The sequence below is a fragment of the Muntiacus reevesi genome, chromosome 15 (genome assembly GCF_963930625.1).
Source record: "Muntiacus reevesi chromosome 15, mMunRee1.1, whole genome shotgun sequence".
Classification (NCBI taxonomy): Eukaryota; Metazoa; Chordata; class Mammalia; order Artiodactyla; family Cervidae; genus Muntiacus; species Muntiacus reevesi.
In genome coordinates this window covers 23,965,442-24,037,530 of record NC_089263.1, presented here as the reverse complement: position 1 = coordinate 24,037,530, position 72,089 = coordinate 23,965,442, and positions in this window count along the sequence as shown.

Sequence of the window (72,089 nt, the reverse complement as noted above, 5' to 3'; positions counted from 1 at the left end):
GGCTTCCCTGTGGCTCCCATGGTAAAGAATCTGCCTGTAATGGGGGAGACCTAGGTTCTATCCCTGGGTCCAGAAGATCCCCCTGGAGAAGGGAATGGCAACTCATTCTGGTAATCTTGACTGGAGAATCCCATGAACAGAGGAGTTTGGCAGGCTGCAGTCCAAGGGGTTGAAAAGAGTCAGCTCATGACTGAGAGACTAATGCATGAATTTTTTTTAATTTTAAAATTAATTAATTTATTTTAATTGGAGGCTAATTACTTTACAATATTGTGGTGTTTTTTGCCACACATTGACATAAATCAGCCATGCTGCACATGTGTCCCCCATCCTGAACCCCTCTCCCACCTTCCTCCCCATCCCATCCCTCAGGGTTGTCCCAGTGCACCAGCTTTGAGTGCCCTATTTCATGCATAGAAGTTGGACTGGTCATCTATTTCACATATGGTGATATACATGTATCATTTCTATTCTCTCAAATCATCACACCCTTGCCTTCTCCCACAGACCAAAATTCTGTTCTTTATGTCTGTGTCTCTTTTGCTGTTTCACGTATAAGGTCATCATTACCATCTTTCTAAATTCCATGTGTATGTGTTAATATACTGTATGGGTGGTTTTCTTTCTGACTTATTTCACTCTGTATAGTAGGCTCCAGTTCCATCCACCTCATTACAACTGTTTCAAATGTGTTCTATTTAATAGCTGAGTAATATTCCATCGTGTATATGTACCACAGCTTTCTTATCCAGTCGTCTGATGCTGGACATCTAGTATGCTTTCATGTCCTAGCTATTGTAAACAGTGCTGCGATGAACACTGGGGCACACATGTCTCTTTCATTTCTGGTTTCCTTGGTGTGTATGCCCAGCAGTGGGATTGCTGGGTCATAGGGTAGTTCTATTTCTAGTTTTTTAGGGAATCTCTGGAGCTTCCCTGGTGGCACAGACGGTAAAGCATCTGCCCACAATGAGGGAGACCCGGATTTGATTCCTGGGTTGGAAAGACCCCCTGGAGAAGGAAATGGCAATCCACTCCAGTACTCTTGCCTAGAAAATTCCATGGATGGAGGAGCCTGGTGGGCTACAGTCCATGGGGTCGCAAAGAGTCGGACACGACTGAGCGACTTCACTTCACTTCACTTAAGGAATCTCCACACTGTTCTCCATAGTGGCTGTACTAATTTGCATTCCCACCAACAGTGTAAGGGGGTTCCCTTTTCTCCACACCTCTCCAGCATTTATAGTTTGTAGACTTTTTGATAATAGCCATTCTGACCAGCATGAGATGGCACCTCATTGTGGTTTTGATTTGCATTTCTCTGATAATGAGTGATATTGAGCATCTTCTCATGTGTTTGTTAGCCATCTGTATGTCTTCCTTGGAGAAATGTAAGTTTAGTTCTTTGGCCCATTTTTTGATTGGGTCATTTATTTTTCTGGTATTGAGCTGCACGAGCTGCTTGTATATTTTGGAGATGAATTCTTTGTCAGTTGCTTCATTTACTGTTATATTCTCCTATTCTGAAGGCTGTCTTTTCACCTTGCTTATAGTTTCCTTCATTGTGCAAAAACTTTTAAGTTTAATTAGGTCCCATTTATTTATTTTTGCTTTTATTTCTGTTACTCTGGGAGCTGGGTCCTAGAGGATCTTGCTGTGATTTATGTCAGAGAGTGTTTTGCCTGTGTTTTCCTCTAGGAGTTTTATAGTTTCTAGTCTTATATTTAGATCTTTAATCCATTCTGAGTTTATCTTTGTGCATGGTGTTAGAAAGTGTTCTAGTTTCATTCTTTTACAAGTGGTTGACCAGTTTTCCCAGCACCACTTGTTAAAGAGATTGTCTTTTCTCCATTGTATATTTTTGCCTCCTTTCTCAAAGATAAGCTATCCATAGGTGCATAGATTTATCTCTGGGCTTTCTATTTTGTTCCACTAATCTACATTTCTGTCTTTGTGCCAGTACCATACTGTCTTGATGACTGTAGCTTTGTAGTATAGTCTGAACTCAGGCAGGTTGATTCCTCCAGTTCCATTCTTTCTCAAGTTTGCTTTGGCTATGTGAGTTTTATTGTATTCCATACAAACTGTGAAATTATTTGTTCTAGTTCTGTGAAAAATACCATTGGTAGCTTGATAGGGATTGCATTGAATACAGATTGCTTTGGGTAGTATACTCATTTTCACTATATTGCTTCTTCCGATCCATAGCATGGTATATTTCCCCATCTATTTGTGTCATTATTGATTTCTTTTATCAGCGTTTTACAGTTTTCTATATATAGGTCTTTTGTTTCTTTAGGTAAATTTATTCCTAAGTATTTTATTCTTTTCGTCACAATGGTGAATGGGATTGTTTCCTTAATTTCTCTGTTTTCTCATTGTTAGTGTATAGGAATGCAAAGGATTTCTGTGTATTAATTTTATGTCCTGCAACTTTACTATAGTCATTGATCAGCTCTAGTAATTTTCTGGTGGAGTCTTTAGGGTTTTCCATGTAGAGAATCATGTCATCTGCAAACAGTGAGAGTTTTACTTCTTCTTTTCCAATCTGGATCCCTTTTATTTCTTTCTCTTTTTGATTGCTGTGGCTAAAACTTCCAAAACTATGTTGAATAGTAGTGGTGAGAGTGGGAACCCTTGTCTTGTTCCTGACTTTAGGGAAATGCTTTCAATTTTTCACCATTGAGGGTAATGTTTGCTGTGGGTTTATCATATATGGCTTTTATTATGTTGAGGTATCTTCCTTCTATGCCTACTTCCTGGAGAGTTTTTTTTTTTTTAATCATAAATGGGTGTTGAATTTAGTCAAAGGCTTTCTCTGAATCTGTTGAGATAATCGTATGGTTTTTATCTTTCAATTTCTTAATGTGGTATATCACATTGATTGATTTGCAAATATTGAAGAATTCTTGCATCCCTGAGATAAAGCCCACTTGGTCATGATGTATGATCTTTTAAATATGTTGTTGGAGTCTGTTTGCTAGAATTTTGTTGAGGATTTTTGCATATATGTTCATCAGTGATGTTGGCCTGTAGTTTTCTTTTTTTGGTGGCTTCTTTGTCTGGTTTTGGTATTAGGGTGATGTTGGCCTCATAGAACGAGTTTGGGAGTTTACCTTCCTCTGCAATTTTCTGGAAGAGTTTGAGTAGGCTAGGTATTAGCCCTTCTTTAAACTTTTGATGGAATTCACCTGTGAAGCCGTCTGGTCCTGGGCTTTTGTTTGTTGGAAGATTTTTGATTACAGTTTCAATTTCCATGCTTGTGATGGGTATGTTAAGATTTTCTATTTCTTCCTGGTTCAGTTTTAGAAGGTTATACTTTTCTAAGAGTTTGTCCATTTCTTCCAAGTTGTCCATTTTATTGGCATATAGTTGCTGATAGTAGTCTCATGATCCTTTGTATTTCTGTGTTGTCTGTTGTGATTCCTCCATTTCATTTCTAATTTTGTTGATTTGATCCTTCTCCCTTTTTTTCTTGATGTGTCTGGCTAATTGTTTGTCTATATTATTTATCTTCCCAAAGAACCAGCTTTTAGTTTTGTTGATTTTTCCTATAATCTCCTTTGTTTCTTTTTCATTTATTTCTGCTCTAATTTTTTTTTTATTTCTTTCCTTCTACTAACCCTGGGGTTCTTCATTTCTTCTTTTTCTAGTTGACTTAGGTGTAAATTTAGGTTATTTATTTGATTTTTCGGGTGTTTCTTGAGGTAAACTTGTATTGCTATGAACCTTCCCCTTAGCACTGCTTTTACTGAATCCCATAGGTTTTGGGTTGTCATGTTTTCATTTTCATTTGTTCCTATGCATATTTTGATTTCCTTTTTTATTTATTCTGTGATTTTTTGATTATTCAGAAGTGTGTTGTTTAGCCTCCACATGTTTGTATTTTTAATAGCTTTTTTTTCCTGTAGTTGACATCTAATCTTTCTGCATTGTGATAAGAAAAGATGCTTGAAATGATTTCAATTATTTTTTAAAAATTTACCAAAGCTAGATTTATGGCCCAAGATGTGGTCTATCCTGGAGAATGTTCTGTTCTATGTGCACTTGACAAAAAGGTGAAATTCATTGCTTTGGGGTGAAATGTCCTATAGATATCAATTAGGTCTAACTGGTCCATTATTTCATTTAAAGTTTTTGTTTCCTTGATAATTTTCTGTTTGGTTGATCTATCCAAAGGTGTGAGTGGGGTGCTAAAGTTTCCCACTATTATTGTGTTACTGTTAATTTTCTCTTTCATAATTGTTAGCATTTGCCTTGTGTATTGAGGTGCTCCTATGTTGGGTTTATATATATTTATAATTGTTATATCTTCTTCGTGGATTGATCCTTTGATCATTATGTAGTGTCCTTCTTTGTCTCTTTTCATACTCTTTATTTCAAAGTCTATTTTATCTGATATGAGTATTGCTACTCCTGCTTTCTTTTGGTCTCCATTTGCATCAAATATCTTTTTTCCAGTTCTTCACTTTCAATGTGTATGTGTCCCTTGGTTTGAGGTTGGTCTCTTGTAGACAGCATATATAGGGGTCTTGTTTTTGTATCCATTTAGCCAGTCTTTGTCTTTTGGTTGGGGCATTTGACCCATTTACATTTAAGATAGTTATTGATAAGTATGATCCCATTGCCATTTACTTTGCTGTTTTGGGTTTGAGTTTATAAACCTTTTCTGTGTTTCCTGTCTAGAGAAGATCCTTTAGCATTTGTTGAAGAGCTGGTTTGGTGGAGCTGAACTCTCTCAGCTTTTGCTTGTCTGTAAAGCTTTTAATTTCTCCTTCATATTTGAATGAGATCCTTGCTGGGTATAGTAATCTGGGTTGTAGGTTTTTCTCTTTCATCACTTTAAGTATGTCCTGCCATTCCCTTCTGGCCTGAAGAGTTTCTATTGAAAGATCAGCTGTTATCCTTATGAGGATCCCCTTGTGTGTTATTTGTTGCTTTTCCCTTGCTGCTTTTAATATTTGTCCTTTGTGTTTGGTCTTTGTTAGTTTGATTAATATGTGTCTTGGAGTGTTTTGCCTTGGGTGTATCCTGTTTGGGATTCTCTGGGTTTCTTAGAATTGGGTGGCTATTTTCTTCCTCATTTTAGGGAAGTTTTCAACTATTATCTCCTCAAGTATTTTCTCATGCCCTTTCTTTTTGTCTTCTTCTTCTGGAACTCCTATGATTTGAATGTTGGGGCATTTAACATTGTCCCAGATTTCTCTGAGTTTGTCCTCATTTCCTTTAATTATTTTTCCTTTTTTCCTCTCTGCTTCATTTATTTCCACCATTCTATCTTCCACCTCATTTATCCTACCTTCTACCTCAGTTATTCTAATGTTGGTTCTCTCCACAGTGCTTTTGATCTCAGTTATTGCATTATTCATTGTTAATTGACTGTTCTTTATTTCTTCTGGGTCTTTGTTAAACATTTATTGCATCTCCTCAGTCCTTGTCTCTGGTCTATTTATCTGTAACTCCATTTTGTTTTCAAGATTTTGAATCATCTGTACTATCATTATTCTGAATTCTTTTTCAGGTAGACTCCATATCTCCTCCTCTTTTGTTTGGTTTGGTGGGCATTTATCATGTTCTTTTGTCTGCTGAATATTTCTCTGCCTTTTCATTTTGTTTAGATTGTTGTGTTTGGGGTGTCCTTTCTGTAGGCTAGAAGTTCATGGCTCCTCTTTATTGTGGAGCCTGCTCCCTGTGGGTGGGGTTGGATTAGTGACTTGCATCGTGTTCTGGTGGATGGAGTTGTATCTCTTTTCTCTGGAGTGCAATGAAGTGTCTAGTAGTGAGTTTTGGGATATCTATGGGTTTGGCATGGCTTTGGGAAGCCTCTCTTTTAATGCTTAGGACTGTGTTTCTGCTTTGCTGGAGAATTAGTGTGGTATGTCTTGCTCTGGAACTTGTTGGTTCTTGGGTGGAACTTGGTTTCAGTGTAGGTATGGAGGCTTTTGTCTGAGTTCTTGTCTATTAATGTTCCCTGGAATCAGAAGTTCTCTGATATTCTCAAGGTTTGGAGTTAAGCCTCCTGCCTCTGGCTTTCAGTCTTATTCTTACAGTAACTTCAAGACTTCTCCATCCATACAGCACAGATGATAAAACATCTGGGTTAATGGTGAAACAATTCTCCATAGTGAGGGACGCCCAGAGAGGTTCACAAAGTTACATGGAGAAGAGAAGAGGGAGAAGGGAGATAGAGGTGACCAGGAGGAGAAGAGGGAGAATCAAAAGGGGAAAGAGCAATATAGCCAGTAATCAATTCCCTAGGGGCTCTCCACAGTTTGGAACACCCAGAGAGATTCACAGAGTTATGTAGAGAAGAGAAGGGGGAGGGAGGAGATAGAGATGACCTGGGGGAGAAAAGGGAGAGTCAGAAGGGGAGAGAGCAATCAAGCCAGTGATCTTTGCTTTTTGCTATTTGTTATCAATTTTGTACCTTTAAGAACCTAATTGTCAGTATCCAAAATGGGTATTAGAGTAGAGGATAGAGTCTCAAAAAAAAAAATATTAAAAATACAAAACAAAATCACAAAAATTATAAAATATATATATGAAATTTGCTTTAAAATAAGGTCTTTTTTGCAAGATAATAGTAGATTATAAAAATGAAAATTAAAGGAGTAATAGAGAAGTTAAATTAAAAAAAATTTTAAAGTGATAATAGTAAAAATATATCTAGGAATTTCTCTTGGAGCTGTTGTGGGAAGTGTGGGGTCAGTTCACTTTCAGATAGTTCCTTGTTCCAGTTTGTACTTGTTCTCAAGGTCTATAGGCCCCTTTCAATTCCTAGTCAATGTTAACTACAGGGTTTTAATCTGTTGCACCAGTCACTTCCAGAGTGGTTCCCACTTTTTTGTTTATTTTGGCTTCCTCTGTTTGCAAGTCTCTTCAGTGTCTAATTTCTGCCCTGACACAAGGGTGTGAAAGTGGTCACTTATTTAGACTCACTTATTCAGTTGTGTTGTGGGGAGGCAGGAACACCTCAAACAAATATCGCTGGCGTGTGTGGGGCGTACTTACATGTATGGACTGGGTTTGCCCCATCTCAAGGCGGCATGTGCTTCCTGGGTCTACAATGCTCAGGCTCCAGGGTGCTCTTCAGGGGCACTGTCCAAAGCGGACCCTGTATTTCGTGCAGCTCCCAGGTCTAAGCCACTCAGGTTCTCGGGTACTCTGCAAGGGCACAGACTCAGTTGGGCATGCGTTTCGTGCCCTACCCAGGTCCGAGCAGCTCAGGCAACCAGATGTTTGGCAAGCACGCTGTCCCACATGGGCCGTGCGTCGCAATCACCTTCCCAGCCCAAGCCACTCGGTTTGCCGGGTGCGCCGCAAGAGCACCGTCTCAGGTGTGCCGTGTGTCTCCTCTGGGGAGCTGATCTCTGAGTGCGACCCTCCTGGCAGATGTCAACCATCCAGGATCCCAGGAAGACGTGGTTAGCAACTGGGAGCCTGCTCACATTTCAGTGGAGGATGCTGGTCTCTGTGACCAAGATTGCAGCAGCCCCTTGCCTTCCGGTTCTGGCTGTCGCACACCTGCCTCTATGCCTCTGGCAGGCGGGAGGGGCCTGTTTGGTATTTGCTCAATCCTTTGTTGTGTGAGCAGGCCAGTCTGCACGTTAGAGCCTCTGGCGGGAAATTTCTCTCTTTTTTTTTTCTCTCTGGCGATCCCACAGTTTAGGTTGCTGTCTCACATTTGCTCCCTCAGATTGTCCTCAGGGTATTCAGTACAGGTCCTTACCCTAAGCACTGATTATGCAGCCCATGCCTCCCTGTCCAGCACCTGCTCGCTGGTGGCCAACACAAGCATCTGGGCTACTTCTCCGCTGGCAGTTGCAGTTAGGCGCTTATTCTGTGGGTTTTTGTTTTTGTTTTTTTTTCTCCTGGTTATGTTGCCCTCTGAAATTCCAAAACTCCCCACAGACCCGCCTGTGAGAGGGTTTCCTACTGTTTGGAAACTTCTCCTCCTTCAGGACTCCCTCCAAAGGATGGGTCTCTGTCCCTAACTCTTTTGTCTCTCTTTTTTGTCTTTTATATTTCGTCCTACCTCCTTTCAAAGAGAATGGGCTGCCTTTCTGGGTGCCTGGTGTCTTACGCCAGCGTTCAGAAGTTGTTTTGTAGAAGTTGCTCAGCATTCAAGTGATCTTTTGATGAATTTGTCGGGGAGAAATTGGTCTCCCCATCCTATTCCTCCGCCACCTTAGGACCACCCTGACACATGAATTTTAAATCAGTGGTTTCAGCTATATGTACGTAAAGATACACAGAAAGAGTATTTTCCATAGTTTATTAGCACTTTTAAGTGGAAGAATATTTAGGGATTGCCCCAGCATTCTAGTGGTTAGGACTCCAAACTTCCAATGCATCAGTTACAGGTTTGATCCCTGGTCAGGGAACTAAGATCCCACAGGCTGCACAGCATGGCTCAAAAAGAAAAAAAAAAAGAAAAACACAAATTATTAATTTAAAAATTGGGAGAACATTTGAACCTCAGTCTTCACTGCTGTCATGGAAGTCCATATTAGGTAAGGGAGAGAAAACCCGAAAATTTGTTTATAGTTTTGTTCCTGTCCTTTAGCCCAAGTGAACTAAGCTACTAGCCCCTAAACACCTCCATCAGGTCTGCATGGGACCAGTGCATGACACTGAATGTCCAGCCACAATTTGGTCCTCTCACCTATGTGTTCAGGCTATCTCTGACATGTGATAACATTTAAGATTGTGTCCTTGACTCAAAGCAGAAGTTAAATTTTATACTAGGGGACACTGCAGAGTTTTGATTTGCATTGTTGTTACACAGAAATGAATTTGTCTACTGTTTCCCTCATTGTGCCAACGAAGTGAACCAGGTATATGTATATGTATATGTATATCCCTTCTCTCCTGAGCCTCCCTCCCACCCCCCACCCTGTTGCCATCCCACCCTTTTAGGTCATCATAGAACAATGAGCTGACATCCTATGGCTGCACATTTAAGTTTTCAAAGCAGTGTTGAAATATTGCATCATTTTTATTTTTTTTAAAACTCAGTTTAAAAAAAAAAGAGTAAGGCGTTTTAAAGACCCTGATTCTGGGAAAGATTGAGGGCAGGAGGAGAAGTGGGTGACAGAAGATGAGATGGTTGGATAGCATCACCGACTCAATGGACATAAGTTTGAGCAAACTCTGGGAGGTAGTGGAAGAGAGGGAAGTGGCATGCTGCAGTCCATGGGGTCGCACAGAGTCAGACACAACTTAGCGACTGAACAAAGTGTTCTTCAAAGAGGCTTCTAAGTATCTTCCTAATTTTGTATATGGGCTTAGGCTTTGTGACGAATGAAAAAGTTGCTATCAAATATGATAAACCTTTGACGAACCTAAAAAAAGATCTAGTTTTAACTGCTGCTTCGTTTGAAGCAAATTCCATGTGTGACAATGATTTATTGAATGCCTGCTTAACACCAGACACCTACCTAGATATGTGAGTGTATCAGCCATTCTCTGGCATGCCCACAGTAGGTCAAGTAGATAGTAATAAACATTTGAAAAATCATATGTATTGGTCACACATGGACACCCGTACTCTCAGGCTTATGTGTTCTCTCTTTTCATTTCTCTCTTGATTTTCTTTTCTTCTCTATATTTTTTCTCTGGCTCAAGGTGCTGACTGCAACCACATACAAGGCCTTGGCAGGAAAGCATATCATCCGTTTGCTCTCAAGTGCTTTGACTGAATACAGGTAGCAGGAGTCAAGGGTACGTGCAACTAGCTTGGGCTTGAGTAACGTGGATCACTTGTTTGCTGACAGTCAATGCCAGTTTTTCAAAACCTGCACCTGATCTCTTTCAGTCATATTTTCTGTATGCTCTTTAAAAACTCCTCTGTGCTAAGGTAACTTATTTTCTGATTAAAAATGAGTGATGGTGAGGAAGTGGACAGGGAGAGGTCGAGACAGAGAGGATGATGTTAATGGGATTTATGAGTTCTTTCACTTTTTCTCGGTCAGCAGGTCCTTTAGCTTGTATCAACTGCTTTACAAACACTTGCTTATTATTTATTCTTCTCAATATCTCCAGCTGAGAAATAGCCTTGTTTCCATTTTGAAGAGGAAGAAATATGTGAAAAGTTGGCAAACATCACTGGCCAGGCAGGCTGATGCAGAATTTGATGAGTCTTCATAGAGACTCAGGGGTTTGTGAGTCCTATCTGTGAACTTCAGACTGGTGTTCCAGGTAATGGGGTGTTAGGTAGGTAATTTTTTTTTTAACTTTGGAGTAGCACATTTTGAAGATGATCTTTATTGGGTAAAACTAGTTTTTGGTGTTTGATCATTAGTCAGGCACCAAATCAATTAATTAAAGCAAGGATTTAGGAAGTTCCCTGGTGGTCCAGTGGTTAAGAATCTGCCTGCCAATGAAGGGAACATGGGTTTCGTCCCTGGTTCAGGAAGATCCCACATGCCTCACGGCAACTAAGCCATGTGACACAACTACTGAATCCCACGCACCCTAGAGCCCGTGCTCTGCAACAAGAGAAGTCACTGCAGTGAGAAGCCTGAGGACCACAGCCGGAGAGTAGCTTCCACTCGCTGAAACTAGAGAAAGGCTGAACACAGCAACAAAGACCCAGTGCAGCCAAAAATAAATAGATAAAATTATTTTAAAAATTTTAAAAAGAATGAGAAGGATATGGCTTAAAGGAAATCTACCTGATAGGTTTGAGTAATGTTAACACAACTGATGTGGTTCCATTCAAATTTTAGAATTATTTTTTATAATTCTATGAAATATGCCATGGAAATTTTACATGGATTGCTTTGAATTTGTGCAAGGATGTTTTAACAATACTAATTCCTCCAATTCATGAGAATGAAATACCTGTCCATATATGTGTGTCTTCTTCAACTTCTTTCATCAGTGTCTTATAGTTTTCAGTGTACAGATCTTTCACCTCCTTGATTAAAATTTATTCCTAGATATTTTATTTTCTGTTGAAATTGTAAATGGGATTGTCTTCTTAATTTGTCTCTCAGATAGTTCATTATTAGTGTATAGAAATGCAACAGATTTCTGTATATTTATTTTGCATCCTGCAGCTCAGCTTTATTGAATTCATTGATTAGTTCTAAGGGGCGTGTGTGTGTGTGTGTTGTGTGTGTGTGTGTATGTGTGTGTGTGTGTGTGTGTGTGTGTGTGGCATCTTTAAGGTTTTCTCTGTATTCCATCCTGGAGAACACGGAGATTCAAAGCAGGGGATGAGTAAGGAAAGCAGCGGAAGAGGGAAAGGAAGAAAAGTCGTTTCAGTGGGAGGTAGCGGTGACTCAGGAACCCAGGATCCTTCTTCTGTTTTATGGCTCTGTTGAACATCAAAGCTCCTCCCATGCCACCTGTGGAAAGGGAGATACGATGAAGCTCTGAGCATAGGAAACACCTTGCTTCCGCCCAGCTGGCTAGAACTCAGCCACATGTCCCATCAATGTGTAAAGGAGGCTGGCAATTGTGGCCTCTGAACCCCCAGAAAGATAAGGAAGTGGGGTAGGAAAGTCCGCGGCACGCCCTTACTCCAAGAACCATCCCAACAGATGAGGTTATATCAGTCGAGACTATGAAACTTCTACTCCCTTTGACAGATGATGTCATCTGGTGACATCATCTGATGTTGGTTATGGCTGAGATCTCAGACCTCAGAATCCCTTATCTGAGCAGCCTGTGGGCCTCTAGGATCTCTGACATGGCTGTGTTCTCGGCTGGTTCCAGCAGTGGGTGAGAGCTTCAAAACTCCTTTCAGTAAAAAGTATCATTGTATTCTTCAAAAGGAAGCTAAAAACTAATTTCCCCCACTTTAGTGAAACAAAAACAAGACATGATTACTCTATGAGCTACTCTTCAACACTCAGCCAAGAACAGCAACTCAGGAGAAGTCCCTGAATCCTGCCATGCCTCAGATTCATAAAACTGGGAAAAACAGAACTGAGTGGCATGCTCTAGCCAGGCAGGTGTAGTGAAATAGGAAAGCAAGCCAGGTGCGCAATGTTGGAGGTGGTACCTACATGAGCAATTCATAAAATCGTGGCAATTAATTTTTTTAAATGTCTGGGAGGCCAAACACAGCAATAGCTGCAAACTACATACCTACCAATGTGGGACCTCTGCTTTACAAAACCTTTGCCTGTCTCTCTTACCAGGTTCCTTGAATCTCAGGCTATTTTAGACTAGCTGAAAGACAACCGTTTTCTAAGGTAGAGCAGTAGTTTCTCAGCAGGCGGTCTCCTGTGAACACCACTTCAGACAAGTTCATCTTGAGCCCAAGAAGATGATCAGCTAAACATCTGTCCCTGGCAGCCCCAACAGCTGCACACGCTTCCATTCAAACATCGTCCATATGGGCGTCATTTGCCTGCAAATTGACCCTCAGGGTCTGGATGAGAAAAGAGGTTGCCAAGTGGTGTGGAAGGAGTTCACAGGGGATATCTTGAGAGGAAACTCCCATCTGTTCATGGACCATAGGTTTCCACAGACATAGCTCTGAGTGACCAGCTCTGACGATGGTGCAGGCAGACTGGCTTAACTCCTGAGGTTCATGGTGGATGTCCACAAACCCAGCCAACACTGCACGTGATCACTGCATTAATGTGAACCTGAGGACTGGAGGACCTGAAAGAGGAACCCAGATGGCGGATGGTAGGAACTGCAAGGGTTATTAAGGGTGTGTATGTGTTAGTCGCTCAGTTGTGTCTGACTCTTTGCGACCCTAGTATAGCCCGCCAGGCTCCTCTGTCTGTGGGATTTCCCAGGCAAGAATACTGGAGTGGGTTGCCATTTCTCCTCCAGGGGATCTTCCTGATCCAGGGATAGAACCCAGGTCTCCCGAATTACAGGCAGATTCTTTACCATCTGAGCCAACAGGGAAGCCAATTATAGATATTGTTTAAGGTTAAAAAAAGAGAGAGGACAGTAAATATATAGTTTCTCATATTTTTGAAGGGGCTTCCCCAGGGCCTCACGGGGTAAAGAATCTGCCTGTAATGCAGGAAACACAGGAGACTCGGATTCAATCCCTGGGTTGGGAAGATCCCCTGGAGGAGGAAGTGGCAACCCATTCCAGTATTCTTGCTTGGGAAATCCCATGGACAAAGGAGTCTACTAGACTACAGTCCATGGGGTTTCAAAGAGTCCGATAGGACTGAGCGACTGGACACTCACACACACATTAAAAAAAAGAGAGAGAAAGAGTTAGGTCCAGTCCTCTCAGGTGGAGCTGTGATTCCTGATCCTAATGTGCTCCAGCCTCTAGGGGGAGCTCAAGATGACACACAGGTAGGACCTGGAGAGAAAAACTGAGGGTTCAAAGGCAAGGTTGTGTGACTGGAGCATTCTCTTAGGGGCAAAGTGTTCAGGGACAGAGGTTTGTTTAAATTCTATTTCTTTTTAGATTGTTTCACTCTCATTCACCAGTGCCCAGTGTCCTTGCTCTCTCATTTGCTGTTGGAGACAAAAGGGGGGCAAATGTTGTATGTTATGCCCTCATAGGGTAAGGGTCAAGAAGCAGCAGTTAGAACCACACATGGAACAACAGACTGGTTCCAAATTGGGAAGTAAGTAAGTCAAGGCTGTATATTGTCACTGCTTATTTAACTTATATGCAGAGTACATCATGTGAAATGCTGGGCTGGAAAGCATAAGCTGGAATCAAGATTGCTGGGAGAAATATCAATAACCTCAGATATGCAGATGACACCATCCTTATGACAGAAAGCAAAGAGGAACTAAAGAACCTCTTGATGAAAATGAAAGGGGATAGTGAAAAAACTGGTTTAAAACTCAACATTCAAAAAACAAAGATCTTGACATGCAGTCCCATCATTTCATGGCAAATAGATGGGGAAACAATGGAAACAGTGACAGACTTTATTTTCTCTGGCTTCAAAATCACTGCAGATGGTGACCACAGCCGTGAAATTAAAAGCTCCTTGAAAGAAAAGCTATGATCAACCTAGACAGCATGTTAAAAGGCAGAGACATTACTTTGCTGACAAAGGCCCATCTAGTCAAAGCTATGGTTTTTTCCAGGAGTCATGTATGGATGTGAGAGTTGGACCATAAAGAAAATTGAGCACTATTCGAATTGATGCTTTTGAACTGTGGTGTTGGAGAAGACTCTTGAGAGTCCCTTGGACAGCAAGGTGATCAAATCAGTCAATCCCAAAGGAAATCAGTCCTGAATATTCATTGGAAGGATTGATGCTGAAGCTCCAATACTCTGGCCACCTGATGTGAAGAGCTGACTCGTTGGAAAAGACTCTGATGCTGGGAAAGATTGAAGGCAGGAGCAGAAGGGGACAACAGAGGATGAGATGGTTGGATGGCATCACCTACTCGAAGGACATGAGTTTGAGCAAGCTCTGGGAGTTGGTGATGGACAGGGAAGCCTGTCGTGCTGCAGTCCATGGGATCACAGAGTCATACACGACTTAGTGACTGAACTGAATTGAACTGATGCCATAGTAGACATGCCTGCATCTCCACCAGAGCAGGGCAGACAGATGCTGGTAAAAATGACAACTCTGATGACAGAGTCTTACTGCGTGTAGCAAGTCTGCAGCCCAAGGAATTTTAAAAGCAGCTATTTTCAACAGTGGCCTGTAAATACACATCTTAAATAGCAGATCTCGCACATGGCCCAACACTGAATCTATTAAAACAGGAAGGCTTTTTTTTTTTTATTATTAAAGTTTATTTATTTATTGGGAAATTGTTGCTTTACAGCATTATGTTAGTTTCTTCTGTACAACAATATGAATCAGCTATATGTATATATATATCCTGGAGGAGGAAATGGGAACCTACTCCAGTATTCTGGCCTGGAGAATTACATGGACAGAGGAACCTGGTGGTCTTAAGTCCATGGGGTCACTGAGTCAGACATAACTGAGTAACTTAGTTCACACGCATATATACATCCCCTCTCTCTTGAGTCTCCCTCCCATTGTCCATCCCACCCTCTAGGTCATCAGAGAGCACTGAGCTGAGCTCCCTGTGCTACACAGCAGCTTCCCCCTAGCTCTCTATTTTACACACAGTGGTATATATATGTCAATGCTACTCTCTCAATTTATCCCACACTCCCTTCCTCCCTGTATCCACAAGTCCATTCTCTAGGTCTGTGTCTCTATTCTTACCCTGCAAACAGGTTCGTCTGTACCATTTTTCTAGATTCCATAGCTACATGAGTTAATGTATGATATTAAATCTGTTTATGACTTACTTTACTCTGTGTGGCAGACTCTAGGTCCATTCACATCTCTGCAAATGACCCAACTTCATTCCTTTTTATGTCTGAGACTTTACTAATGCTGCTTTGGCTTAAAAAAAAGAAAGAAAGAAAGCTTTGTGTGGTAGCCGCAGTGCAGAATTCCAGTCCCATATCAGTAACATCTGCTGATTCTGCTTTCTGAACAAAGTAATCAATCCCCGCTGGAGGCTACAGTGCAGAAAAGGAAGCATGCTGGTTGGGAGGCTCTGCTTCCTGACCTCAGTGATGTGACCTCAGATGCCATAGAATGCGCTTCACCCCCTGCTGGAAGCATAGAGAAGTTCTCCAAGGGGACCCCTGCTCCGCCTTTCTGGAGCCTTAATGCTGCTGCTGTTTAGTTGCTCATTCATGTCTGACTCCTTGTGACCCCATGGACTGTAGCCCTCCAGGCTCCTCTGTCTATGGGATTTCCCAGGCAAAAATACTGGAGTGGGTTGCCATTTCTTCCTCCAGGGGATCTCCCCAACCCAGGGATCAAACCTGCGTCTCCTGCATTGGCAGGCAGATTCTTTACCACTGAGCCACCCAGGACTACTCCTAACGACTGACTGTCTCAGGATTCAGAGCTGGATTCAGAACTTGAATCTATGAGTCAGAGCTTCCTAGGTGATGTGCCTGCCCATTTGGACAACACTCCTGGATCTGGGAGCACCTATCAGAAGCAGTACCCATCCTGGTGTCTGGAAAATGATCTATAGCATGTACTCGAGCAGCCTGGTTTTGACATTTTATTAATCATAATGTCAGATAATCTAAAATGATAATGTATTTGTGATAGGGCTCAACATTTCCAATTTTCTAAGTAAACATTTTGGGGGTTGACTTGAGGCTTCATTTTTTAAAATAATGCTATTCTCTGGGGAATTTCTTCTGTTTTATTTCCTTTTTTTAAAGCCCAAATTGCAATTTAAATCTGTGCACATATAAGGAATTCCAAGAAGATACCATTACACAGAGGCAGGAACTACTATTATTGCTTTGGATCTGGGAGGAGAAAGGAATTATTTCAAATGGCATATCTGTATGTAATCAATGAGTGTGAATTTTGATTGTTTTTCACCTTTTTAAGAGGTCTCCTGCATGCTTTGTATTGCAAAGTATTTTCACAAATACTGTCACCTTTAACTTCATCTTCAAAACATGTCTGTGTAATAGATATTGTTATCTTTATCATATGAATTAAGAGATCAGTAAGTTTCAGAAAGAGACAGCTTTCCTTTTCTCTGTTTCCTACCAGCATTCATATACTCCTTCATCCATTGCTTTGATTGGCCACCAGCTTTGGGTGTCTGTCTTCTATGTACCCAGGCTTGAGTTAAACATGGTGCTTGCCTTTGAGGACTTACTCATCTGATGGAGAAGTCAGAGGGCAATCAAGAATGTCAACTCAATATGCTAAGATAATTGAGACTGATTTTTTTAATTCTAAACTGTTATTTCACATGCATCCATTGAGCGCTTATTTAAGTGCAATTCCATAAGAGATATGAAAGTGAGTAAGACATGGACACCTCTGTTAAGTATCCCAATGTAGCTGGTGAGGGGCATAGAAAGATAATACATCTTCAGCTGCATGCAAGAAACATTCCTGTCTGTCCATAATGCGACTTAGTTCTGTTTTGGCTCACATCATGGGAGAGCCAAGGAAACTTGACCTCAGTCAAGGGTAGTGTCAAGAGTCTTGCATGTCGATAGGTGCTGGGGTGAAGAGTTTTGATGGTGGGTCCACACTCAGGTAGCGCTAGTGGTAAAGAACCCACCAACTAATGCAGAAGACTTTAGAGACACAGGTTTGATACTTGGGTTGGGAAGATCCCTTGGAGGAGGACATGGCAACCCATTCCCGTATTCTTGCCTGGAGAATCCCATGAACAGAGGAGCCTGGCGGTCTGTGGTTCATAGGGTCACAGAGAGTTGGACATAACTGATGTGACTTAGCACTTATGCAGGCAAGAGCAGAGTCATCTTTTATTCCTGTTCAAATGGTCCCTTTATAAGTTGTTTCCATGTCATACTTGGGGGATTGGGGACATTTCCACTCCTTCTGTCCACAGGTGTATGCTTGTGGAGGTGTGGGGAAGTTGCCAAGGATGTCTTTAGGAGGCTAGATAAGGTTTCATCTACTTTACTGTTGTTCAGTTGCTAAGTCAAGTCCAACTCTTTGCAACCCCATGAACTGCAGCATGCTAGGCTCTTCTGTCTTCCACTATCTCCCTGGAGTCTGCTCAGACTCATGTTAATTGAGTCAGTGTTGCTATCTAACCATCTTGCCCTCTGTTGCCCTCTTTTCCTTTTACCATCAGGGTCTTTTCCAATGAGTCGGGTCTTCATCTACTTAGATGCACTCTATATCATTCTGTCTCTGGGAACTGGCTGCCTCCTCAAAGAGACAAATAATTTATGGTACTTGTTAAAAATGGTAAGGAAGACTTTACTCAAGGTAGGATTTTTAAGAGTTTTTTTAAAAATAGTTTTTTTTTAAAGAGTTTATTTATTTTATTTAGGCTGCACTGGGTCTTCACTTTGGCACTCGGGTTTTGTTGTCCTGTGGCATGTGGGATCTTAGTTCCCTGACCAGGAATTGAACCCTCCCTGCATTGGAAGACAGGGTCTTAACCACTGGACCATGAAGGAAACCCCACTACAACGGCTTTTGCAGGGGAGGAAGACTGGGTTCATCTATGAATATAATAAGGGCAAGTGGAGATTTATAACCAAAGAGCAGGTAAGGGCTATAGATGGAAAATTACTAAGACGAAATAGCAGAATTAAGGAAGATCCTGTCTAAACCAACTTGACAGGATATTTGCTGAGGGCAGGCCAGGGCAATAAGCTCTCAAGGGTGAAAAGCAAGGATTTTGATCAGATAGGATCAAGGATGGGGGATTTTCTTTAAACTAAACTGGCAAGATTCTTGCTAAAATTGGAATAAGCAGGCCAGGAACTGAGCTCAAGGTTAGAATGAGGATTCAGAGGAGCCTGACTCAAGTTTGGTGAAGCAGGAAGTCTTTGTCACCTCCTGACTCCTCTCTGGTGGAATCCTTTTTCTCCTCTTCCTTTTTTTAAAAATTATTTTTATTTTTCATTAAAGTATAGTTGCCTTACAATTCTCTGTTGGTTTCTGCTGTAAGGCAGATTGAAAAAACTATAGGTATACATATATCCTGTCTCTCTTGAGGCTCCCTCCCTGCCTGCCCTCCCCCCTACCCCCGGCCCAGGTCATCAGAGAGCATGAAGCTGAGCTCCCTGTGCTATACAGCAGCTTCCATCTAGCTATCTATTTTACAATGGTAGTGTATATGTCAGTGCTTTGGGTTGTTGTTCAGTCGCTCAGTCATGTCCAACTCTTTGCGACCCCCATGGCTGTAGCACACCGGGTTTCCCTGTCCTTCTTTATCTCCCAGAGTTTGCTCAAACTCATGTCCATTTAGTCAGTGATGCCATCCAACCATCTCATCCTCTGTCACCCCCTTCTCCTCCTGCCCTCACTCTTTCGCAACATCAGGGTCTTTTCCAATGAGTCGGCTCTTCGTATCAGGTGGTTGAAGTATCAGGGCTTCAGCTTCAGCATCAGTCCTGCGAATGAATAGTCAGGGTTGATTTCCTTTAGGATCAACTGGTTTGACTTTTTGCAGTCCAAGGGACTCTCAAGAGTCTTCTCCAGTACCACAGTTCAAAAGCATCAATTCTTCAGTGCTCAGCCTTCTTTATGGTCCAGCTCTCACATCCATACAGACATGTTGAGCACCTTTGCACGTGCCTCTTGGCAATTTTTTATGTCTTCTTTGGAGAGACAGCCTTTTAGGTCTTCTGTCCATTTTTTGATTGGATTGTTTTTCTGATATTGAGCTGTTTGTATATTTTAGAGGTTAATCCTTTGTCCATTGTTTCATTTGCAAATATTATCTCCCACTCTCTGAGGGTTATCTTTTCATCTTACTTATGGGTTCCTTTGCTGTGCAAAAGCTTTTAAGTTAATTGAGAGATTAGCATTTACCTGTATAGTCAAAGCTATGATTTTTCCAGTGGTCATGTACAGACACGACTTAGCAACTGAAGAGAACAAAATACAGAGTACAATGCCCAGTGGCTGGCACACAATCAGTGCTTAATAAGTGCTGAATCTTTACCCCTTTCATTTCTTTGGAGAAAAGCAACCACATCAGCTAAAGGCAGGGACTGAATAGATCTTACTCCCCTGTGTTCTAGGTCTGGTCATGGACACTCGAACAGGATCCCCTGATGTGGGACAATGACCAAGCCTGACCCTGTATCCCTAACTCAGGCCCAGGCTGTCCAGGGCATCTCTTATGGCCTTGGTATACTTTCTTTTCCCTCAGATTCCAAAAATGGCCATTCCAGACAGACCTTCTCTCAGCCAGCCGCCTCCGCGGCTGGCCATGTTGAAGCCTGCATTTGTCAAATGACAGATTTAATGAAAAACGAAGCACAGACTCAGATGCATTAAAGAAGTAACCGAGCTTTTGGGGCTGAATCACACTACAAAACAGTTCTGTGCAGCCAGGCTCAGTGAGATTGATCTCTTTAAGTCCTGCTTCTAGCTCTGATATTTCATCTCAGGAAGTCAATATTGTGGTGTGGCCATCTAAACAGTACCCTCGTCTGCCCATATATAAATTGTTGGATGGCAGTCTGGAAAATTTCTCCCATGTAGTCATTTCCTTGTTAATCATAAGCCAGTTTCTCTGTTGTTTTCTTTCTTTCCTTTCCTATTTTTTGGCTGTATCTCGTGGAACGTGGGATCTCAGTTCCCTAACCTGGGATGGAAACAATGCCCTCTGCAGTGGAAGGGCAGTATCTTAACCACTGGACTGCCAGGGAAGTCCTTTTGTTGCCTTAATGCACAAAAGACTCGGTTTGTTGAGCCAGCTGGCCTGTCAACATGACATACGTAGATCTGAACATGAGATCAAACTTAGGCCCCAAGAAATGGCTAGATGGGAGCGAAACTGAAATAAAGGAAAAGTCAAGTCTTAGTGCATTGCTCGTCTATTCTGGTGAAGATGGTTTGAGAGATAGAATTCAATAAAGACTTTTAAAAAGTGATCTACATGAAAAAAATGTCTAAACAAAACAAAAACCAGGCAATACAGAATAAATATATTGATGATGGCTTCTTTGCCTTTAAAGCAGGTGAGCTCAGAGGACTATGGTGAGGATTCACTGAAATAATGCACCAGAGTAGTTTTGAGCCCAGTGCATGACTCAGGAGCACCCAGTAAATGCTGGCTACTGTTAATTTTATCCCTCATCTTCTTTTTGATGAAAAAAAGAGCTATGAGCACATAGCTGAGGAGAGAGAGTGTTTTACAGGAAGTCAGGAAAAGCTTAACCACTAGGGGTAGGGGGATCAGAGCCAGTGTGAACTCTAGGAAAATGGTATAGATGATCTTATTTGCAAAGCAGAAATAGAGACACAGACGTAGAGAACAAACCAAGAGGGGAAGAGAGGATGGGATGAGTTGGTAGATTGGGATTGACATAGTCACACTACTGATTAAAAAAAATAGATTACTAATAAGAACCTCCTGTACAGCACAGGGAACTCTACTCAATGCTCTGTGGAGACCTGAGTGGGAAGGGTTTCCCAAGTAGTGCTAATAGTAAAGAACCAGCCTGCCAATGCAGGAGATGTAAGAGATGTGGATTTGAGCTCTACATGAGGAAGATCCTCTGGAGGAGGAAATGGCAAGCCACTCCAGTATTCTTGTCTGGAGAATCTCATGTACAGAGGAGACTGGCGGGCTACAGCTCATAAGGTCACACAGAGTTGACATGACTGAAGTGACTGAGCATGCATGCACAGAGTTGATTCACTTCTCCGTACAGCGGAAACTAACCCAACATTGTAAAGCAACTAAACGCAATAAAGTTTTTTTTCTTTAAGTTCAAGATATGGGGACCCCACATCAAGGTAGTATAAAAGGAGATGGAAAAGAGAGGCTAGATTTATGAGATATTGAGAAAGCAGATCAATTAAAAAATGATTACTGATTAAACCCTGGAGGTGAATGAAAGGAATGATTGAGTCTGTTTCTTAAGGTATTTGGAGGGTTGGTGGTCTCTTGAACCAAGAAAGGCATTGAAGGAGGAGGTGGAAGTGGAGGAGGGGGAGGTAATTTGAGCTTGGATGGAGGGGGTTATAGTTACTCAAAGAGGAGTGAGGATTGGACAGCCTGCTTGGTCACTAGAGAAGGTAGAAGACAGACAAACAGTTGGGGTGTTCAGAGAAGATATCCCAGGTGAGGACACTGAGATAGTGATGCAGAGAGGAAAGAAAGGAATACAGGAGGGCAGGTGTGATCAAGTACCACAAAGGGGCAGTGAGATGAGGACTGACGGAAGAGAGATGCCATTTATTATCTGGGGGTGATGCTTTTCAGATAGGTCTCACTTCTGGATAGTTATGGACAAATACTAGTGATTTACCCAACTTCACTTTTCTGAAATTCCTTATTAATCAACGAAAGTTTTTTGGCTGCAATAGAGTTTCTTGTCCATTCTGTTGCCTGGTCCAGTGGTGTATAAAAAAGGATTGAACAAGGGGATTCTTCCACTTATAGCCTTACAGCTTGCCTTTCTTCAAGCTGGTTATTAAGATTTCAGAAGGTCCTTCATCCATCCAGGAACTCATTGGTATCAGTTAGGTGGATGGTTTCCATGGAAACTCATCTCGTTGATTTGTTAATCATCTCTCTCTGTGCTCATGTCAGCAAGCGACCTTTCCTGGCTCCTTCTCCTCACTCCATCCATGTGTCTGGGGGTCCAGAGGGTGACAGGTGGGGTGGGACCTACCCATTCCTGACTATAAAGTTGGCCATCTTGTCCACACTATTCTCAGCCTTGTGAGTACGAGAGAAAATGGTCTCCATCTGGACATCATGTAAGAGGACTGTGCAGCCTGGTTTTAAGTCCTGGCCACCCCACCTTTGGCATGTGAGATGTTCGGAAGGTTATTTAAATGCTCTGAGCCTTCACGACTTCACCTACAAAGTGGAAATAAACTCTAACTTATAGGGCTATTGGGGGAATTAAATGAGGTGAGATATTAAAAGTAGAGGAGAGCAAACAACAGCTTATATTTGTTGAACATTTGGGTGGTTTCTAATTGTCATTACAACTGTTCTAGAAACAGTTAACTTTTGAATGAGGCAGTTAGCTCATTCAGAGTTTCTTCCTCAGGCTCTGTTCTTTGACTCATTAAGATCTTTACTTTAGAACAGGGAAGGGGAAGAAAATTCACAGAAATTTGCATGGGGCTGTAATGATAAATACTGTGAGAGATGATAAGCCCTAGATTGGGAAACCGAACGTGTAGCCTGGGATCCTGTTTCCTGCTCAAGGAAGAAAACCGTCCCAGTCTCCCCTGGTGTGATTCTCCCACGTAAGGGCCAGATCAGATATGCCCCCTCCATCCCTACATCTTTCCTGACTGCCTCCCTTCCTCTTTACCTCCTCCCACTGGGGGTTCATGCTGGAGCATCTAAGCACATCACTGCCCAGCCTGTACTTTCAGTTGAGAAACTGGGTTTAACGGAGAAGGCAATGGCACCCCACTCCAGTACTCTTGCCTGGAAAATCCCATGCCTGCAGTCCATGGGGTCTCGAAGAGTCAGACATGACTAAGTGACTTCACTTTCACTTTTCACTTTTCTGCACTGGAGAAGGAAATGGCAACCCACTCCAGTGTTCTTGCCTGGAGAATCCCAGGAATGGGGTCGCACAGAGTCGGACACGACTGAAGTGACTTAGCAGTAGCAGTAGCAGTTTCTTTGTGAGACTGAACAATTAGTTGTCGACTGACCATTCTTCTCTTGTGAATTGTTCCATCTTGTCTTTGCCCAATCAACTTCCTCCTTAGAGTGTTTGCTTTTTGTTTGTAGAAGTTTTTTGTAGTTGTTTTAGAGGAAATAGTTTCTGCTCTACTTTTCAGGAATTTTCCATTTGCATTTTTTAAAAACAGTTCTTTTCTTTTTTAAAAATCTTCTGGCTGTGCAGCATGGTCTGTGGGATCTTAGCTCCCCACCCAGGGATGGAATCCATGCCCCCTACATTGTCAGTGTGGAATCCTAACCTGGAATGCCAGGGAAGTCCCTCCCTGTTTGCTTTTAAGTGGGCAGTATACACTTATCTAAAAAATTAAAAACGTACCAAAGGGATCATAGTTAAAAGAAAGGAAAACATACCAAAGGGATCATAGTTAAAAGAAAGGATCCCTCCTTCCCCTGCCCCCCATCACTCACTACCCCTCTCTAGAGGCAACTACCAATGCTGACATCTTCTATATCTTTCCTGGGATATTGCATGAATAGCCAGATTATATGTACATATACAAATATGTATGTCTGTGTGCATATATGTTAATAGTATATATATTCATTGGAAAAATTGATATTCATTGAAAGGACTGATGCTGAAGCTGCAATACTTTGTCTACCTGATGAGAAGAGCTAACTCATTGGAAAAAACCCTGATGCTGGAAAATATTGAGGGCAAAAGGAGAAGGGGGCAGCAGAGGATGAGATGGTTTGATGGCATCACTGTCTTAATAGACTTGAGTTTGAGCAAACCCTATGAGATAGTGAAGGACAGAAGAGCCTGGCGTGCTGCAGTCCAGGGGGTTGCAAAGAGTCAGACTCGACTTCGGGACTGAACAACAGCAACATCTATGTTCCAGATACCAAGCTGCTCAGGAGATGGATATTTCAGTATAAGAATGAAGAAGGAAACAGACAGAGCTTGACTCCATCTTAGGCCAGGCTGCGAACATTAGGCTACACGCATGGTCACCCTCCCAATGGACTCTGAACTTTGTGCCCCGCGTCTGTAGAAGTGGCATACCAATGGGAAACCAGACCCCCCAGATAAAAGAGCCTCAGGACTTGGACTTGGACTCTCGGTTGCCTAAAAGAATGTGCTAATTATCTCTGTAACAGAATAAAGTGGCAGATTCCATTATGTTGATCGGGATGTGACCACAGTCCTATTGATAAATGTCCACTGTTTATCTAGTCTTATGACACATGAATCATGGGTTATCTTTTACCTTGTCCAGACTAGTTTAAGGAATTTGGGGAGGTGGGTTTGAGCAAGTACATTTAAGGTGTATAAAGTTTTCACAAAAACTGGTCGGGGTCCTTGGCTAAGAGGAGACTCTGCCTTGGGCCCGCTGGTGTAATAAACTGCTCTCCACTATCTGCATTGTCCTTCTGAGTGAGTTTGTTTCCTGGAACGCATAGCTACAACAAGAATGATAAGGCAGTATGAATAGTAATTTACTATGAATATGAAGTAATTTTTTAAAAATACTATAAAGCAGTGTAGCAACTAGAACCACATCAACGTAAGTCAGGTGGGGAAGAGGCAGAAAGAAGAAGACAAAAGGGAGAACTGAGAAGGATAGGCTCCGGAGGAAGAGTAGGGTTCCTGATGGATGCCGGATTCAGTGTCTGAGCTAAATTTACAGACCAGGACACAGGGCATGAGAAGGCATAGAGGCATTTCCAGGCCCATCATGCCTGTGTCTTGCTTTCTACTTCCAAGCATCTCCCCATGCTGTTTACCTCCCTGTAGAAAGTCCCCTCATCTTCTGTTAAAGTCCAGCTCAAGGGACTTCCCTGGTGGGCCAGTGGTTAAGACACTGTGCTTCCAATGCAGGGGGCACAGGTTCAATCACTGGTCAGGGAACTAAGATCCCACATACCTTGTTGCACAGCCAAGAAAATTAAAAAATAAAGTCCAGCTCAAGCCCCACTTTTCCCAAGAAAAGTGTCTCACAATCTCTAACTCATGTGCTCTTTCCTGGTACTTTTTTTTATAATTAATTTTTATTGGAGAATAGTTGCTTTACAGTATTTTGATAGCTTCCTCTGTATAACAAAATGAATCAACCATACCTATAATACATTCCCTCTCTTAGGACTTCCTTCCCATTTAGGTCACCAAGGAACATTGAGCAGAGTTCCTGTACTACACTGCAAAGAAAGAAGAAAGCGAAGTCACTCAGTCATGTCCAACTCTTTGTGACCCCATGGGCTGTAGCCTACCAGGCTCTTCTGTCCATGAGATTTTCCAGACGAGAGTACAGGAGTGGGTTGCCATTTCCTTCTCCAGGGGATCTTCCCGACCCAGGAATCGAACCCAGATCTCCCTCATTGCAGGCAGACACTTTACCATCTGAGCCACCAGGGAAGCCCATACTGTACTGTAGGTTCTCATTAGTTATCTATTTTATATATAGTAGTATATACATATATGTCTATCCCAATCTCCCAATCCCTCCCCTACTTGCCCCTTGGTGTCCATACATTTGTTCTCTACGTCCTTGTACTTTTATTTAGAACCACATCGCCAAGCTCTAACCACACCAGCAGCCCTCAGACTCCTTGAGAGAAGACACCTTGAAATTCTTTGTATATCCCCTCCTGCCTCTCCCAGGGTCTGCGTGGTGCTGGATACATGGTAGGTGCATTTTTTTGAATGAAATGATCACTCAATCAATGAAATAATTAATACATGGTCCCATAACCATGGCTCTGAGGGTCCATCTCCCACTGAAATTCCTGTTGGCCTTTGAAGATGAGCAAAAATAGGGGCTATTTGCCTCCTCCGAGCTCACAATACATATTTCTTTTCCACAATTCTCTTCAGGAATCTGAGGGAGCAGGAGAGACCCGGCTGGTGATGACAAAATGGCTTGGAGACAAGAAGGAACGCGGTGTAGAAACCTGGCAAACACAGCCCTCATTGCTGAAATGTCAGAGCAACTGAAGTCAAGCCCATTAATCTTGTTTTATTGCAAGATTCGAAATCGCCATGCTATGGCAGCCACAAAATTGATGGATGGGTTTTCCTGCGTTCCCCCAGCGCCTTGGCTGCCTGGGAAACCAGATCTCAGATGAACAGCGAAAGGAAATTAAAGCTGCCTTTCGAGGTTTTTGGGTAACTGCAGGAGAGAAAGATGGGGCATACAGGGTCTCCGGCAGCCAAGGTGCTTACGTCTTGTTTTCACTGCCACCTTTTTGTAAGCAAATCAAAGGAACAGCAGTGCTGAAGCCATCACAGTAAATCTTCAGCAACTTCTGTTCCAATGAAGGGGCGTGAGTGGTCACAACTTAGCTGCCCGTGTTGCTTGAGGCCACCAGGCTGTGATCTTGTTTGACTTCTTGCTAATGAAGTAGGTGAAAGATGGCAATGCCCGGCTGTTTTAATTTGCAATGTTTTTGATCGCTGGGGAGACCAGATCTTTTTCCATATGTCAGTTTTCTAGTTGGATTTCCTCTCTTGTAAATAACCACTTTTTCTCATGCTCCTAGTATAATTTATAATTCAGTTCAGCAGTTCCGCATTTACTGTGGGCCTATGCATGCAGCACATTTAGTGTAAGATATACAGATATGGCTCAGCGGGTAAAGAACCCGCTTGCAATACAAGAGACAAAGGAGACGAGGGTTCAAGCTCTGGGTCGGGAAGATCCCCCGGAGAAGGAAATGGCAACCCACTCTAGTTTTCTTGCCTGGAGAATCCCATGGACAGAGAAGCCTGGTGGGCTGCAGTCCATGGGATCCCAAAAGTCATACATGACTCAGCACATACAGATATAGATGCATTCCATTTCCTGATACAGTGCAGAGATGGGGTGGAGAGAGAGAGAGTCAAAACCAAAATGTCACTTCATTTAGATACAACTGATATGAATATTTCTAGAATATTTCCCCTGGTTTTGCTGTGAAAAAATTTTCTCTATTTTTAGAGAGCATAGAGGTATTTCTACTTTTTATGTTGTACATTATATATCTCAGAATTGCCCAGTTGTTATCTTTGCTCATTCTCTTTTCTTTCCTTCTTTTTTTCTTTTCTTTACTAATTTGTAGAGGCTCTTTAGGTATTTTGGAAGTTAATTTTTTGTCTTTAGAAGTGTCACACATATATTTTCTAACCTTTTTATTTAACTTCATTGCATTTTTACTATGCCAAAAATGGTCATTTTCAGAACATTCTCTAATATCATATAAAATAAACTCAAAATGGATTAAAGACCTAAAGGTAAGACCAAAACCAAAACCTAAAGGTAAGACTCCTAGAAGAAAATGTAGGCAGAACACTCTTTGACATAAATCATAAGACTGTTTTTGTGGCTTGTCTCCTAAAGCAAAGGAAATAAAAGCAAAAATAAATAAATGGGATCTAATCAAACTTATAAGCCTTTGCATAGCAAAGGAAACCATCAGCAAAACAAAAATGCAACCTATGAAATGAGAGAAAATATTTGCAAGTGATGTGACAGATAAAGGGTTAATATTCAAAATATGCAAATAGTTCATAAAACTCAATGGCAAAAAGCAGACAACTTGGTTAAAATGGGCAGAAGACCTGCATAGACATTCTCCCAAAGAAGACGTTAAGATGGCCAGCAGGTGCATGAAAAGATGTCCAACATCATTAACTATTAGGGAAATGCAAACCAAAACCACAATGAGATATCACCTCACACTTGTCAGAATGGTTATTATCAAAAAGACCAGAAATAACAAATGTTGGTGAGGATGTGGAGAAAAGGATGATAAATGTCTTATCTTACAGCTACATGTAATAATGTCATAACTTAAAATTTTTCTTTTACTCTCAGTTACTAGATTCTCATTTTCATTTTTAATGATCCATTTTGTATTTCTTATATTGTTAAAAGGTTGACCAGGGACTTTGTTTGATTGTTCTGTTTGCCTTTCAAAGTCATAGCTTTTAGTATCAATAACACTGCTATTACTACTACCATTCTTACATAAACGGTAACTACCACTTCAACCACTTAAGATTCATTCAGCCTATATCAGTATTTCACCAGACACTGTTCTTTAAGCTTTATCAGACATTATTGAAATTAATTTTTACAACAACTCTATAAAAATGGCACTGTTACCCATATTTTACAGATGAGAAACATGGGAAAATGGGTCACAGAGAAATTAACCAAATGTCCCAAGGTTACAGAGCTATGTAATTTGGAGTGAAGATAAGTAAGCCAGGTTTACTTGACTTCAGTGTTGGAACCCTTTACACCCTACAGTTAACTGCTTTTCTTTTTTTTTTTTTTTTTCTTCTCATTCCATTTCTTCTTTCTTTCAAATTTTTCTGGTATTGTTTTATTTATTTATTTTTTCCCCCTTGTTGTGATTTTCTGTTCCGAAAGTCATTCTCCCATTTTTCACTATCTCTTTCTCTCTCTTTCCTGGTTTCAACTTTCTCTCCATCTGAGCAATGTGTAAATCATTATTCTTAGTTTCTAGATATGTATTTTTTCATTTAAATATCTATTTGAATTTTTTAACTTTCTGCATTGTGATCTTAAAGTATTCTCTATAAAACTTCTGCTCTTGTGTTTATAGATATGATTTAGTATGTGATTTTTTTTTTTTTGCTTATAGACCAGGTATGTATACTTCAAAAGAAAAAATAATCCATATTTGTGGATTATGAAATTTAGTTTAAGTCTGTTAGATGGATTGCATTTATTGTGTCTCATTTTTTTCTACATCCTTATTTAATCTCTGTCTACTTGGATCTGTAATAGACTGATAATGCTAAATTACTTTCTTCCTCTCAACAAAAACAAAAAAGCTTGCCTTTGTTTCATTTCTTGTGTATTTTTATAGCTTTTTGCTTTATGTGCTTGCAAGTCTTAGGTAAAACTATTTAACACTGTGCTGTCTAGAAGTAAACTGGCTATTCCTTGGGTTGAATTTGACAGGTGTATTCTGGACCATGAATTCATTTTTAACTTCTAGAATCTGACTGCTGAAGCAACGTATCTTATGGGCAACTTAACAGAAACTTAAAAAAAAAAATACAACCTTTAGAGAATTCCCTGGCAGTCCTATGAGGGGGGAAAACACTTAAATAGCTTGATAGGCCACTTACTTTTTTTTTTTTTTTTTTTTGCCATGCCGTGACACATGTAGAATCTTAGTTCCCCAACTAGGGATTGAGCCCATGCCCCCTACACTGGAAGCATGGTGTCCTAATCACTGGACCGCCAGGGAAGTCTCTACTTACATTCATTTTTATAAACACCACAGTGTGTTTATCATCTGTTCCACTTTATCATCCCACTTTATGTCTACTTGTCCTCCTTTTGATTTTTGATGTGTGTTTTGATAAATAATTGTTTTATACTTCATTTTCTGTCTTATAGAATTTTAAAAAGTAACCTTCTGATTCTTAAAAACTCATTTACAATCAATGAATGAGACATTCCATGAACCTTCTTAAAGCTACAATCATCTTTTTTAATCTTTCTAAATAAGCACAACTTTTAACTCCCCTTTAGAGCTGATGAAAGATTTTTACAGGTTTGGCTTCTTTCCCTTTGTCCTTCTTTCTCAGCCCTTTCTTCATTGGTAAAATCTGGGTTTTGATGCTACTTTATTTTTCTTCACCATACCTCCCCCCTCCTCCCCAGTTTTAGTTATCTGTACTTATTTGTGGACTACAACTTTATTCAAGTTAAACGAATTAATTTTCAACAGTCAGCTCTATATTCTCCAGTTCTGTTATTACTATATTGTAGACATCCTTACTGCTATTAATGATTTTTTTTTTAATGAACAGCTGGGCATATAGACTCTCCCAATTATTTTTCCATATCCAAATATCCCTTTTCCTCTCCGTTTTTGAGTGTGTTCACTGCACAGTGGGCACCTGTGAAGGTCTACACATAGGTCTTTACTTCTGATGTGAAAGTCCTCATAGCACATGGGACTGCTGGGGTGGTAGCCAGGCTTAAATGTATCAAGAGTCCAGGGAAAAGGGTGGCTGGGCTTGATCTGAAGGCAAGAGCAGGGATGGTACAGCCCCCTCTGGTGTCTCTGGACCCCAGGCTGCCTTCCTTTCATCGTTTCTCCCCTGTTCAGGTTGAATCAGTTCCTGAGCTTGCAAGGCCATTCTGCCATGACCTGGCATGCCTGCCACCTGGAAGCATTGGCGAGGCATAGAGACAGATACGTGGCCCATGCAAAATGATTTTGCTTAGGAAGGGAAAGACTGTGAATTTTCAAACCTTCACAAACATGGGATAATTAGGTGGTACAATAGTTAATGAATTTAATGCAGATAATTGCAACTTAATGCCTATAGACAAAACCATTTAAATTGCTGATACACATCAGTAGCTTCTGATTCCTTGGGAATGCTTGTGACATGAAGAGGTCTGTCCTTGGCTTTAATAACAGAGAGATGCTGTGTCTCAGAGCACAAGGGGATCTTTGAGGCGTCAACCTGCCAACAGTGAACATACACATTCATCTTACAACTGAGCCCACCTAACACACAAATCAACCCTCAATATTCATTAAAAGGAGTGGTGCTGAGCCTGAAGCTCCAATACTTTGGCCACCTGATACAAATAGCCATCTCATTGGAAAAGACCCTGATGTTGGGAAAGATTGAGGGCAGGAGGAGAAGAGGGTGGCAAAGGATGAGATGGTAGGATGGCATTGCCAACTCAGTGGACATAACTTGGGCAAACTCCCGAAGACAGTGAGGAATAGGAAGGCCTGGCATGCGTGCTGCAGTCCGTGCAGTACGAAGAGTTAAACACGACTTAGCAACTGAACAACAACAACCACCACAAACAAGGCTGTCAGTGGATAGAGAGCAAAGGCCCATCCACTGGAATGAGGGCTTCACAAATGGATACAGTAGACATATGTCCTGATGCTAAAGATACACTTTAACTTCAGGAACCAGCTTTGAAATACAGCCTGCTAGCTTATAAAGCTGCGGCTGGTCTTAAGGGACTAGAAGCCCGGGTGTTAGATCCTGGATTAGAACAATGATGTGAAACTACTCATAGACTCTGATAGAGAGCAAAAGAGATGGGAACCCCCTGGAGTCCACACTTCTGAAGCCAGGGCAAGCTCTGTGGAAATGCAGGCAGCTCAGGGTGGGGGTTGGGAAGGTGGTCCCAGGACCAAGCCACCATTTAATTTGGGATGACGTAGCCCCTGGGATCCTTGCCTCTTAGCCACTGGCCATTTGTGGATGGAGAGATATGAAAGCCTTCCTCAGTGATCAGTGCAAAGAAATAGAGGAAAACAACAGAGTGGGAAAGACTAGAGATACCAAGGGAACATTTCATGCAAAGATGCGCTCAATAAAGGACAGAAATGGTATGGACCTAACAGAAGCAGAAGATATTAAAAAGAGTTGGAAAGACTACACAGAAAATCTGTTCAAAAAAGATCTCCATGACCCAGATAATCATGATGGTGTGATCACTCACCTAGAGCCAGACATCCTGGAATGTGAAGTCAAGTGAGCCTTAGGAAGCATCACTACAAACAAAGCTAGTAGAGGTGATGGAATTCCTGTTGAGCTATTTCAAATCCTAAAAGATGATGCTGTGAAAGTGCTGCACTCAATATGCCAGCAAATTTGGAAAACTCAGCAGTGGCCACAGGACTGGAAAAGGTCAGTTTTCATTCCAATCCCAAAGAAAGGCAATCCCAAAGAATGTTCAAACTACCGTGCAATTGTACTCATCTCACATGCTAGTAAAGTAATGCTCAAAATTCTCCAAGCCAGACTTCAGTGAACTTCCAGATGTTCAAGCTGGTTTTAGAAAAGGCAGAGGAACCAGAGATTAAATTGCCAACATCTGCTGGATCATCAAAACAGCAAAAGAGTTCCAGAAAAACATCTACTTCTGCTTTATTGACTATGCCAAAACCTTTGACTGTGTGGATCACCACAAACTGTGGAAAATTCTTCAGGAGATGGGAACACCAGAACACCTGACCTGCCTTTTGGGATATCTGTATGCTGGTCAGGAAGCAACAGTTAGAACTGGACATGGAACAACTGACTGGTTCCAAATCGGGAAAGGAGTATGTCAGGGCTGTATATTGTCTTCCTGAATTTATATGCAGAGTACATCATGAGAAATGCTGGGCTGGATGAAGCACAAGCTGGAATCAAGATTGCTGGGAGAAACATCAATAACCTCAGATATGCAGATGACACCACCCTTATGGCAGACAGCGAAGAAGAACTAAAGAGCCTCTTGATGAAAGTGAAAGAGGAGAGTGAAAAAGTTGGCTTAAAGTCAACATTCAGAAAACTAAGATCATGGCATCTGGTCCCATCACTTCATGGCAAATAGATGAGGAAACAGTGGAAACAGTGGCTGACTTTATTTTGGGGGGCTCCAAAATCACTGCAGATGGTGATTGCAGCCATGAAATTAAAAGATGCTTACTCCTTGGAAGAAAAGTTATGACCAACCTGGATAACATATTAAAAAACAGAGACATTACTTTGCCAGCAAAGGTCCATCTGGTCAAGGCTATGGTTTTTCCAGTGGTCACGTATGGATGTGAGAGTTGGATTATAAAGAAACCTGAGAGCAGAGAATTGATGCTTTTGAACTGTGGTGTTGGAGAAGACTCTTGAAAGTCCCTTGGACTTCAAGGAGATCCAACCAGTCCATCCTAAAGGAGATCAGTCCTGAGTATTCATTGGAAGGACTGATGTTGAAGCTGAAACTCCAATACCTTGGCCACCTGATGCAAAGAGCTGACTCATTTGAAAAGACCCTGATGCTGGGAAATTGAATTGAATTTGAAGCCAGGAGGAGAAGGGGATGACGGAGGATGAGATGGTTGGATGGCATCACCAACTCAATGGAGATGAGTTTGGGTAAACTCTGGGAGTTGGTGATGGATAGGTAGGCCTGGCGTGCTGTGGTCCATGGGGTCACGAAGAGTCAGACATGACTGAGTGACTGAACTGAACTGAACTGAATTGTGGATCATCTGCTGGAAGCACAGAGCAGACCAGTCGATAGTATGTGTACAGGGAAATTTCTCTATTTTTTTGAAAAAGAAAAAGACGATTTGGCGAGAGTGGGCCTGTGTTTTTAGGGGCCAACAATCAGCAGGAGCTGAGGGCCGTTTTTCTGTTTATTTTTTTTAAAAGTATTTATTTATTTGACTGTGCAGGGTCCTAGATGCAGCTTGCAGGATTTTTCAGTTGTGGCTTTCGAACTCTTAGTTGAAGCATGTAGGATCGATGAGTTCCCTAACCAAGGATCAAATCTGGGCCTCCTGGGGCAAGGAGTCTGAGCCAGTAGATCACCAAGGAAGGCCTTCTTTCTCCTTTTTGGAAGGGCGGGTGGCCTCCTGCTCTGAACATCCCACCACTCTCAGTGGTCTTCATTCATTTTGACCATCTTCCTGGTCCAGAAGTCATTCATGTTTGTATCCCAGCCAGGTGCTATGCTAGTTAATAAGATGCAGAGATGAATAACATGGTACATCTTCATAGGACAGCCTCTTGAACACAAATGCCTTTCCTTATTCACTCAACAAACTCCAAGTGTCTATTCTGTGTTGGTCTCTGTGTTGGTGCTAGGAATGAAAAAATGGAACACCTCACTGGTGTTCTTAAGAGTATACAACCTCAAGGAGAGAGAGATGTTGACAGATGATTGAAATACAAAATGGTTGCTATGGTAACACAAAAGCCACGGGCATGAATGATTAAACCTTCCTGTTCTGACCATACTGGCCAAAAGACTGGTTAACAGTGTTCCCAGGCAGACCTGGGATTGAGCAACTAGGGGATCCAGTTTTTAGAACTGACCAGAAGTAAGAAGAAATTTTTTTTCCTTCCAAGGGCTATAAATTCTCCCTCAAGGGTCCAGATGGGTATTAATACAGAGGAACACAGCTGTGAAAAAATTGTCCAGTTATAGAGAATACATACTACTCCAGGGCTTTCAAAAGAAAAGCCTAAAATTCAGTTTGTATGTGGAGCAAAGCATGAATACAGATTGAAACTAAAATGGAAAATTTTAGGGCAAGAGTCTGGTGCCGATACGATGGCATAGGAGTGGAACACTGCAGGATACATAAGAAAACCCCAACCCAATATACCTGTAGAAAAACATGATCCGAAAGGATACATGCACCCCAATGTTCACTGAAGCACTGTTTACAGTAGTTAAGACATAGAAACACCCTAACTGCCCATTGACAGAGGCTGCACTGCATCACCATTTGAAATGGCTCATCACTGATAACATCTTCTGCTCCTTGGTTTCAATATATATATAAACCACCCAAAGATAGGATCCAAGTAAACAAGTCTACAGATCCAGGCTAGATCGGTGTGTCATCACCATGGTTGTCTTGTGCACTTAAAAACCTTACTTTCAGTTCTTTTTAATCTCATATTATTAAAGGAGATATCAAGTGTAATTAGCATCCCCTCAAAAGCATGTCGGCTTTCTCATCCTTGAAGAAAGGTTGTTTAATTAGTTTGAGCACTCTGAGAATCAAGTTGTAGAAACACAAGCAAGCAAAACCACGAAAAAAGATCTTAACAGTGGAAAACTTCTTCAGTCTGACAACAAATTTATCCTTTGAAATTCATAATTAAGAACTTAAACTTGTAGAGATCATTTTGTTTTTTTGGTTTCTCTCTCTCTTTTTATCAGAGTATAGCTGCTTTACAGTGTTGTGTTAGCTTCTACTGTGCAGCAAAGTATACATATGTCCTCTCTATTTTGGATTTCCTCCAAGAGAGAACTGTGACTCAGAATTTTGCTTTAGTTCATGGAGTTAATAAGTCAAGAATCTCAAATCCTGCAAGGTCTTTCTAGTTCCAAAGTCCAGGAGATCCACACTGCCCTCAGCAGCCTCCCTCAAGGTCAAAGCTTGGAGACCTTCTGTGCAGCAAAGTGAAGCAGCCATATGTATACATGTATCCCCTCTATTTTGGATTCCCTTCCCATTCAGGTTCTCACAGAGCATGGAGTAGAGTTCCCTGAGCTGCACAGTAGGTTCTCATTAGTTATATATTTTTTACATAGTAGCGTACATGTCAGTCCCCACCTCCTAATTCATCCCAGCCCTCTCTTCCCACTTAGTGTCCATGTGCTTGTTCTCTACATCTGAGTCTCTATTTCTCCTTTGCAGAAAAGATCATCTATACCATTTTTTCTAGATTTCACATTGTAGTTTATTTGCCTTATTTTGTTTTACAAAAGAAATGCATGCTTATGGTAAAATTAAAATCACTTGTAAGATTATCAAATGAAAACTGAAAAAAAAAAAAAGCCTGGAGACTTTAACTAGACATGTGAGCTGCACACATTGGTTAAATCTGTGGGGCCAGCTCCCCCTAATGTGAACTGGAATAATAATCTCTGTTTCATTACCCTAAAGCAGAGGTTATGAAAAAGAAAAATGGAGCAGTAGCTGAAGATCCATCTAAAAAACTTGTAAGCCCACATTCTAAATATACAGATGTACTTTCATTTCATGGTCAAAGAGAATCACACTTCTCTCCACTCTAAGTCTTTAAGCATCGCCACGGCTTCTCAATATTTTTTTCTTCTTGTTTCATCAGCAGGAAAATATTTCCTTAAACCTTCCTTTCTACCTGGCAAATGTCTCTGTCCCTTAAACCCACATTCTCAGGCACCAACTCCTTCAGGAAACCTTCCCTGACTGCCTCTTCCGTCTCCTTCACAGCCCAGGCCTCTGTCAAAACTCTTCCTGCATGACACTGTCTCTATATTTTCGCACATCACCAGATCCAGAGGTCCTCCGGAGAGGAGCCATGGTCTAGCGTCTTCTGTATCCCTGGCCAGGAGTGGCATGTATGTTGCAAAGCTCTGGGGAGGTCTGTTGAACCTGATAACATGGCATGAAACTATCAAGTCTGAGTTTCTTAGATGGACTTCCAGACCCAAACCCAAGGAGCAATTCTCCTTCTCATCAGGAAGAAACAGGCTGTCCTGAGTGAACCAGAGTGAAGATCAGAGACAGCAGCTCTGCTCTGCCCTCCTCTATCCAGGTGCTTCCACTTCACCCACCAGGTAGGTGGGACACCCTCCTGGGGGTGTTCCTAGGTTGAGAACTTTCATTTTTAAAACTAGGACAACCTACAGAGGTGGGGTGGGAGTGGGAGGGACGCTCAAGAGGGAGGGGATCTATGTATACACATAGCTGATTATCAGGTGGCGCTAGTGGTAAAGAACCTGTCTGCCAAAGCAAGAGATGAAAGAGATGCAATTTCAATCCCTGGGTCAGGAAGATCCCTTGGAGAAGGAAATGGCAACCCACTTCTGTATTCTTGCCTGAAAAATTCCATGGACAGAGAAACCTGGTGGGCTACAGTCCATGGTGCTGCAAAGAGTTGGACGTGACTGAGCACACACACACACACACTCACACAACTGATTTACACATTGCTATACAGCAGAAACCAGCATAACGTTGTAAAGCAATTATCCTCAACAAAAAAAAGATAAAAAAAGAAAACCAGGACAGTCCCAAGTCAACTATCTCCAGATTTCAGTGCCCAAACTTTCAGATTGTTCATTCTAACCCCAAGCATAGAGATGACCCTGCTGTGGGGAAGTGGTACTCCGACATGGAGCTTGTCTGTCATGTCAGCCAGCAAACAGAGAAGCCTCTGTCTCACCATTGCCAGGTGGCCGGGACACCAGCAATGGGGCTCCAGCTGTCAGTGTCAGGGAACAGAGAACCCAAGTCTCAGAATCTTCTTAGCCAGACCCTCAGATGTCTGCTGTGTGGAGAGAAGGTCTCTGGAGAATACTCAGCAGCTTTCATGGCTTCTGACTGCTAGATGCCACTATCATCTGTTTCTCCAGACGTCTCCATTTCCAAGTGTCTCCTGGTGGGTGCCTGTGTTGCCAGTCACTCAGTCATGTCTCACTCTCGGCAACCCCCTGGACTGAAGCCCGCCAGGCTCCTCTGTCCATGGGATTTCCAGGCAAGAATACTGGAGTGCATTGCCATTTCCTGCTCCAGGGGATCTTCCTGACCCACGGCTTGAACCCAAATCTCCTGCATTGGCAGGTGTCTTCTTTACCACTGTGACACTTGGGAAGCCCCAGGGAGGAGCAAAAACACCCCTGGTTGAGAATCACTGTCTTAGATGAATTGTGGCCACCTTCCACTTTTCAAACCCTTTGCAAGCTCCGGGTGTATCACTTGCCAGCTCTGAAGGGTGGGGCGGGGCATGGTCAGCCACTTGGAAAACATCCACCATAAAAGTTCATGACTGGGGCTTTCTGGCTTCTATGCTGCCCTGAGATAATTAAGGGATGGTGTGGTGGGCACTGTAGCAGCAGTTTACTTGCTGGGAAGACAGAGCCACGCATATCTGCTTCTTCGATATTTGCTATTCTGAGCGGGGCTTGCTTCAGCCAAGGCTTTATTTACATCTGAAGGTCTCTGATGAGGCTTTTCTAGAGAGCAGATGGGGCTCTTCTCCTGCAGGGAGTGAGCATCTCAGAATAAGGGTGGAGACGATGTTGGCAGAATGAAGCAGCTGGCTGGCTGACAGTTGTTCCACCGTGGGGCTAATTACAGCGGCATCTTCCTCCTTGTGGATCAGGAGGGAAAACACTTTGATCACTTACAGCTTCTGTCTTGGTTATTCTGTGGCACCTGCTTCAGACCCTATTGGTGAGTCAGTTCTTGAAACAAGACAGTGCAGAGCAGAAGACAAAAGACATAAGCTGGGGGAACAAGACCCCACCATTGTGGTTTCCTAGCCCTTGTCAAAATCTGCATAGAAGTCAGTAAGACATACTAAAACATAAAGGACCAGACAAACAGACTGTTTGGAGGACAAGAGATGCAGTGGAAGCAGAGGTGGCTGTCAGTGCCCCAACTCTGTCTCTTTGGTTCAGGACATTATCGTCCACCATGGCTGATTTATGCCTGTCTCTGCATCTCTCTGCCTGAGGGCTTTGGAGATGGCAGAGCCTGTAGCAAGCAGGAAGTACTGGAAAAGTAGTCCTTTGCCTCCAGGAGCACGTAATGAATGGTCAAAGGCAGTTGGAGTAGCAGTACCTGAGATCCTTTAACCCTTCTGCTCATACTCTTGACACAAGTATTCTACATCGGCTCTGTGTTTCTGGGTTAGGATTATGCTCCAACTATCTCCTTATCTCAGTAGAGTTTTTTGTTTGGTAACACACTGCATATTGGCTACTTTTTCTCTCCCATCTCACTTCCTCCCTCATATTAATGCATATTGGAATCACCTCCTAAGTAAACCATCTATTCTCAAATTCTCAGTGTGTCAATAAAGTTTATCTTTGAGGAAACCCAAACCATTGTATGCAGGTCAGGAAGCAACAGTTAGAACTGGACATGCAAAAAACAGACTGGTTCCAAATAGGAAAAAGAGTACATCAAGTCTGTATATTGTCACCCTGATTATTTAACTTATATACAGAGTACATCATGAGAAATGTTGGGCTGGAAGAAGCACAAGCTGGAATCAAGATTGCCGGGAGAAATATTAATAACCTCAGATATGCAGATGACACCACCCTTATGGCAGAAAGTAAAGCAGAACTAAAGAGCCTCTTGATGAAAGTGAAAGAGGAGAGTGAAAAGTTGGCTTAAAGCTCAACATTCAGAAAACAAAGGTCATGTCATCCAGTCCCATCACTTCATGGCAAATGGATGGGGACACAGTGGAAACAGTGGCTGACTTTATTTTTTGGGGTTCCAAAATCACTGCAGATGGTGATTGCAGTCATGAAATTAAAAGATGCTTACTCCTTGGAAGGAAAGTTATGACCAAACTAGACAGCATATTAAAAAGCAGAGACATTACTTTGTCAACAAATGTCTGTCTAGTCAAGGCTATGGTTTTTCCAGTAGTCATGTATGGATGTGACTCCATCCATTTAGAGCTGGACTCTAAAGAAAGCTGAGCTCCAAAGAATTGATGCTTTTGAACTGTGATGTTGGAGAAGACTCTTGAGAGTTCCCTGGACTGCAAGGAGATCCCAACCAGTCCATCCTAAAGGAAATCAGTCCAGAGTGTTCATTGGAAGGACTGATGTTGAAGCTGAAACTCCAGTATTTTGGCCACCTGATGCAAAGAGTTAACTCATTTGAAAAGACCCTGATGCTGGGAAAGATTGAAAGCAGGAGGAGAAGGGGACAACAGAGGATGAGATGGTTAGATGGCATCACCAACTCAGCAGACATGAGTTTGGGTAAACTCCAGGAGTTTGTTATGGGCAGGGAGGCCTGGCATGCTTCAGTTCATGGGGTCACAGAGTCAGACACAACTAAGCGACTGAAAAGAACTGAACTGAACTGAAACCATTGACTGAATACTAACAGATGAGGACGTGGTATTTACCTGCTCTAAGGTTGTGTCTGTATGTTGACAGAAGGGTGCACATAGATATGCATTTGACATTGCAACGTCAAATGCATCATTGGCACATGGCACATGTTGAACTTCCCAATTCAGAGGAGGGCTCTCTTGGTGGCCCCATGCAAAATTTAATTTCCTCACATTTCATTTTGAGACTGGTTGGCTTGATTTCTCACTTATGGTCCAGTCACTAAGTCAGGTTTGACTCTTTGAGACCCCATGGACTGCAGCACACCAGGCTTCCCTGTCCTCCACTACCTTCCTGAGTTTGCCCAAACTCATATCCATTGAGTCGATGATGCCATCCAACCATTTCATCCTCTGTCACCCCCTTCACCTCCTGGGTTCAGTCTTTCCCAACATTAGGGTCTTTTCCAGGGAGTCAGTTCTTCGCATCAGGTGGCCAAAGTATTGGAGCTTCAGCATCAGTCTTTCCAATTAATGTTTAGGGTTGATTTCCTTTAGGATTGACTGGTTTCATCTCTTTGTGTCCAAGGGACTCTTAAGAATTTTTTCCAGCACCACCATTCAAAAACATCAATTCTGTGGCACTCAGCCTTCTTTTTGGCCCAACTCTCACATCCATACACGACTACTGGGAAAACCATAGCTTTGACTATACAGACCTTTGTCGGCAAAGTGATGTCTCTGGTTTTTATTATGCTGTATAGGTTTGTCGTAACTTTCTTTCCAAGGAGAGAACATCTTTTAATTTTGTGGAAGCAGTCACCATCTGCATCAGCTCTAGATGGCAAAGACTTTGTGTAGACTTGTGCGGTCTCATTTACATTGGTTTATGTATCTAAACACACTTTAAACGCTCTAATTTCAGGGTATGCACTGGTGTACAGTTCTTGCTTGCTGATGTTAAACTGATTGAAGCCCCTGTGTGGGGGTGATACCTGACAGTGACGTTGACCCTGGGTTAAATCTTTATCTTGAGCGTTTTTTTTTTTTTTTTTTCTTAGAGAATTGCTTAGATTTAACATCTAAAATTATGTCTCTGGGATTTGAAATAAAATTTTGGGTGATATTTGTTAATTCCATTGCCTTCATTAGCTAAAAAGAAAACCCAGTTACACTCTTCACAATACCCAGGGGTTAAAAATATTTAATGATCTCCTTTGTAACTTTGTGGCAACGCTAAGAACTCAGCAGAACACCATTCCTCTACTTACCTGCCCGGCTTTAGCTGTCTCACAGCTGACAGCCATACCTAGAGTTCTTAAAATAGCCATAATATTTGCTAATTCGTTTACAATTAAAGAAATGCACGCTTGTCATAGATGTAGCCTGGATCTTAGCCAAGAAGGCTGAGATGTAGAGAAATTAGTTCAAGCCTCTAATTCCATATCCATGGGAATTGCAATGCTCCTCTCTAGATTTCTGAGAACTCCCAGGGGCATAAATTCTCAGTCACGTCCCTCTCTCGTTTTCTGCTTTTGCTCAACTTCAGTTCTCATGGGTTTCTTCCTCCCATGGCTGGTCTCTTCCCTGTGCTGTGCACTCAAGTATGAAATTTATCTCCTTTCCCTGATTTCTTGCAAAAACACGCAAAGCATTTAAGCATGTGTTGGACTTAGACGTTCCAGAATTAGGAGTAGTTTACAGCAAAGCAAACAAGTACTATAAAGATGAAGATGAGACCTACCTGCTCTTTTGGGAACTCTGCACTGGAAGTTTTCACTTGCTTCTTTTCTCCTGCAATCCTGGTTTCTTGTAACCTGCCGCACACCTGTACATCTCCCAACTTCTCTCTCTGTCCTTCTCTCTGTCTTCCACTCATTTGCCTTTCACTCTTAGGACAGGCAACAACATCATGTCCCCCTCTGCCATGCCCTTCCCTGCAGGAGGATGACATGCCCTACCCTGTTGAACCCAGGAGTGGCTGTGACACAAGCTTTGTCCAAAGACATGTGACTGCAGGTGATGCAGGTTACATCATGCAAAAGATTTCCAAGTCAGAGCATGGTTCATCACCTCTTTTTCCTCACCCTGATGGCATTCCAGAAAGCAACTGCTCTGGAAGCCTGGACCTGGGGGCCAGACAAGGGAGATTGGATGGGGCCAAGTGCACTTACTGATTCAAGGAAAAGAGCTGTTTTCTTAAGATTTGTCTTACATGATCAGGCCATCTGTGACTAAGCATAATTTTTTTCTTTCCTTTCTAATTCCTTTATCTTCTTATTGAGAATCTCCTGTGAAGTATCGAGTCAACTGAAGGTAACAAGAAACTCTGATGCTATCAACACCAGGGGAGAGCTCTGTAATTGTAATGACTGTGACAGACTTTTCTTAGATAACTTTTATCAGATTAAGGAAGTACTCTTTCATTCCTATCTTTATAAAGGTTTTTAACATAAACAGATATTGCATTTCATCAAATACTTTTTCTGCACATACTTGAAAGGATCATATGACCTCTCTCCTACAACTTTTCATTTTTTCTTTGAGATTTTTAATATTTTCCAAGTGTTCAGAATTAAATCACTGGTTTTGCAACTATATTCTGAACTTAAAATTTACATTCTCTTTTTTGAAAAATAATAATAATGACAATTGATTTTCAAGTGTTAAAGCAATCATGCATTACTAAAGTTAAAAAAATTTTTTTCGTGTGTCACTGGATTTAAACTACTTTGTTTTATTTAGGAATTTTATGTCTACATTTATAAAGAGTCTGGCTTATATTTGATTTTTTCCTGTAACATTGTTCTCTGATTTCTATCACAGGTTTACTGGCCTCATAAACTGAGATGAAATTCTTTGGAACTGGGTCTGGAATTTTCTTTCTGTAGGTCTTCCACTTCTTTTGGTTCAATTTGGGTGAATTTTGTTCTTCTAAAAATTTTTCTTTTTTTAATTTTTAAATTATTACCAGCACTGGTTCAATCCCTGATTGGGGAATTAAGATAAAAAAAATTTTTTTGGACACATATACAGAAAGATGGGTTTCCCTGGTGGCTCAGACAGTAAAGAATCTGCCTGCAATGAAGGAGATCCAGGGTACTCCAGTATTTTTGCCTGCAGAATCCCATGGACAGGGGAACCTGGCAGGCTACAATCCATGGGGTTGCAGTGCCGGACATGACTGAGTGACTAATATTTTCACTTTCATACAGAAAGATGGGTTTTTCCCAGGTGACACTAGTGGTACAGAACCCACCTGCCATTGCAGGAGACATGAAAAATGCAGGTTCAGTCCCTGTATCAGAAAGATCCCCTGGCCAAGGAAATGACAATCCACTCCAGTTGGAGTGGATGGACAAAATTCCATGGACAGAGGAGCCTGGCAGGCTATACAATCCATGGGTTCACAAAGAGTTGGACATGGCTGAAGCAACTTAACATGCATGCATGCATATAGAAAGATAGCAATTTCATTAGAGCTTGCAAAGAACTACTATTTTGCTTTGTTGATTCTATTACAGATTTTGGCGTCTATTTCATTAATTCCTATTATTAGCTATTTCCTCCTGTTCATATTCACCAGTGTCGCCACATCCCTGCGCTAAATTCATTCCATCATATGCTGATACAAGTCAAATATTTCTTTGAGTGTTTGGAAAACAAAACAAAAAAAGCAATGACACCCCTCCATCCCTCACTCTCTCTCTCTCACACACACATTTTGTTGATGTGTTGGCAGATTCAGGAGGTTTATGAACCATGGTTCTTACACTGGTAAAATGTGAGTTTTAAGATACATTTTTGTTTTTCCCAAAGAGATAAGTTACAGTGCTGAGTCAGCCACACTCACTCATATTGTTTCTCGTTGACACCAAAAGCTCAGACTTCTGCTCCAACACGCCCACCCCCGAGAGCCAGCCTGTGGTCTTGGAACCAGATTGCTCTCATTCCATATGGAAGCCAGAGGCATGACCTTGGCAGATGAGCCTGCCATGTCAAACACTTAGGCTGGACACCTCAGATATTGCCAGGTATTGAGCATTTTGCCCCAAATGCTGCCAGCAAAATGTTCCTGGAAAAGGAACATTTTTCAAGGTCAGTCCGTGTCTTTAAGGGCTCAAGGTTCAGATTTCAGCCACAAGGCTCCCTTTACCAAATCTGAAAGTTTGCTTTTTGCTCTGCATTGGAACAAACGTTCACTTTGCTATAAAGCATCAATTCTTTTTCAGGTCTAAAAGATTTCTGTTCCCTTCTGCTCGCCTGTCTCTGTGATGTTAAGAGCACCTGTGGCCGGAAGAGAGGTCTTCTGCTGGGTCTGTAAGCTTGGTCCAAGGAACTGGTGTTCTTGTGCAGTGAGGTCATCTTCCAGAAGTACCAGACTGATGTGTTTTTCATCTCTCATCCAGACACCACGTGGACTGGCAGCCATTCCTCCATCAAAGCATATAGGAAAGGGGAGGGCAAGTGCCTCCTATAGAAATACAGAATAAGGGGTGTCTCCATCAAAGGAGGAAGAAGGGAGAAGTCGCCCCTTCTGGCCACAAAGAATGGTGGGAGGAAGGAGAGGGTAGGAGGCAGGAAGTCAGTAGAGAAAGAGGTATGTTCTGACTTTCCCGGCTGAAGTGGGAACCCTCCCGGCTAAGACTCCAGAGGATTCCTCAGCTGCTGGGGAGAGGGCAGGAACACTGTCCATTGTTTCCTGGTGCCCCTAGAAGATCAGAGATGGATGGAGTTGGCTGGGAGGTTTACCTGGGGAGAAAGATATTTCTGCGTTGTGGTGAGGGAGAGCTAGAGCTGCAGGCTGGAGGGCAGGCCATCCTGACCAAGAGCTGGCTAGGCAGGACTTCCTGGTGCCCCAGGGGTTAGGACTCACGCTCCCAATGCAGGGGGACTGGGGTTTATTCCGTGGTCAGGGAACTAGATCCCATGTGCTGCAATTAGGATCTGGCATAGCCAAATAAATAAAGCACTCACCAGACATCACAGCTAGACCTCCTGGACATGCAGTCCTGGAGAGGGTTGAGCTGGAATCAGGGCAGCAGGACTACTGAGCCCAGACAGAACCCAGGAGGATACAATTCAGCCTCAGATTCCAGCTGGGTTCCTGACAATCAGGTGGACAGGGGCATCCTCATAGAGATCAGCAGAGCTGGAATGGACTGTGGCAGCATCACGGTCACACAAATCAGCTCTCTCATACAGCTAGATGCCATCCTGGAGATAAGCAAGGTGAAGGAAGTGAAAGTCACTCAGTCGTGTCCGACTCTGTGATCCATGGACTGTAGCCTGCCAAGCTCCTCTGTCCATGGGATTTTCTAGGCAAGAATACTGGAGTGGGTTGCCATTTCCTTCTCCAGGGGATCTTCCTGACCCAGAGATTGAGCCAGGGTCTCCAATGGAGGCAGATTCTTTACCTTTGGAGCCACCAAGCAAGCAAGCCACCAAGCCAAGCAAGGTGAAGAGGGATAAAAAAGGATTAAAAAATACAAAACATTTATGGGACTTTCTTGGCAGTCCAGTGGTTAAGACTCTACACTGCCACTGCATGGGAAATGGGTTTGATCCCTTCTCAGGGAACAAAGATTCCGCATGCCAAACAGCGCAGCCAAAAACTGGGGGGAAAAGTATAAAGCATTTTTCCAAAAGAGACTGAATTCTCTAAAGAGACTATTCTACATTATTAGATCAGATTGAATTTCCTTACATCAATTGTGGAAAATAAATAAGATATGTTTTCTTTGCAATTCTGAGTGTTACTGCTAAATTTGCAACCCTGATACAAGCTGATGCACAAAGATGACACTTTCAGCTGCAGGAAGGCAGGACACAGAGCGAGGATGGTCTGAGCTGAGTTGTTCGTGTTTCCTTCTGCTTGGGAATTGAGAGGGACAAAAATAGGGGGACGAGACTGTATCTGTGGAGAGCTGTTTCTCTTCGGTGGGAAAAATAATTGGCCTGGAGGAAGCTCTCATCTAGTTCTGCCCCAAGCCGATTTGTTATGATCACAGGCAGAAGGCATCTCTTCAAGAACATCCCAGCTCCTTTCTTGGGACCTGCCCACCCTCCACAGGTTTTGGGATCCAGAAGGAGGTGGTCCAAGCTCCAGCTCTGATTCTGACTGGGTGCACAAGTCCACAGACTTCCCTGAGCTCCTGTCTAATAAATTGCAATTGAGACATACATACTCCTGATCCTCTGACTGCAGGAAGAGCCGGAGGGTGGGGGACAGAAAAGAACTTTTTATTTTTATTTTTTTTTAAATATTATTTTATTAGTTGGAGGCCAATCACTTTACAACATTTCAGTGGGTTTTGTCATACATTGACATGAATCAGCCATATAGTTACACGTATTCCCCATCCCGATCCCCCCTCCCACCTCCCTCCCCACCCGACTCCTCACTTTTTATAAACTGAAAAGCCCCAGTCCTGTGCCCATTCCAGCCTCCCAGATGCCTGCCTGCTCCTGCAGTTTCTTCTCTGCATCCTGCAGATCCTGCAGGTGGAATTTTCCTCCAGGTACTGTTCTGGCTTTCAGCTGAGCAGAGGATTGTTCATTTGTATCAAGGCTTATGCTGGGTCCTGGAGTTCTTGAGGCCAGTTAGATACAATGTCTCAGGACTTCCCTGGCTGTCCAGTGGCTAAGACTCCAGGCTTCCTCTGCAGGGGGCATGAGTTCCATCCCTGGTTGGGGGACTAAGATCCCAGGTGACATGGGGCACAGACAAAACAAAACAAAAGAAAAAACAAACAAACAAACAAACAAAAAACACTAGATGCAACGTCTCCCCTCCAGGAACTTCCCAGAGACTCTCAGGCATGGTTCTGCCTTCTCCTGCCAGGCTGTTTTCCCTTAGTTTATTTATTTATTGAAGGCTGTGCTGGGTCTTTGTTGCTGCACTTGGGCTTTCTCTAGTTGCAGTGAGTGAGAGCTGCTCTTCATTGCGGTGCTTGGGCTTCTCATCGTGGTGGCTTCTCTTGTTGCAGAGCACAGGCTGTAGGGCGCACAGGCTTCAGTATTTGTGGCACGTGGGCTCAATAGTTGTGATACGAGGGCTTAGCTGTTTCATGGGGTCTTCCTGACCCACAGATAGATCCCATGTCCCCTACATTGGCAGGTGTATTCTTTACCACTGATCCACCGAGGAAGGAGATGGAGTGCAAGCTGATTTCCAAGAGTGATCTGCTTCCTCAGTTAGGTAACTTTTGTGCCCAGTGTGACCTTCATCAGTGAACATGGTGGACCTGGTTGGTACAGAGACAAGCCGATGGTAAAAGGACACCTAGATATGGTCTGGTCCACCCATTCCTTTCTTGGAGAAGGGAGAGCTGAGTCCCAGAGAGGGTAAGGGGGTGACTCCATTCATGCAATATCTCTTCAACAGAGCACACCACCCCTCCCAGAAGGAGAACCCTCCCTCCCAACAGCCTGGCCCATTCATCTACCTCAGGGTGAGATGCCAGCTGGAAGGAGATCCCCTCCCAGGACTCCAGGCCTGAATTGAATCATGGCTGTTGACAAGATGCAGGCTGGAATAAAGGATTTGGGGGAATGGAATCTTTGCAGATGGTTATTTTCCTCCCCATGTGTACATGGTAGTGGACACGTCTCATCTGCCCATGAGAGCTCATAGACTTGTTCTACAAAACTTTTGATCACCTACTGTTTGCCTGGGACTCCAAAGTGAATAAGGCAGGGTCTCTGCCACTCGGGAGGTCCTCAGGCAGTGGAGGAGGCAGACACATGTAGAGACAGGAATGGCACGGACTTGCAAGGAGACGTAGGGAGCATCATGGATGTGATAAGCCTTTAGCTGACCCATATTGGGAGCCAGAGGGAATCAGAGTCACTCATGAATCAATCTTGTTTTATTAGTTTTTTCTGGAGTGCTTCCCGGAACCGAGTCTCTTATACCCTTGAGACTTCTCCTCTTGGTTTCCAAGGCCAGGGCCACTGACCCCTGGATAGCCAGGGCTCTCCAATATGGGTCACCATGTTGCTGCTGATGGCTGGCCTGACCAGATGCAAGTGGACTTAGGGGACCTCATGTTTTCTACAGGGGCTGGCCCTTCCAGTACCAACCATGGGTAATAGGGAAATTTTCCAAGAACCACAGTTCCCCGTCTCTCATGACTTTTTCACATGAAGACAATGGGCCTGTCCCTTGGAGAGTGGTGGTGAGAACTAACAAAGATGTCTACTGACCACTGATGGGGAGTGTATAGAAAGGAACGAGCCCTCTCACCCAAACCCTTCATGTCCATAGGGTGTAGCAGGTAATTACCTTAATAGGACAACAATCGGCCTTTTGAGGTAGTTCATCAGAGATGATGAATGTGTCTTCTGGGCAGAGAAGCATGAATTTTCCCTTCTGCTCTTCTGCCCTTCTCTGTGCCTCTCCCTCCTCCTCCCCTCCCCTCTCCTCCCATCCACTTCCCCCATCTCTTCCTCTCTTCCTTTCTGCCCTTCCTCCCTCTTTCTCTCCTTTCTTCTCTAAGCCTCAGAGGAAATCACACTTGCATCTCAGAATCAAGCTCACTAAAGTGGTGGTCTAATTGGGCCCTGGGAGACTGGTCAAAGGGTGCTTCGTGTTTCAGGTAGATCCTCAAGAACAGAATTCTTTATTAGCCTTGCAATTTCCTTCGTTAATATGCATTTCCGTTCCCTCTATGCACACCTGCTCCTGACTCCCAGGCTGCCAAGCCCTGCATTTGTCTCTGGAACTTAAATGCCGACAGGGATGTACAGTGAGGATCTCCGAGGGTGTGGAAAGTCAGGCAAGCACGTTAGTCAGAGGAAAGGGTCAGCCTGGAAAAGCTCGTCCTCAGTCCTCAGAGTGGCATGTGCTGGATGGCCTCTCAGAGGGTGAGAGCTGCTCCTCCCAGGTCAAGCTCTGACTAAGCTCAGAGTTGGAAGCTACTGTTTATTTTTTTTAATTTATGTTTGGCTGTGCTGGGTTTTTGTTGCTGCACAGGCTTTCTCTAGTTGTGGCAAGCAGGGGCTACTCTCTAGTTGTGATGCGCAGGCTTCTCGTTGTGGTGGCGTCTCTCGTTGTGGAGCACAGGCTCTAGGAGATGAAGGCTTCAGTAGTTGTGGCTCCTGGGCTCTAGAGCACGGACTCAGTAGTTGTGGCACACAGGCTTAGTTGCCCTGCAGCATGTGGGATAGAGCAGGATCAGGGATGAAACCCGAGTCTCCTGCATTGGCAGGCGGGTTGTTTACCACTGAGTCACCAAGGAAGCTCCTAAGCTACTGTTTATCATTCACCAACTCTGCACCAGATTCTGTGCTCCTTGCCTCACCGGAACCAACCCCTCTACTCCTGCCCCATGACAGGTGGAAGGAAGAGAGCGTGCCAGTCTCCACTGACAGATGAGAAGGATAAGGGTGAATGAGGTCAAAGAACATGCCAAGGTCACTCAACCGGTAAATGGCAGAGCATAGACCTGACTGTGGATCCAGAGGATGCCCTGACTGTTCCAGGCGCAGGTGAGGAATAAGGCCAGAGACAGTGTACACTCTGCCCCACCCACCCCACCCCTGGGTGCCCGAAGCAAGACAGAATAAAACAGTCATGGCTCTAGAACTTCTTCTCCCAAGGCCTCCAGGAGCTTGAGAGAGAGCAGGGCACTGCCTGCCCCCATCCCCCAAAGTGGGGGCCCCTGGAAAGACTGAATCTGTGGCAGGGAACAGTTAACAGAACTGATGACTTTACCCCCAGGCTGGACGGTTGTTTAGGGACAGACTTGTCCTTCTAGGGGACACCAGCCACTCCAGGTGCTCTGGACTGAACTGTGTCTCCCCGAGAGATGCTGAAGTACTAACCCCAGGACTGGAGAATGTGACTTTATTTGGAAATAAGGTGTTTGCACACGTTCCAGTAAAGATGAGGCCATCAAGGTAGACCCTGATCCAGTATGGCTGTAATCATATGAAAAGAAAAAATTTGGACACAGAGACTGACTCTTAGGAGGGGGCATACACTGTGTGAACTTGAGAGAAGAGATGGGGTGATGTTTGTACAAGCCAAGAAGCCCCAGTGATTGTCAACAAACCAGAAGAAGCTGGAAGAGAGGCGTGGGACACATTCTCCATCACAACCCTCAAAAGAAACCCATTCTGGACTTCCCTGGTGGGACAGTGGTTGAGTCTGACTGCCAATGCAGGGAACAGGGATTCAATCCCTGGTCGAGTAAGATTCCACATGCCTTGGGGCAACTAAGCCTGTGCGCCATAACCCATGAAGCCCATGCACCCAAGAGCCTGTGTTCTGCAACAAGAGAAGCTACCACAATGAGAAGCCATACACTGCAGCTAGAGAGTATCTCCCACTCACCGCAACTAAAGAAAAGCCCACGTAGCAATGAAGACTCAGTACAGTAAAAATAAAATAAAATTTCAAAAAAGGAATCAGTCCTGACAAAACCTTGATTTTAGACTTTTAGCCTCCAGAACTATGACAACATAATACATTTCTGTTGTTTAAGCGACCCAGTCTGTGGTGCTTTGTTGTGACAACGCTAAGACATGGGTACACCAGAGCTCCTGGGATGTGCATCCTGCTTTCAGGCCTGGGCTGAGAAATTTCAGGGAGCCCTGGTGTCATTGCCTGACTCAAAGGGACCCAGCATTGCTGTCTGGTGCCAAGAAAGGCTAATGAGTGTATGGCCTCATTCAGGACTGGCCCCCTGCTGTGTTAAGTAAGGCTGGCAGCTCATCTTCCAAGGAGTGGAATTCCCAGTTACAAAGACCTAGGTGGAAATCCAGTTGCGCTCTCAAGGCAGCTGCAGGGGAGGATGCTGTTTGTGTCCTGTGATGTTCCAGGGACAATTAGCATCAGAAGATTAAATTCATAATGGCCCATTCGTTTTCTCCACTCGTCACCGGTGTCTGGGAGAGAATTGGAATTCTTAATCCCCCATGCTCTAAGTGAATGCATATTGAACTGTTTTGACAGCTTGGAAATTTCATTGCAGATTCTTGATGACTTCCCATGTCAAGATCAATTTGCAGCCTTGTTTTTTTTCAGCTGACTAGGTCCCGTCCAATTTTCTTGAGCAAGGGTTGCAGAGCACAGGGTTTCTTCCAACTCTATCCAAAGGGGTGTGGGGTGGGGATGGTCCTGTGGAGGCTGGGTTTGAGCTCTGATATCCAAGTTCCTCAGGAAAAAGACAAATTCTCTTCCTTCATCTGCCTCTTTCTCCTTCTCCATCTCTTTCTTTCCTGTTCTTCATCCTCAGTCAGAGAAGTTCTGCAGCACAGGGAGAGACACATGTGTCATTTTGTTTTCTGGTAGCTATGTTTAAAAAACACAAAAACAAATATCATATATTAACACATATATGTGGGGTCTAGGAAAATGGTACAGGTAAACCTACCTGCAGTGCAGAAATAAGAGATGCAGACGTAGAGAATGGACATGTGGACACAGGAAGGTAGTGGAGGGTGGGATGGACTGGGAGATTAGGACTGACATATACACACCACCCCGTGTAAAATAGATGGCCAGTGGGAAGCTGTGCTACGCAGCAGGGAGCTCAGCTCGGAGCTCTGTGATGACCTAGATGGGGTGGGAGAGAGGTTTAAGAGAGAGGTGATACTTGTATTCATATGGCTGGTTCACTACACCAGCACAGCATTGTAAAGCAACTATACTTTTTTCCTGAAGAAATGGTATGGTGACTATGGTTAATGATACTATATTGCATGTTTGAAAGTTGTTTCAGAGACTAGATGTCAAAAATTCTTATCACAAGAAAAAAATTATAACTATGTATGGTGATGGATGTTAACTTGACTTACTGTGGTGATCATTTTGTAAGACTTGGAATTAGTCAATCATTAAGTAGTATACCTAAAATGAACATAATGCCATATGCTGTATGCCTCAATTAGAAAAAGGAATTTGGAAAAAAGTGATATAAAGAAACAGGTCAAATTAATTTTAATAACACATTTTATATAAAGTGATATAGTATAGATCATGTAATCAATGTAAACATTTTAAAATTATTTATTTATTTTTTACTATACTGGGTCTTCACTCCTTGTATTAAATGTTTATTTTTATTTATTTGGTTGTGCCACACTTCTAGTTGCAGCATGTAGGATCTAGTTCCCTGACCAGGGATTGAACCTGGGTGCCCTGCATTGGGAGCAAAAACTCTTAGCCACTGGACCACCAGGGAAGTCCCCTGCATCTTCCTTTCTGCTGGGGCTTTTCTCTAGTTGTGGTGAGCAGGGGCTACTCTCTAGTTTTCGATGCTCAGGTTTCTCTTTGTGCTGTCTTCTCTTGTTGTGGAGCACAGGCTCTAGTATACTTGGGCTTCAGTAGTTTCAGCTCCTGGGCTCCAGAGCACAGACTCAATAGTTGTGGTACGTGGATTTAGTTGCTATGAGTCATGTGGGATATTCCCAGACCAGGGATCGAACCTGTGTCTCCTGCATTGGCAGGCAGATTCTTCATCACTGAGCCACCAGAGAAGCCCCTCATAGTAAATATTATTAACAGGACACTTTACATTATATTTCTCCTTCTGTGTCTTCACAAACCAGTGTGCACGTTACACCAACAGTGTATCTCACTTCTGGACTGGCCACATATCAAGTGTTCCATGAGCCACGTGAGGCTACCATTGGGATGCTGGATTGCACAGCCCTAGATGTGCTGGAGCTTGTGATTCTCCTAGAACCTGCCTACTTATCACCATTAACACGATCTCCTAGGCTTCTTCTGCTGGGGTGACAAGGATGCATCGTGACTCTCAGATGTAAAGGCAGCTGGTGAGTCAGGAGCTGGCCTCTGAAACAGCAGCCAAGGCAGGAGGTGTCATTTCCCATTGCAGACCCTGTGCCCGTGGCTGCTATTACCTGCCCAATGAGACAGCTTAGCCCTTGATTGATGGGTCTGGGGATCAAGAGATAAATAAGAAAGACACCACCCTGACTCTTAATGAATTTATAGTGTAATGGTGGCCTGTGTGCAAAATAATTACTCTTCACTGTCACAAGAGCTGTGATGAAAGTTTCTTAAAGTTGTTGATAATGCTCTATGGTGACCTAATGTGGTGGTTTAGTCGCTAAATCATGTCCGACTCTTTGCGACCCCATGGACTGTAGCCTGCCAGGCTTCTCTGCCCATGGGATTTCCAGGCAAGAGCACTGAAGTGGGTTACCATTTCCTTCTCCAGAGGATCTTACCAACCCAGGGATCAAACTCACATCTCCTGCATTGGAAGTGGATTCTTTACTGCTGAGCCACAGGAAAGCCCTAAATGGGAAGGAAACCCAAACAAGAGGGGATATATGTGTATGTATGGCTGATTCATTCACTGGACAGAAGAAGCTAACACAACATTATAAAACAACTATACTCCAATAAAAACTAATTTAAAAATTAAAAATTTAAAAAAATTCAGTTGATGAAACTTGTAAAAAGAGTGATATATGTAAGATAACATTAAAAATATAAATTCTATAGATAGTAATGGATATTAGGATTCTCTCAGTTCCTAGAAATAGAAACCTTAAGCCAGCTTAAGCCAAAGGGTAAGGACTAAGGGTGTTATACTAAGAATTTAGGGGAATCATGTAAACGGAGGAAGTGCTATATCCAGGTGAGGATGTAGACAGACTGGGGTGACATTAGAGACTCCGGCAAATCTGTCTTGTGCATTCTGCCTAGCACACGTTTTGATGGTGTTCCACCACGGCAATTCAGCTTGCCTTTTCCAGTTCACAAGAAATAATTCGGTCATTGGTAATGGCTCCAGGATGTACCACCCAGACTCAGAGAGTGGACAGGCCAATGTTTCAATATCTTAATTCAATATTTTTAGAAAACTGATTTTATTTTTGGCTGTGCTGGGTCTTTGTTGCTGCACAGGTTTTTCTCTAGTTGCCGAGAGTGGGGACTACTCTCTAGTTGTCGTGTACAGGTTTGGAGCACGGGTTCCATGTCTTTTGGGATTCAGTAGTTGCAGCATGTGGGCTCAGCAGTTGTTGCTCACAGGCTCTAGAGCATAGGCTAAATAGTTGCAGCACATAGGCTTAGTTGTATCCAGCATGTGGGATTTTCCTGGACCAGAGACTGAACCAGTCTCCTGCACTGGCAGGCAGATTTTTCACCAATGAGCCATTAAAGAAGGCCTTCATTTAGTATCTTAATTTGAAATTTGTGAGAAAGGACTTTAATTCAGCTTGAATCCGATAGAGTTAGAAAGCCAGGACAACATTGTATAAACATGGCTTCTTCTCCATATAGCTGGAAGAGCACAAAATTCCTTTCTAGGAAAATAAGAGAAGGTGAGTGAATCAAGCAATAGTATTTACTACCTTCTTCCCCTTGACTGCCCAACATACACACATACATGCTTGTGTGAACACACATGCACACATTCTTTCCCCCCCACACACCCAAAGAGGCCTCTGCCTCCTGTGATCCTCCAAATTCTTTTTCCCCTATGGGAGACAAGGAAGTCTGTCTGGCAATGAGTTCTAACAAGCTGTTGGACCTCTCTTCTCCAAGTTCAGTCTTTGGGTATTACCCCTTCATCCACACATTTTCTTTTGAAGGAATGAAAGGGGCAGTGGGAAATGCCAGGATACCCAGACTCCCCTGGCCTCTCCCAAATGCTACTTCTGCTAAGGGCCACTCTGTTGCTCAGTCGATAAGTCACGTTTGAGTCTTTTTGACCCCATGGACTGTAGCCTGCCAGACTCCTCTGTTCATGGGATTCTCCAGGCAAGAATACTGGAGTGGGTTGCTGTTTCCTTCTCCAAAATCAATTCAACTTCAATAAAAAAAATTTTAAAGAAAAAAAGAGTGTGGAATTCTTTTTAAATTAATCTTTACAGGAGTGTTTTTGCTGTACAATGCTGTATTAGTTTCTTCTGTATATTTAAAGTGAATCAGCTACACGTATACAGATATATCTCTTCTTTTTTGGATTTCCTCCCCATTCAGGTCACCACAGAGCACTGAGTAGAGTTCCCTGTGCTATAAAATAGGTTCTCATTAGTTATCTATTTTATACATAGTAGTAAGACTCTTGTTCCTTGGGAGAAAAGCTATGACCAACATAGACAGCATATTAAAAAGCAGAGACATTACTTTGCTGACAAAGGTCCATCTAGTCAAAGCAATGGTTTTTCCAGTAGTCATAAATGGATATGTGAGTTGGACTATAAAGAAAGCTGAGTGCAGAAGAACTGATGCTTTTAAACTGTGGTGTTGGAGAAGACTTTTGAGAGTCCCTTGGACAGCATGAGAAACGCTGGACTGGAGGAAGCACAAGCTGGAATCAAGATTGTTGGGAGAAATGTCAATAACCTCAGATAAGCAGATGACTCCACCCTTATGGCAGAAAGTGAAGAAGAACTAAAGAGCCTCTTGATGAAAGGGAAAGAGGAGAGTGAAAAAGTTGGCTTAAAGCTCAACATTGAGAAAACTAAGATCATGGCATCCTGTTCCATCACGTCATGGCAGACAGATGGGGAAACAGTGGAAACAATGGCTGACTTTATTTTTCTGGGCTCCAAAATCACTGCAGATGGTGATTGCAACCATGAAATTAAAAGACACTTGCTCATTGGAAGGAAAGTTATGACCAACCTAGCCAGTGTATTAAAAAGAAGAGACATTACTTTGCCAACAAAGGTCCATCTAGTCAAGGCTATGGTTTTTCCAGTGGTCATGTATGGATGTGAGAGTGGGACTGTGAAGAAAGCTGAGCACAGAAAAATTGATGCTTTTGAACTGTGGTGTTGGAGAAGGCTCTTGAGAGTCCCTTGGACTGCGAGAAGATTCAACCAGTCCATCCTAAAGGAGATCAGCCCTGGGTGTTCACTGGAAGGACTGATGTTGAAGCTGAAACTTCAGTACTTTGGCCACCTGATGTGAAGAGACAAATCATTGGAAAAGACCCTGATGCTGGGGAAGATTGAAAGCGAGAGGAAAAGGGGATGACAGAGACTGAGATGGTTGGATGTCATCACTGACTCAATGGACATGAGTTTGAGCTAGCTCTGGGAGTTGGTGATGGACAGGGAAGCCTGGTGTGCTGCAGTTCATGGGATTGCAAAGTCGGACATGACTGAGTGACTGAACTGGACCGAACTGAATGTATACATGTCAATCCCAATCTCCCAATGCATCCCACTCTCCTTCCCCCCTTGGTGTCCTTAAGTTTCTTCTCTACATCTGTGTCTCTATTTTTCTTTGCAATTAAGGGGATGGAATTCTAAAGGACACAGGAAAACACTGGCAAACTGAGTCAGGGAGAGGTAGTCCAGAGCAGCCTGAAGATGAGAGCACAGGAGGGGGCAGAGTGAGGACGATGACATTAAGATAGTGATTAAGGATAGAAGGGATATGGAGTAGGATAGAAAAACTAGGGCTTCACAGGCGGCTCAGCAATGAAGAATCTGTCGGCCCATGCAGGAGACACAGGTTCGATCCCTGGGAGGGAAAGATCCCCTGGAGAAGGTAACGGCAGCCTACTCCAGTTTTCTTGCCTGGGAAATCACATGGACAGAGGAGCCTGATGGGCTCTAGTCCATGGGGTTGCAAACAGTCAGACATGACTAAGCACACACACACACACACGGAGAAGAATAAACTGAACTACAAAATTCCAAAATGATCAGTCCCCACTCACTCTCCAATGTCAAGGGAACAGACATGGAGGGCCTGGGAAGGAGGTAGAAGAAATGAACTGGTGGCTTTTGGGGGGAGGCAGAGCCCAAGCTGACAGTACACACGTTCCTGGTGGACTCTGCAGTCTGAATGCCCAAAGCTCCAGGTGGATGTAGAGCCCCGGGCCTCACTAGAGGGGTTTAGCGGCAGCCACGGCTGCTGTTCTCCCTGTGGCCCAGGAGACGTGGCACCCTCATCGCTCTGCTGGAGGCTGCCATATGGTCAGTGGCTATCCATCATGTCTCTGCTGTTGTGAATTTTCTCCTTTTCATTTTTTATGAGCGTTTTTCTGAGAAGTTAGGGTGAGGGTGCATCAAGCTGAATCTGAAGGTGGGTAATCGTAAGAAATGTTTCCCCAAGGTGGGACGTCGTGTTTGAAAGAGCAGAGCCTTTCACGGTCTCACAAAACCCACAGCAGGTGCTGTGACTGGTAGGAGGGGTGCTGAGTCAGAGACGGAGGAGAAGACTGACAGTAGGATCAATCCTGCCCAGGGCAGCAGAGATGGGGGGCAGGGAAGCACAGAGAGAGTGAATGGCACATTTGTTCAAGGTTGCAGCTCTGACAGGGACTCCTACGTTGCACTACCTGTAAGGAATCTGCCTGCCAATGCAGAAGACATAGAGACCTGAGTTTGATCCCTGGGTCGGGAAGATACCCTGAAGAAGGGAATGACTCCTCACTCCAGTATTTTTGCCTGGAAAATTCCATGGGCCAGGGAGCCTGGGGGGCTACAGTCCATGGAGTCCCAAAGAGTCAGACATGACTGAGCACACATACAGCACCTTCGGTAAGAGAGAGAATTGATAGAGTCCAAATTCACAAATACATGAAACCAGGGCTGATTTCATGGCTATTGACCTATTCTTGGCAGAGTCCTGCACTAAAAAAACCCAAGCTCCCTGAAGGTGTAAAAGCCAGTGGTGGTAAGTGGGGAGCAGCAGAGAGGGCACAGGGTCTTTGATCAGCTTATGCACAGCTCTCCGATTGGCTGATGATGAGTTAACAGGTGGTGTCACAGAAGTTAACATTATCAGTTCTTAGGCTGCAGAAGGCCTGGGGCTATGAGCTCCTGGTTATCAAGTAGTTAGCGTTAACATGTTCTATTTGTTGGAGAAAGAAAGAAAGCAACTCTGGAAATATGAATCAAATACTATTATCTAGGTACTTCAGAGAGGGACTAAAGCAGAGGATATGGTATAAAGCCCCATGGGGTCCTGCTTGGTTACAATTACATATCTCTTACCATAAACCATGATATCACAATAAGAAAATGTCTACCTTTGATTGATATTCTATGGAATACTTCTATATGCCTGTCAAGCATCAAGTCTATATATTTGTGAATATATTTGTGAATGCTTTTGTTGCTGTTATTCAGTCACTAAGTTGTGTCCAATTCTTTTTGATCCCACACCAGGCTCTTCTGTCCTTCACTGTCTCCCAAACTTTGCTCAAACTCCTGTCCATTGAGTCAGTAATGCTATCCAACCTCTCATCCTGTCACCCCCTTCTCCTGCCCTCAATCTTCCCAGCATCAAGGTCTTTTCCAATGAGTCAGCTCTGCATCAGGTGGCCAAAGTATTGGAGCTTCAGCATCAGTCCTTCCAATGAATATTCAGTGTTGATTTCCTATAGGATTGACTTTTTTGGTCCACTTGCTCTCCAAGGGTCTTTCTGAGCCAACAGGGATTCCCACAATTGTTTTGGGAGATTCCATTTCTAAGGTCCACCAAGGCACAGGGTGAGGACCAGAGCAGAGAATTCCTTCTTGGCAGGCTCCTGAGGGCTCTGTTGCATCCGGATAGGTCTTGCTGGCCATTCTGCCACCAGAGTTACACTTCACAGATATTATCAGTTAATCTAAATTGAGGAGTCATATAATAAAGAATTCACCCCAACTAGCAATTGTTTGCTTTCTTCTACTTCTTGTCGACTCCATGTCCAGATTCATAGATAAAATTTACACACTGGTAATCAGAACGAGCAGTCCATGGGGTTGCAAAGAGTTGGACATGACTGAGCACACACAGGAATGCTCTCTATACACTCTAGTTTCTCCACCACACCTACCAGACCTGTAAGATAAACTCTCTCCCCAACTACAATGTTATTTTCATACTTAATTTTAATGGCAGCATCCTCTCACATTGAAATGATCTTATAGCACTCACTTTGTTCCTTCTGTGAACATTGTATTTTCTTATTTTAACAAACTTGAAAGTGCCAACTCAGTGTCATACCTGTTGGAGATTGTGTTGGAGACACAAAGAATAAATAAAACATGACCTTGGTCTTCACTATGCTTCAGTAAAAATTAAAACTCAGGGAGCTTCTTTACTTTACCTTCATTTAGTTTAATTCCTAAGGAGAAATTCCTTGAAGAGAGATTACTGGATCAAAACACCAAGCACTTTAATGGCTATAAGTGTATATTTTCAAGTCATTTTCCAATTCATAGTCCTCTAGCAATGAGCAATTCATTGTACCTGTTTCACTGGAACCTTACCAAAAGTGGGTATAATTAAAAAAAAAAAAAAACTTCCCAGAATTTAATAGGTGTTAAAGGGTAAAGAATTGTCTTAATTTGCCTGTGGTTCTTTTAAAGCCCTATCCTTAAGTCTTGGTAACTGCTTATTTTAGTCCTGACACTTCAGCTTATTGACACGAAGCTCCTTTTTTTCTCTGTATGAAGTTAAAAGACAAGTCTCATTACACCCTTTTTTAGTAAATATTGTGGGATTCAGTGAATTTTTACAAGAGGTAAAATCATTTTCTTAAAGAGAAATCCTTTTTGTTCCCTTAAAAATTACATCTCCCCCCAAATATCAGTTCCTTCTTGTACCTGCCAAGATGTGGGCAGGATTGTTCTGAAGAGATTCTGCTTTTTTAAACATCTTCAGACACTCAGAATATTACAACTCTCAGATCCACTTTGTGATGTGTTCCTACTCTGACTCTAAATAGAGGCCACATAAGAGCCATGTGTGTTTCAATTCCTCCCTGTTCAGTTACAAATCCCCTCAATGGCCAAGTGAGTGGTACTCTACATCCTATAGTAACAGAGTCTCAGTCCATTCCCCTCAGGGGCAGGCACATGATCCAAGCTCAGCCAATCATATCCCTCACTCCTTGAACAAATAATTGGACCAACTGGAAGGCCTGTGGTCCAAAGCAAGCCAATCACAGTCCTCATCTGATATTTTTCAAATTGGAGTTGACAGAAGAGTAGCCTCTTTTCTTTTAAAAACCTGGGTCTATAAAGATGTGAATATGGAACTTCCAGCTGCCAGGTTCTTCCCTCTGTTCCCTGCTCCGAATCCCACCAGTCACCTTGAGAGAGAAACAACCTGGCAGTGCGTGGAAAAGCACTTTATACATTTTAATCATATGAATTTTTTTAAACCATTGTTTTCTCTTATTTGCTCACTCTAGTTAGATTTCTTCACTTGCAGGTAAGTGTTGATGTTTATTCACAGTCATGAGGATTTTCCCTGCATCTGGTTGGGTTTGTTGAAGTGAAACTGTGTGGTTAAAATTTAATAATTTCAGAAATTCAAGTTAAATGGCTGGGTGCATAAAGCCATTCATTTGACATGAATTACATGTCTTCTTACAAGAAATTCCAAGCAATTCCTGGAAGTGGAAATGCTACTTTCCCATCAAGACTTCAACTACCCAAATGATTTCTTAGATTCATAAAGTATAGAACTGGAAGCTAGTCTTAAACTCCATCTTATCCCCTTGTGTGTAGTTGCTCAGTTGTGTCTGATTCTGCAACCCAATGGGCTATAGCCGGCCAGGTTCCTCTGTCCATGGGATTCTCCAGGCAAGAATACTGGAGCAGGTTGCCACACCCTTCTCCAGGGGATCTTTCCAACCCCAAAATCGAACCCATGTCTCCTGTGTCTCCTGCACTGAGGGCAGATTCTTTACCCACTGAGCCATCGAGGAAGACCTGCACTTTCATTTTACCAATAACGTCAATCTGGAACAATTAGCTGGGACTTGGACTGCTTCCTGCTTCTGTGATGTTACGCTGAAATTGGCCCCAAGAAAATGCAGATGCTGTTAGATGACAAAAACATAGGCCAGCAGCCTGGACAAAAGTTAGATGTACAATAACTATTATCTTTGTAGTGTTAGTATTGGGCTTCCCTGGTGGCTCAGTGGTAAAGAATCCACCTGCCAATGCAGGAGATGCAGGTTTGTTTCCTGAGTTGGGACGAACCCCTGGAGTAGGAAATGGCAACCCACTCCAGCATTTCTGCCTGGAGAATCCCATAGACAGAGAAGTCTGGCAGGCCACAGTCCATGGGTTCGCAAACAGTCAGCTATGACTGAGCAACTGAGCACACCCCGTGCTGTATCAGGATGGAGCATTTGCTGGGGAGCTCTATTTTTAGCAGAGGCATCAGGTTTCACATAAATAGTATACATGTTTGTCACAGGCCTCGGTTCCCTATTCTTGGGAGTTGTCTACTACTGTTTCTACACTCCTACCTCACCCATTGTAGGAAGCGCAAATAACACCTGCCAGACTGGAAGAGCTTCTTGCTTCCTCCCAGGCAATAGGAGGTAAGGGCTGTGCCCACTTTTGTAGCTTCTTTTCATAGTTACAGCCAGAACGCTAGCCTGCACCCCACTCTTCACCTCCTTTGGCTGTCCTCCTCCTGGAGAGGTGGTGTGGGTGAGTTAGCACCCTGGGGTGAGGTTTCCTCCTAGAGCAAGTGAGTGAGGAGACCAGAATTCTCTTGGAAAGCAGAAATGTTTATGCCCAGTGATCATTCCTGGCTCTGTGTCAGGATGCAGAGAGTCAGATTGCTGGAGAGACCTCGGGGCATGGACAGGGGCGGGGGGGGGGGGGGTAGGTGAAGTTGACCAGATGTCAAACAGAAGGCTGCCTGGCTTGTATGTCTCTATCTTGACTTTACATCGAGGCAGACTCGCTGGGGGAGGAGGTTAGCATGAGAATCACAGGGAGTGTGTGGGCCTGAGGACCCAGGGATCTCAGGAGCAGAGATCTCAAGGACTTCATGTAAAGCTGGGATCTTAGTCTTCTCCATGAGGCCTCTTGGACACTGTCTTATTTCTCAATGGAATTCTGCAAAGAGAGGGGCTGAGGACTTGTTTTGGACGATGCAGAAGAAGGTCTTGGGGAGATCCCACCACATTTTATGGTGTGGCTGTGTCCAACAGCAAGAGAATGTTTAAGTGATGATAGTGTATCTGTGTGATGTATGTGCTCAGTTGGCTCTGACTCTTTGTGACCCTATGGACTCCTCTGGCCATGGGATTTCCCAGGCAAGAATACTGGAGTGGGTTGCCATTTCCTCCTCCAGGGGATCTTCCCGACCCAGGGATCAAACCTGTGTCTCCTGCATTGGCCCACCGGGGAAGACCCACAGGTGCATCTACCTATGGCCAAAGGTAAATGCTGGCTAGGGCTAAGAAAAAGCCTAGCCAGGGTTTTGTTTGGAAAATCTACGTAGAAAGGAAAGGTAATTGGTTATGTTTGAGGAGGGGGACTATTCATTGGTTTCTATTTCTTTTATTCGATTTTCTAAACTGTCCCCCTTTCCCTGTGTCAGCCTTGACAAGGGTCCTTGGAATTTGTCCTTCTCCCTTCCCAAAATGCTCATTCCCAGGGAACTTGTGGCTACCTTCTCCCATCTCTCTTCAAAGAGCAGTCCCTGGCGACTAATCGATAACTGCCCCCGGTACCCTGCTTCCCTGTGTCTAGTAGAGACATTTTTTAGCTTAAAAGAAGAAAAGAAGAAATTCTGACTCAAATCATTTAAAAATTAGAAATACAGGAGTTTAGGGAAGGAAGACTTCACTTTTTGCTGGGGACATCCAGCATATGAATGTAGATTAACCATCCAAGACAACTAATTCTATGGGTTTGTTTGCTTGCTTTGTTTTGCAAGCAGTGGTAATTATTAGACCAGGCTGATTCAGGGAGAGTGGAGGGCCTTAGGGCTGATTGAAATAAAGCTTTGTGATTCTATACCTTAATGTGATTTATTGTTGCCCAGATGATTTATTCATTTTCATAATTTCACAATCTGCCACTTGTCTGGACTAATTTATCTGTGTCATAATGGGAAACAGGAAATGGACCTTGCTTTCCAGATGGCTAAAGCCAAGGTAGGTACAAGTGATGAATTGATAATAGACTGAGGTTTATTCATTCAGCAAGTAATTATTGAATGTTTGTTCTTGAGTAACAGTATTGATCAGAGGGTGAATCTATTGTACTGGAGGCAAGGAAAGTATCAAGGTTACTTAATACTAATGAAATGAATTTACATATTACTTTTGTTTGTTTTCACTATTTTATTTATTTATTTGGCTGCACTGGGTCTTCATTGCTGCACTCAGGCTTTCTCTGGTTGTGAGTGGCATCTACTCTCTAGTTGCATTCACGAGCTTCTCATGGTAGTGGCTTCTCTTGTTTGGAAGCACGGGCTCTAGGCACACAGGCTTCAGTAGTTCTGTCTCCCAAGCTGTAGAGTTTGGGCTCAGCAGTTGTGGTACATGGTCTTAGTTGTTCTGTGGCATGTGGAAACTTCCTGGACAAGGATCAAACCCATGTCCCCTGCATTGGCGAGTGGATTCCTATCCACTGCACCATCAGGGAAGCCCCTGCTTTTATTCATTATTGAAGTATAGTTGATGTACAATATTGCATGTTACATGTGTACAAAACAGTGATTCACAATTTAAAGATTATGTACATTTATAGCTATTAATATTTTAAAACATTTGGTATATTCCTTATGTTGTACAATATATCCTTGCATTAAGATATTAATTTTAGAAAATCATATAGAAATTGATGGGATCCCTGGAGAGAACACAGGCAGAACTAAAGAAAGTTTTTGCTCTCTAGACCTCAGGAGGAAGGGACAATGGACGTTTGACCAAGTAGAGTTAAGATTTTGGTAAAGACTGAGATTGGTTTATATTACTCCAAGTTGCCCTGGCAATGGCACTCCCTCCCCCTACTAGGAAGGAAAACATGTTGTAAATTAAGTAGAGTAATGACTGGTGGTGTGGCAGGTGACCTATTGAACATCATCTCACGGAGTATTTGCTAACTAGGGATTTGGGTCACTTCCATTAGACAGATCCTTCACCTCCACATTGCCTTGCTTGTTCTAGGTGTTGCCATAGTGATGTGGAGAGACAGTTGCTCTAATGTCTCCTAGGTCCTCCCTTCAGCTTCTCTGATTCCTGGGTCAGGTATGTGTGTTGAGCTCTGTGACTAAGGGCCCCAACGTCTGCAGGGCACCTACATCCTGAAAGTTAGAGATGGTTCTAGTCTGTCCTCATACCTTTCAACTCAAGCTCTTGGGTTCCAGCCTCCTCAAGACTTTCCCTTCCCTAAAGGAAAAACTTCCTCTCTCTCCTCTCAGCACTCCTAACACCAAGCGTGTGGGTTTTTCTACACAACGACTCTGACACTGACTTCCTAGAGTTAGCATAGAGCCCACAGATTCAGAGCTCAGTCCCAGAAGACTGCCTTTCACTTAAAATGCCAGTTCTAAGCCTAGGCCTCCAATACTTTTGACCAACTGGCTACAAACCAGGGGTTCCCAGAACCCCTTCCTCAGGTTCGATAATTTTCTAAAATGACTTATAGAACTTGCTTTTACCAGTTTATTATAAAGGATACAAGGGCTCCCCAAGTGGCACAGTGGTAAATAATCTGCCTGCTAATGCAGGAGATGTGAGTTCGGTTCCTGGGTTGGCAAGATCCCCTGGAGGAAGAAATGGCAGCCCACTGAAATATTTTTGCCTGGGAAAATCCCATGGACAGAGGAGTCTTGTGGTCTAACGTCCACACGGTCACAAAGAGTCGGACACGACTTAGCGACTAAACAACAACGACAATAAAGGAAACAACTCAAAAACAGATAATGGAAGAGATGCACAGATAAGATATGTGGGGAGGAGTAGAGTTTCCATGCTCCCTCTGAGCACCAGCTCTCCAGCACCTCCAAGCATTCACAGGTTGAAAGTCCTCTGAACCCCATTATTCAGTGTTTTCATGGCAGTTCCATCACATAGGCATACTTGATGATATCACTGACACTTGAGAATTAACCCCAACCTCACTCCCTCCCTGGAGGTTGGGAAGATGGAGGTGGGGAGACAAAATTCCAATGGCTCCAACTCCCGTGTTTTCACTCCTCTGGCAGGCAGCCTGCACCCTCTGAGATTCCCTTCATTAGCATAGAAAACAAAGCTCCAGCAATTCCAAGGGTCTTAGAAAAGTTCTGTGCCAACCACTGGGATGAAGACCAAATGTTTCTTTCTCATTGTATCACAACATCACACTTCCGGATTGCGTACCCTGTGGGTGTGCAGCTTGAGCATGGGATATGCAGAAAATACTCTTTGAGAGGCTACTTAACTAACTCCCTGATTTCTGAAAACAAATTCACTGCATGAAATCTCAGTCGTTCCTTCTCTCTGTTTCTCTGTCTCTCTCTCTTTATGCTGTCCTTGCTCAGTCACCAAGTTGTGTCCAATTCTTCGAGACCCCATGGACTGCAGCATGCCAGGCTTACCTGCCCCTCACCATCTCCCATGGTTTGCCCAAGTTCATGTCCATTGAGTCAGTGATGGACTCTCTTTTTAGATGTATCCTGTTATTCTGCTTCCTTGCTGGCTCAGATGGTGAAGAATCTGCTTGAAATGTAGGAGATCCAGTTTCCATCCCTGGGTCAGAAAGATTCCCCTGGAGGAGGAAATGGCAGCCAACTCCATATTCTTGCCTGGAGAATCCCATAAACAGAGGAGCCTGGAGGGCTACAGTCCATGAGGTCGCAGAGAGTTGGACTTGACTGAGCGACTAACACTATGATTCTGCTTCTCTGGATGAAACCTAACCCATACACCCTCCAGGGTAGATGAATGTGATGGCTATACAGTCAAGGAAAATGGTATTTTATTTTCCTGCATTCCTAGAAATGTCTACTTCATAGTGACAGAATATTAGAAACAGAAAAATGAAAGAAACTAGAAAATGTAGAAGACTGCAACGATCTGGTAAACTCAAATAAGAATGTTTGTCAAGGAACTTGGGCAGTAGGTAAGAAGATGTAGAATCTAGAAGCTGATTTTTTTTAGAGGGATAGGCTGTTGGGAGCTCCAGTTTAATATTGGTATGAATTCTGATAAGAAATTAGGTGTAAATAGATAACTAATGAGAATCGACTGAGTCACTGACTCATATACTGAATGAGTATAGCACAGGGAGCTCTACTCAGTGCTATGTGGTGACCTAAATGGGGAGGAAATCTAAAAAAAAGAGGGGATATATGTATACATATAAGTGATTTACTTTGCTGTACAACAGAAACTAACACAACATTGTAAAGTAGCTATACTCCAATGAAAAAAATTTTTTTTAAAAAAGGAAATTAGGTGTAAGGACAGAGTGGAAATACAAGGCTACATCAGAGTAAGTAGAATCTGTGTTCTATATACCCCCTCTCACACCATCTTGCAGCCAAACCAGACATTGCTAATCAATCACAGCACTGTTTCTTGTCAAGGCTGCTACTCAATTTCCTCCCCTGATCAGGAGGCCTGGACACAGCAGAATCTAGCAGAGTCTGGAAGAGGGAATTAGGGTGTGAAGCAGGGCTTGGCATCCAAAACATTTACCACCTCATCTCTCAAGTGTCACTTTTCCTTTAATGTTCCAGTTTCCTTATGAAAGTAATGGTACATTAGATTAACATAAAACACTATTGAAAATAGCTAATAATGAATTAGGTCTATAGGTTTAAGGGTTAAGTCGTGTCCAACTCTTGTGACCCCATGACTGTAGCCTGCCAGGTTTCTCTGTCCATGGGATTTCCAAGGCAAGAAAACTGGAATTGATTGCCATTTCTTTCTCCAGTGGATCATCCCGATCCAGGGATTGAACCCAGGTCTCCTGCACTGCAGTCAGATTCTTTACCGTCTGAACCATTCCAAAGGAGCCCTCCATTACCCCTGCAAAGCTGAGAATGTGGCCAGCAGGTCTGGGGAGAGTTAAGAGACTGTGAAAGAAGGAGAAGTGAATGAAGGATAGAGATAAAGTATAAAGATCATCCACTTAAGAAAGAGAAAGCCCAGCCCTAAAGGCTGAAGCAGTGAACACAGTAATGGGACTTACTGGCTTATACACCAGCTGCAGGGACAGAGCTTAAAGTGAGCAGGACCATAATGGGCAGATTTGCAGAAACATTGATTCTGGATGTGTATAAACTACACAGGGAAGGGATGATTCCCCAGGGAGGAGATGTGGCAGGACAAGGGAAGAAGGAACTAATGAAGAAGATGATAAGATTCTAAATGAGGAACTTCCCTGGTGGTTCAGTGGTTAAGACTGCACCTTCTGATGCAGAGGGTGTAAGTTTGATCCCTGGTCCAGGAATTAGTTCCTGGAATTAGTGGATCTTAGGATCGCACATGCCTTGCAGCCCCCAAAACCAAAACATAAAATGGAAGCAATATTGCAACAAATTCAATAAAGACTTTAAAAATGGTCCACATAAAAGATTCTAAAGGAATGAAGAAGGAATAATTCCAATCAGCCCCATCTATCCCTCTCCCCACATTAATATAGCTGGTTAAAGTCACATTTTCACATATCGACAGAAGAAAGCTCTCTTGAACTATGACACTTCTCCTTGAAATATCTAGTTATTTTCTCAAAAATCAAACCAACTCAATACAAAGCTACAACAAGAAGACAAAAAAATAAGTCATAACATTTTAGCTGATGATCATTCTCCTCAAAAAAACCATGAAGCCAAGTAAAATTGCAATGCAACAGAGTTCACTTTAGACTAAATCAAATATCCTCAAACTAGCATTTGGAGGTAATGAAAAACACAAAGAAATAGAAACTCAAAGACTAACAGCAGAAATGTACGAGTGAGAGAAAGACAGGCAGTGAGAACTCGGGGGAAAATAGAATAAAAAGACAAGATCATCTCAAAAATAAAAAATAAATCATAAAATGCCTAGGGGAGAACAAAGTCAAAAAGTAATAAAGTCCAATGAAATTTTAATAGGGGACATTGAAGACAGGCAGAAAAATAGCCAAGAGAATAAAATTGAGTTATAGAAATACATACAAAAGGGTCAAAGAGAAAGTGATTAAAATGGAAGTTAATACAATATACCTATGATTTCTGTCCTGGAAGAAACAAAGCAAAACAATGAAACAGAATTAAAATTCAAAACTATAATATAAGAAAACTTTGTGGATCTGAGAGAGAACTCAAATCTACATATTGAGAAGGACAACTGTATACTTTGGAAAATTCACCTGGAATGATCAACTTTAAGACACATATTAGTGAAACTATTAGCCTTCATTTTATGTTTATTTTTATTTTAAAATTGAAGTGTAATTGCTTTACAATGTTGCTTTAGCTGGACAGCAAAATGAATGAGCTATATGTATACATACATCCCCTCCCTCTTGAATTTCCCACTCACTTCCCTCAATATTATTCTTCACTTAAAGGAGCTAGGTTTCTTGGAGAAATGACTTCTTCTGAGCTGGGGAAGAGAAGGTCCAATATGAGCCTGAAATATCTTGTGCCAGAATGTCATGAAATGCTCAAAACATAAATTAATTTAATGATGGGGGTATGTCAAAAGGACAAAGGAAGAAGCTTGAAGGGGATTCCACTAGATAAGTCTGTTATGATTTTAGCGTCAAATTTTTGACCACAAGAAACTTAGCTGAATGTGTGTGTGTGCGTGCATGTGTATTTGAGCTCAGTCGAACCTGACTCTTTCCAGCCCTACAGACTGTAGCCCACCAGGCTTCTCTGTCCATAGAATTCTCCAAGCAAAAATACTGGAGTGGGTTTCCATCTCCTTCTCCAGGGGATCTTCCCAGACCAGGGATCAAACTCGAGTCTCCTGCATTGGCAGACAGATTTTTTACCACTGAACCACTGGAGAAGCCCAATGATTGTACTACTAAATGATATAATATGATTTTATGGATTTATCAATATATATCAAAATTATGTAAAATCAAGGAAAATGAGCTGAAAGGATCTGCATCAAACAGAAACTCAGGATGGAGAGAGAATGAGGTTTGCTCAAAGGGGACGTCAGTTTTATCTGGAGTGTTTTAATTTTTGCAAAGAAAAATGTATTCCTATACTGCTTGTGTAATTAAGGATTACAAATGTAATTAAGAATTTCATATATAATCACACATTAATTTTAACATGTAGGCAACAGTTTACCTTGCCAAGATCATTTATACATCAATTTTCTTTTCTGTTAATAAATCAGCTACCACTTCCTGGAGGACTGTCCCCTCTGTCATTCTGGCTTCTATTTTTACTCTGCCCTGGCACCTCTGGACCTTCTCTTTCAATCTGTAATATTGTGATTTGGAAATTAAATTCAAGTGAGGACAAAAGAAAAGTGCTTCTGAATTTAAGCAGCTCGGGTGTTTGCCTTTTCCTTATTCAAATGTGTGCACAGGAACCTCTTGTCTTAACCCTGTGAGGAAATGGGTGAGAAACTGCATGAAGGTGTCACTGGGGGCAATCTACACAGTTGCACATTTCAGCAGCTCTGTTCTTTGGGGACACTGTGCAATAATGATATTTCTCTTCCCAAGTCTGTTGACTAGAAAGTGTGAGTCTCCCATGGAACCACCATCTCCCCAAGAATGGATGTGATGGCCTGTATAATGCTTGATGGACTTCAATAATCCCAGAAAATTCTAACATAGACATATTCCATATTCTCATGGAATATAAAAATTTAGAAAGAATTTGATGATTCTCAAGTCAAATCATCTTTTTTTTTTAAGTGTAGTGTAAGTGCTTAACAATGTGATGTTCCTTTCTGCTTACAACCAAGTGAATCAGCCATATGTGTACATACACCCCTTCACTCTTGTACCTCCCTCCTTCTTTCCCTCCCGTCCCATCCCTCTAGGTCATCACATAGCACCGCTGAGCTTCCTGTGCTGTATAACACATTCCCAGACATAGAAAATATACAGACACATGGACACAGAGAGGGAAGGGGAGTGGGGGACAAAGTGGGAGATCAAGTTAAGTCATCTTGAGGATCTTGTTGGTGCTTCTTTGTACGTTTGTTTGTTTGTTTTTAAACGGAGGAGCTGAGGCCCAGAGGAAGGAGGTGACATCTCAAAGTCCCAGAACATCTGGGCACAGTTGAGGGCAGGTCCTATCCCTGATCATCTCTTATAGCATGACCATGGCAAGTGTGTGGCATTATGTACATGCTCCATTTTGTAAATTAGATGAGTGAGTGATGGAGGAGAGGAAGCTTCCTGTTTTCTTTGCTGTTATCTGCCTCAGATATCTGGGCCATATGCTGTGACATAGTCCAGTTACAGTAGGCATTTCCCCCATGGACATTGCCTGCTTAGGCGAATGGGGGTTGGGGGAGGGTCTAGATTGCCAATATTGGTGACCTGCATCAGGAAGGGCTGAAGACAAGAGAACCCAAGAAAAACTGCCAAGATAAGGCATTATCTTCATTGTCAATGACAAAAATACAAGTTGTGTTTTTCTGGTCATCAATCATTCCTACAATTTTCCCCAGTCACTCAGAAACCTGCTCCTCTACTTCACCAAGGAGCTGGGGAGACTCAGAGTGAGGAACTGATGCTCTTCAGTCTCACGTGCTTGAGCTTGGCTGCTGTACTCCTCTTTCTGCAGGACAAAGTGTGCTGATGACCAAACTGTAGGAGCTGGTTCGAGTCTGATATGTTCCACCTCACCATAAAAAACAGTGAAGCCCTATGCTGCTGCTGCTGCTGCTGCTAAGTCGCTTCAGTCGTGTCTGACTCTGTGCAACTCCATAGACGGCAGCCCACTAGGCTCCTCTGTCCCTGGGATCCTCCAGGCAAGAATACTGGAGTGGGTTGCCATGCCATGCCATGCCCTCCTCCAGGGGATCTTCTCAACCCAGGGATCGAACTCAGGTCTCCCACATTGCTGGCAGATTCTTTACCGTATGAGCTACCAGGAAAGTCCATACACTATCATATGATCCTGCAATACAACTCCTCGTAGGAGAAAAACATGATCTGAAAAGATACATGCACTCCAGTGTTCTTTGCAGCACTGTTTACAACAGCCAAGATATGGAAGCAACCTAAGTGTCCATTGACAGAAGAATGGATAAAGAAGATGTGATACATATAGACAATGGAATATTACTCAGCCATTAAAAAGAATGAAATAATGCCATTTGTAGCACCATGGATGGACCTAGAATGTCCTACTGAGTGAAGTAAGTTAGATAGAGAAAAAAATACCTTATGATATGGCTTATATGAGGAATCTGAAAAAAAATACAAATGAACTTATTTAAAAAACAGAAACAGACTCAAAGATTTAGAGAAAGAACTTATGGTGATCCAGGGGAAAGGATAATTAGGGAGTTTGGGCTTTACATGTACACACTACTGTATTTAAAATGGATAACATACAAGATCCTATTGTGTACTATAGGGAGCTCTGCTCAATATTCTGTGACAACCTAAATGGGAAAAGAATTTGAAAAGAATAGATACATGTGTATACACACACACACACACACACACACACACACACACATATACATATATATATAACTCAATCACTTTTTGTACACTTGAAAATAACACAACATTGTTAAATAACTATATTCCAATATAAAATAAAAAGTTAAAAAATAAATAAAACAGTTTGTCAGAAGTTAAGATTGAAAAAACAAAAAACAAAAGGGGAGCTGTTCAGGTACAGGTGTGGAGCAACACAACTGAGAGGTAGGCACTATTGGGACATTTAACAGGTAAACAAGTGATTGGATTCTGAAGGCACCCTCACGGTGTGGAAGTGCAGTGGAGTGTGTGCGAAAACAGAAAGACCAATGTTCTGACATTTACTGACATAATCTGACATTTACTCACTGATCACCTTTGGTTTTCTCATCTATAGAATGTCAGTAATTACAAGGTCACTGTCAATCTTTGGTAAATTGAAGGAAAGTGATGAGGACAGGAAGAAGATCAAAAGCCACCATGCAAGTTCCTTTAGGAATCAAGTATGGTGACTTATTTAAAGGACCTAGTGTTTAAGATTTTCATTAGGTGGTTAAAGCAAGTTATGGTGAAGCGTCCTATAGAAGCAAATAAACCTGAAATCAAGTTCCATTTATTGGATATTTAGCTTTTCATCTGGGTCATTTACTTAGCTGTGTGACCTTCAGAAAACTCCTGCCCCTTTACAAGTTTCCTCATGGGAAAATGAGGATTAAAGAGCAATTTTACAGGACTGTGTGAGGTCCCATTGCAGCTGTGTTTAAAAGAGACACAGTTCAAAAGAAGAAAGGAAGTCATCTCCCACCGAAGTCCTAACCAAAGAAGTTATGGTATGTATCTACAATGAAATATTACTCAGCTATGAAAAAGGAATGAAATTGGGTCATTTGTAGTGACATGGATGAACCTAGAGAGGTCATACTAAGTGAAGTCAGAAAGAGAAAAACAAACATCATGTATTAATGCATATATGTAGAATTTAGAAAAATGGTAGAGATGAACCTGTTTGCAGGGTGGGAATAGAAATGCAGACTTAGAGAATGGGCATGTGAACACACAGCAGGGGAAAGGGAGGTTGGGAAGAATTGGGAGATTGGTATCGCATATACACTATCGTGTGGACTGTATACACTACCATACACTGTCATGTGTAAAACAGATAGCTGTCGGGAAGCGGCTGCATTGCACAGGGAGCTCAGCTTGGTGCTCTGTGATGACCCAGAGGGGTGGGATGGAGGGGTGGGGACAAGGCTCAAGAGGGAGGGGATATATGTATACATACAGCTGATTCACTTTACTGTACAACATAAACCAATACAACATTGTAGAGCAACTATGTTCCAATAAAAAAAGAAAATCT